General features: G+C 38.0%; 1 protein-coding gene across 1 annotated transcript; it reads right to left on the bottom strand.

Annotated features, from left to right (window-relative positions):
* Positions 1 to 15,238: 15,238 nt before the first annotated feature.
* On the bottom strand, positions 15,239 to 53,129 carry ARHGAP5 (Rho GTPase activating protein 5). The gene is made up of 7 exons (XM_054400047.1): positions 53,083 to 53,129; positions 45,726 to 49,624; positions 35,820 to 35,967; positions 25,237 to 25,314; positions 23,863 to 23,994; positions 22,727 to 22,832; positions 15,239 to 15,708 (listed from the first exon to the last, which is right to left on the bottom strand). Exons 2-7 carry the CDS (start codon positions 49,446 to 49,448, stop codon positions 15,378 to 15,380), a joined length of 4,518 nt encoding a protein of 1,505 aa, XP_054256022.1. The 5' UTR covers positions 49,449 to 49,624; positions 53,083 to 53,129; the 3' UTR covers positions 15,239 to 15,377.
* Between the last annotated feature and the right edge of the window lie 18,960 nt (positions 53,130 to 72,089).

Below are 72,089 nucleotides of genomic sequence, written 5' to 3'. Positions count from 1 at the left end.
ACTGTCTCTAACCAACCCAACCCATCAGCTGTTCATTGTTGGTTCATTTTAATTTACTCCAAAGGAATATTTGAATCTTAGCACAACCTCCCACTGCTGCCCAGGGTTGGCTCAGTACACCAGGTCATGACAACACTTCATAAAAACTATTCCTAAATTTCCATGTAATAATGACATATTACCCAGTGCTAGACTGACTTTGCTGCTGGTAGCAAGGGAAATGACATAACTGCACACTAGGCTGCACAGAAAGAGGCCACACTGAGAGGCAGAGGTGATCAATAGCAAATCTGAGATGACGCCATGTGTAACTTGCGGGCTGTGTGTGTGTGCAAATGAACATCACAGATGAGAATAATCTCAGATGAAATATTAATAGAACATTCAATATGTTATTCTGGAGTCTTTAATTAAGGCCTAGTCCAGCCGTGCAAGTCACACAAATGACAACTGGCTATACAGTCACACACAAGGGATAACAGTCAATTACATAACGATAAGATGAAACTTTTATCACAATGTTGCATCCCAGAGACTCATATTAAATCCATTCTGTTCAAAGGCTATATTGAGTAACTGGAAGGAAGATGCCAAGAAGAGAGAAGCATTCTGGTCAAATTCTTAGTCAATAATGTACCTCATGAACATTACTATGATGGAAAGAAAAGATCCAGAATTGAGATTTTTAGCCAGGAAAAAATACAAGCTAATCCATTTGTGAGGAAAGAAACTGAAAGACAGCAATAAAATATAACCAAATATTCAGTGGAGCATTGTGGGGATCTGGGGAAAGGTGAAGAAAGGAGCAGAGGTGTACAATGTCTGAAGGGGTTGGTTCTCCAGAGCCTGGTTTGCTCACAGGGGCTGGCAGAATGCCAGCTCCCAGGTGTTCACCTGGAGATCTGAGTGATGATATCAAACTGAGAGGGAAGACATCCTGTCCTGCTTTCTTCACAAACATATGCACTTGGGGCTAAGTGACCTCCTGGCCTTTCACTGTCTGTAATGAACTTGTCTCCTGTCTTACTGCATGTCCCTCTGCTGGAGTGTTGACTCAGGTGTATCCTGGACCCCAGCAAATATTTTGTGAGGTCTGCTGACAGCACAAATGATCACCTCCAAAGAGGGAGAGTTGAGTGTTGGATAGAGAAGGAACTCATATGATGTTCCTGCAGAAGGTCTGTGCAAGTTCTGCTTGGTTATGCTGAGTTGCTGATCAGCATTGCTGAGCCAAAGAATTGCTTTAGCACTTGATCCCTACCCCTTCCCCCCCCCCCCCCCCGCCAAAAAAAAAAAGGAAAGAAATGAGGAAGGCATTCAGACTGAAAAGGAAACATGAGGATCACTCCTACATCATCTTCAGCCTTAGTGAGATGTGAAGCTGCTGGCAGCAAATGCTCCTGCAGTGGCTTTGCAATCAATGGATCCTATGGCAATCTCACTCTTTTGTCAATAAAACCTTCAGATTCACAAGACAATGGATTGCATTTCTAGCACCATACGCAGTGCATTCTACATCTACATCTATCAAACCATGTGTGCATAGCTGTGTCTAAAAATATATCAACAACAACACTAGAGGAATAGGCTTCCTAACAGGATATTTTTTTCTTAAAGCAATCCTTCCATACTATTGTCTTTTACAGGTGTACTGCAAGCTGTGTGCTTTGTTATTTAAGAAATTGCTGCTTCAATATTTTGGAAAGCACTGTCAACACTAAAGGCTGAAGGGAGCTGATACCACACTCCAAAGCCAGTAATACTTGATTAATGGCCTCTATTGAAATGAGGAGTCACAGTGCACTGCTACAGATTTACCTTTCTGTGTGAGTAAAGAAAGTGAGAAGAATGCAGACAGCTGTGTGTTTAGAAGTCCAAATCACAGATTTTCAGACACTGTTATTCATTTCACAAATTAAAGGAGGTTTTTTCAGTTGCCTTTATCTAGCCCTGGAATAGACAAAGGGAACCATAAATGTAATAGTCAAATGAGCCTTATGGAAACATGACATTAAATCTTAAATTAGCGTGTACCGAATGAGATCTTTATTATGGGATTCAGTGCCAAATATATGCATTGCTTATACAACAGCACATATATCTTTTCACACAAAGTTAAAATGCTGCAAGAAAATCCTCATTTCTTTCAATTTTAGAATAAGGAGTTATAAAATGTTAATTAGGTACTCCGAGAAATAGGAAGCATTTGAACATTGTGGATACACTGAAGTAGCTCAGAAGTGAAGACATCTAATTTATGTCATCTAACTGTATCTCTCTTGAATATTACAAACATCCATAAAGAACAAACATTAATTCTAGAATCCTCACTGAACAAAGAAAGCTACTTAAACACTTTTTGTAAAGCAAGCCAGCCACAATAATTGAGGAAAAGAGCACATCTGAATTAAGAATGGTTTAAGAAGAGACACGTCTTCTATTCCTCACCACTCAGTTCTGTAACCATTTTGAAAGGCTGCCTTTGCTTTCATTCAAGGCTTTGTCTTTTGTGTGTTCTCTATCATCCATCTCAACGACACTGTTGGATAACAGGGTCATGACGTGATTTAATAGCTAGCATCTCGGGAACAACTAATAACAAAACAGCCTGCCTCTAAACTTCTTTGAAAGGCAGAATTGCAGATCTCTTCATCCTGCATCTTCTCTTCAGCACTCATGCATGTACTTAGGAAGTGCCTGTAACCCAATAGTTGACACCATTTCAGTTCCTCAAGTGGATAAAAACACGCACTGAAAGCTACAATAGAAGAACTTGGTCTTGGGAGCTTTAGCTCAAACCAGTCCCCCTCTTTGAATGGTTTCATTTTAATAGTACCCACTGGAATCAAAAACTGGGGCTTCTAGTATATTGTCTTAGGGTCTTATCAGCAAGATAAGATTATCAGATACAAGAGATAGTACACTGGTGGAATTTGTATTAGGAGTGGTCAAAACTGTGCCCAGTTTGGACAACCAATCTACTTTTAAAAAAGGCAACAAAACCATGATAAAGTTTATATGTACAAACTGTAAAAAACCTTAGAGGAATGTGTTTCTGGAACAAAGAAAACACAGCTGTGGAAAGCAGCAAGAGACAAACAGAACATAGCAGTCTTCCAGCATCTAAAGATCACCACAAAGGTGACAGTGATAAATACTCCCCACATTCACTTGCAACGGAAGTAGAAGTCATCAGTTTATCTTGCAGTAAAGAAGATTTAACTTGGCTACCAGAAGAATCTTTCTTCCCATAAGGATACTGAATCACTAAAGTAAGACAGGGAGAAAACCTTGGAATCTATTTCACAGGTTTAGAGGAAAAGTATAGATGAATCTCCATAAAAGATACAAAAATTATGACCTTCATTGGTATAGTTGAGGATAATATTTATTTTTATAGTACGTCTTGTGGGTCAAGAGTTGTTTCGTCTCAGTATCTCTGTAAGTTTTAAAACGTAAGGAGCATTTGTATGGATTAATGTAAATACAGAGTAGCCAAATAAACCCACTTGCATACCTTGAGCTAGAACCTCTGTCTTGATACATGCAGCCACTGCTCTCTGAAGTAGCTAATTTTTGTGAATTGAAGTGGATCTTTACCTTCTTAAAAACTAAATTCTTCCCTCTTTGAAGACCTTTCCCTTAAGTCCAGTTCTTACCCATTTCCTTATTTGGTTCTCCATTGTATTGCTTTTTTATGTTATCTGACATAATCTATTTTTTTTTCCTCCCACAGACCATATATTTTTAAAATCTGTGCAATCCCCACAGCTTCCAGAATCTTATTGGCAGACAAGACTACATGGTTGTAGAGGTCTAGCACCTAGCAAACCTAGGGAAAACAGAAAGAAAGTAGGTTGACTCATAAGGAAAAAAGTGAAAGCACTTCAAGAGCATCAGGAGAGGGATAAGAGGGCTAATGAGTAAAGACAGAATCATTATAAAACCTCTCAATTCTAAATGCAGTTCCTACTGTATGCTTATTCTTTCTAGAAAAAAGAAAAAAAAAGTTATTACAATGTTATTGATATTGTAGCCAATGAAATCTCATCAATGTGATGTACAAAAATCAGCACCATCCAATGTACATGTATCAGCCAGCTTACTTTTCTGATTGTACAGATGTGGGCCCTGGATGCACCTCCAAGAAGGTGCAAAATATCCCATAATAGGAAAAGTTTCTTGTTCCAAAAACCTGTGATTTAAGCATAAGGGAAGAGACAAGACCTGGCTACAACAAACAAGCAAGGCAACAACACACCACGTAACAGGGGGTGAGGTGAATCAGGCAAGGTCATTCCTTGCTCTTCACTATTTGTTTCAACTGGGGAAGTAGAATTGGGCAAAGAATTTTTAGCAATAAGCTTGCTAAGAATAAACCAAAGGGTGAGATCAGATCCCTAGATTTCTGAAGATCACTGTAACTCATACTCATGCATTTTTATACAATATTTAAAACAACTATTTCTCACAAGTCAAAAGGGAAAAGGACTTCATTATTTTCTGCCCAGTATGTGCACATGAAGAGCTCATGTATATGGACTTCCATTTTGCCTTTTGGCTATTCTGAAACCCTGTTTACACAGTTCTTTGTCTCCTATATCAATTGAAATAAGAAAGATCAAGGAAAGTTTGCAGTTCAGGAACAGAAATATGTTCCTTCAAGCCTCACATTGCTGCTGTGGAACAAAGATAGTTTTCTAAGCATATTTTTAAAATCAGAGGGAGGTCTTTTCTTCTGCAGTATCTAAAGAAGGCAGCACACAGACACACACCACAGGTTTTCAAGGATACAACTGCACATGAAAGGCCAACCTTTGAGCCTCTGTCCTGCCTAGAAATGAGACACAAGGGACCAGCTACCCGAGTGCACCTGTAGCAATGGAGCAGCTGGATGCCTTTCACAGATACAGAACATAGACCAGTTCCCAGTATAAAAACTCCCAGATTTTTCTGAAATTCAAAGAGGTGAAATCAGTCACCTTTAATTTCTCTTCTGCTTCTTGAATGCTAAATATATAGATAAAGCATGGATGCTCCTCAGGAAGCAGACATGGACTGAGAATTCATGCACTTACAGCGAATTTGAGCTTTAGTTTCTAACACAATTCGGCAAACTCAGTATATTGTGCTATATGTAGCTGAACCTGAGATATTTGGGAACACAGAAATAGATTAATGGACAAAAAAAACCCCAAACAAACCAGCAGTGCTGGAGAGCCATTTTCATAGCTCTATATGCACATACACTCATGTAAGACTACAACTGATTAAGTGGAAGCTACCTGCTATGGACTTCAGAAGTATCACAGAATCACTGTATCTTAGAGTTTGGAAGGGACCTTGAAAGATATCCAGTCCAATCCCTGCCAGAGCAGCATCATCCAGAGCAGGTCACACAGAAATGTATCCAGGTGAGCTTTGAGTGTCTCCGAAGGAGACTCCACAACTTTCTGGGCAGCCAGTTCCAGTGTTCTGATACCCTCACAGTGAAAAATTTTTCCTTACGTTTAACTGGAACCTCCTATGCTCCACCTTGCTCCCATTGCCCCTTGTCTTATCATTGGGTATCACTGAGCAGAGCCTATGTCCTCCCCACACCCACCCTTTACATCTTTACAAACATGAATGAGGTCACATCTCAGTCTCTTCTTCTCCAAGCTGAAGAGCCCCCAGCTCCCTCAGCCTTTCCTCATAAGGGAGATATTCCACTCCCTTCAGCATCTTTGTGGCTCTGCACTGGACTCTTTCAAGCAGTCACCTGAAGCTCTACTTGAAAATAAAGTAAATGAAAGCTGTAATTCCTTCCTTGCTAACTGAACCTTTGCCAAAGCAGGCAGCGTATTTCCAGCTCCAGCTAACTTTTACTTCAGTTTTTAGGTGAAGAAGAGAGGCTTGGTCTAATTACGAGACAAACTCAAACCAAAGACTGGTTTTGGACAGCATTTAACAACCCCTCTAAATTGAGATAATCTTGCCATGTGTAGACAACTTCTCTTTTAAAAGCAACAGGGTACAGGTCAGAAATGAGAATGCAATGATAATAGGAACACAGATCTGCCAAGTATTTTTTATATATAGGGTAGAAAATATAAATAGGGCATTTATACTTAGCCAGATTGTGTGATACAACTGTAAAACAGGCTATAAGAGTTGTTCTTGTAGCTGAATTTCCAGTAAGGAAAAAAAAAAAAAAAAAAAAAAAGAAGCCATGCTTTTATCTGCTGCAGCTATTGCTTCTTTTTCTGGAAAGTTACAAGCACAGAACAGGCTCTCTTCCTTTGTATGTGGGTGCTCCAGCTGCTGCAGCTGAAAACAAACTTTTGTCAGTTCAGGCAAGAAAAGGTCACTCTACTTATTCCTTAACAAGGAATATGTCAGCTGCCTCCTTTTTATATTCTCTGTAAGAGATCTGGATCCCCTTTACTCACCATCATAAGAATCCAGGGTCTCCTTGGATTTGAAACTGCTGAATGCAAATGTAGCAGTCTAAAAATGGCATTAATACACCTGTAAATAAAACATACTTACACAAAGCCAGAAGAAAGAATCTGGTTGATAGGAAAGTGCAATGCCACTAGGAAAACTTCACAATAAAATGTTCTTCTCTTCAATATGAATACTTCACTGGCATTTCCAGACCTACTCAGTTAATTCCCACACTCTCTTTCAAAACTAAATTCCACTCCAGCTAAGAAAGTGTTATTTTCAATTACAGTATCACAGTACATCAGAGGTTGGAAGGGACCTCCAAAGATCATGGAGTCCAACCCTCCTGCCAAAGCAGGATCGCCCAGAGTAGTCCACACAGGAATGCATCCAGGTGGGTTTTGAAAGTCTCCAGAGAAGGAGACTCCACAACCTGTCTGGGCAGCCTGTTCCAGTGCTCTGTCACCCTCAGTCTAAAGAAGTTTCTCCTCATGTTGAAGTGAAATCTTCTATGTTCACGCTTGAACCTGCTGTTTCTTGTCTTACTATTGCACACCACTGAAAAGAGCTTGGCCCTCTCCACCTGACACCCACCCCTCAAATATTTATACACATTGATGAGATCTTCTCTCAGTCTTCTTTTCTCAAGGCTAAACAGCCCCAGGGCTCTCAGTCACTCTTCATAGGAGAGATACTCAAATCCTCTAATCATCCTCCTGGCTCTTTTCAACAATAAAAATATGAATTAGGGTTTTTTTTTACCCTCCTGTTTAGGAGGGTAAAACCAAACCACACCCCCAAAACCAGCAAATCATGACCAAAACCAAAGAAAAAAAAACAACCAACCCCCCCAAAAAAAAAAACCAAGGAAACTGCTTGTGGCTTTAGTCAATGGTTGAGTTGAACCTCCTGCTGATGTTCAACACCATGCTGCCCTCAGGCCAGCTTCAAAATTAAATTGCTGGCTGGAGCAAAGTATCCTGGGGCTTGAAGTTCAGATTGCAACATGAGAGGCTTGCTGTTCCAGTTGCTGGTTCCAGTTTCCCCTTTTCAGGGTGTTCGTCTTTTCCGCTGGGCTGACTTCTGTGTGCTTGATTGGGGGAACTGTTTTATCCTTGGCTTCTGCATTTTGCTGCCCTTCCCTGCAAACAGTTGCTATTGTGCAGTGCAATATCTCATTGTATTCCTTATCTCTACTCAGAGGGGTGTTTTGTGTGGTACTTTCACTCCCATCTGGGGAGTGGGCATGGGGGCTTGTGAGATCAGGCTGTTTTAACCCAGGACAGAACTTTGTCCAGGTGGGGAACACTTACCCTACATGAAACCAGAAAAAGACCTCCTGTAAGCAGGCATTTCTTTCAAAGCTCTTAGTTCTTACATTGAAAGGCAAAAGGCTTGTGCAAAATGTCTTCAGCACTCCCTAAAGGGTCTCCTCATCAGGCATACTACTGGTGGCTATTGAAAGCATTGCAGCACTGGGAAGGGAGCACGCTGGAGCGTGTCCTCAGATTATAAAAATGCAGACAGAAGCCAGTGAAAACACTAGAAGAGAAAAAAAAACCACCCATATCTAGCAAAGGGCAGGGAAGTAACATTTCAGAAGATCAGACTCAAACCTATTTACAGATCAGTAGCTTAAAAGCACATTTTTTAATAATGTTTTAAGAACACTGGATGTGGGGCAGTGGTCAAAATGCACATGGGAGCTACAAGACCTTGTCCCTCAGCTTTTGAGAAGAAAAAGTCTTGCAGAACACAAGAAGCATCCAGCTTTCACCAATACTTTGAATACTAGGACTGGACATAAGATGTCTGCAGTTTTTTAGGATGTTTCTGGTGTCAAATTGTTTTCTCATTTTCCCATGGGGTCACAGAGTTCAGCTTTGACAATCACATTGCACACACACAAGTTCACCTTCCTTCTGGGAAGAAAAAAACCCCTTCCTTCAAAGAGGAGCTATAGCCACAACTGAGACAGTAATTTGTTCCACAATTCACTTACTCCGACATAGTGTCTTCCAAATGACTGCAGGAGGACTCCTGTCTTCATACCCTACCTTCCATTCTTCAATGAATAAAACTGGGCATTTCCTTCATGATGCCACTGTCATGGTATAAAAACACATTTTCATCTTTCTAAGAAACTACCTTCTCCAAAGAAACAAAATGATACTGGATAGCACCATGTATAGGCACAAGCAGAAGAGCACTCAACTTGTACTTCCCCAGAAGGATTTCAGGGCAGAGAAGCTTTGTATTCTGGTAAATAAACCTGGCCGGTTATGAAGAGATCTGATGATTTAGAACTCCAGATTGTGCTGACTGTCATACTCAAAACTATTTTTCATTAAAAAAAAAAAAAAAAAGACGACGACTCTCAGGGCAGCACGCTTCAGGAACAGGGATTCTGAGGAACAAATAAGGTCCCCAGTTCAGTTCTATCAATTTTGTTTGAAGGTCACAAGCTAATTCATGGTCCTCTTTACGTGTGGCTGAAACTCCACATCAGACAGAGGACTTCTTGCCCCAAACTCTGCAAGAACACTGACCCTTGGAATACAGGAAGAGAATGTCCTCCTCCCTTTACACTATCAGTGGAAGGCTTCAAATCTCACTGCACACAGATCTCTAGTACAGAACGAGGCCTAGCTGAGAAGAGCATCTTCACCTCACTCCTACCATTTATCCTTGACCGTTTTTACACCATCTCCCAGCTGCTCTTTCCTGCACTCTTTCAGTATAAGGAGGTTAGGAAACAGGAAAGAATTACCCTGATATCTATACCTCCTAGAGAATCCAAAGTCATGGAAAGTGCCACATGCCCAGGTCCTGCATAACCCAAAAGAGCCAATGAGCACACAGACAAGTGCAGAGAGAAGGGGACAAAAGACAGGCTTTGGTAAACTTGCTGTGGGACCCAGCATGTTTTACAGGAGAAAAGTACTATGATCATGCAAATTTTGACTTTAAGGCTAATTAAGCCAAAAGGAAATACTAAGAGAAAAAAAGAATAAAGAATCAGGTGTGAAAAGATAAATTTCCCACACCAATACAGTTAAACAGGCATAAAACCAGGCTTGCGTGACCATGTATAACAAAAATGAAACCAATATTAAAGCTACACAACTCACAGAGAAGATTTTAAAATTAAATACATCTGGTTTATATTCTGTTGTCAAAATTCACCATCTGATTTGTAAGCAGTATTTATCTGTAGCAGGGTTGCCATTGATTACTGTTAGAGCCATTCTAGCAACATCTGTTTTATTACCAAGTTAAAAAATGGATGTGTATAGACATAGACATTTCAATAATGCAGCATGGACATTTCATTCTTTTCCCTGCATTCTAGGTTTAGTAATTTCCTCCAAGTGTTTTAAGAGGCAGCTGTTCAAAGTGCATGATTTTTTTTTTTTTGAGGTAGGTTTCTTGATCACTTCATTTCCAACTTGCACAGGGTTGATATCATCAAGAACGGGTAGTCACTGCAGAAACTCAGGTTGCACTGCTGAGTACCAAAGGTGGGACCTTCAAAGGGAGACTGTATTACCTGTAACTTAATAGCACAACTTATCTTTTTCCAGATGCTTCATCAGTTTATCACATTTGGTGTTAGTTAATCAAAGGACTTCAACTCATAACTTACCATGGTACATGTTTTGCTTTCGTTTCAGTAAAACCCTGCAAAAGCAGCAGTTTAGCAGCCCCTAACAATTCTTATTAGTGGCAAAGCTGAGAGAACTGCAGGAAGAGATGAGAACAGCTACTTTGACTTCCCATCAACTTCTTCAATCGTTATGTAGAAAAATCTTAAGGAGAAAACATGATACCAGAATTCTGTGGAAAATCAAAGCTACCCTCTATAAATCAGTCAGTCATATAAGCAGCCAACAGTACTCTTTCAAGTCAGTGGGGGCACCCCTGAAACACTGCAGTCATGGCTAGAAGTACCACCACGAAATTCCCTTCTCAACTCAAACAGTTTCCAAGTAGAAGCAACATGGGCCTTCTGTAATTAATCACACTGTAAGACTGAAAAAAGCAGTTACTGCACTGTAGGCATTCAGTGAAATTAATTCTCCATATTTTCTAAATCACACCAAATGAAAAACAGTAACAGGCGAATTATGATGAATGTAATCAGGTATATTAAACCTTCTTCTGCAATATAAAAGCACCAGAATGTTGGCTGGGCATCAATGACACTCAGCTCACCAACAAAAATACCAGGTCTAAAGACACATTCATTGTATTTTATAAGGAAGATGAGAAACATCTGGGCAATGGCTGTAACATGCACATTCGAGACACTTGGGGCAGAATTTGTCGATAAGAAGAGGAAGGAAGTGTTTGCTTTCACTAGCCATGATGACAGATTAAATTCATCCCTCCCGATTCCACGGAAACTGTGAATTAGTTGAAGGATCAAATTTTACACAAGTGAACACTGTTACACTTTGGATCTCTGGAATGGTGATTCATCAGATGTACCTGAACATGGTGCTGTGCCTCAGATTCAGCAGAGATGAATTTTTGACACAGAAATCTAAAAACCTGAGATTTGCATACTGTATGATGGATCTGAGATTAAAATGCTCCAGTATTTGAAAATTTACAATACAGAATAAAATCTCAACAGTGTTCAGATTTGAAGTCTGTCAGGAAATTTTGGAAGGTTTTTTAGGGTGGGTTTTTTTGTATCAGCCATATGACTCAAGACCCTCTGAAGAAACAAACAAAGCATAGATGTTGCATGCACAAGAATTAAAAGTAGTACTATTAGCACAGCTGTATTTATATCACACAGCAGAATTATGACTAATAACATACAACTCTGAAAACTTAAAGCTAATCTTAAAATCCACACTTTTTGCTTCTGGTTCATAAATTTTAAGAGACCCATTCCTTTAGCATGGTAGAAATCTGAAAAATTGATTGCCATAATCACACCCTTTTTCTTGCTAAGCAGCTTCAATTAGGTGAAAAAAAAAGTCAGAGGTCACAGGAGCCAGAGAATTTCACTTGCACTGCACAGATAAATAAAACATCTTCGTGTTTAGTCACCTCAGAGGTCTGTTCCCTAGCGCATGCATGTGCCCATCTTAGTGGAGTGCATTACCTACCGACAAGCCTGTGAGGATCACTTCCAAAATTCAGCTGTTTAAAAGACATTTCAAATGCAAGAATAGCAGCTCCTTCCCTCCCCTCTCCCCTCCCCTCCCAACAATGCCTTAAACACTTGGTGCACTCAGCGGAGCACAATTTCCTGCTAAATTTCATCTCTGTGCATGTGAAAGACAGGATGCTTTTGCCTTTAAAAATTTAGTAGGCAACTAAACTGAACATTATACACAGTAAGCATCTTAGTATTTTATTTGTTGCATCTTTTATACAGAATAAGCTTCACTGATATTTAATTCACTGCAATACTCTGCTGATGTAGCAACAAAAGATTACATTAGAAACAAAGAACAAGATTTTGACTTAAAATTTTTTATACGTGTGTCTTTTTTTTTTCTCCAGTTGACAAACAGCATCACAGTTACTGTAAAAACCCCTGAAATTAGCATGTAAGCTAAGGCCAAATTTGTACTCTCCAATTGATTAGTTTTCTATATTTATCATAAATATTGGGAGCTAAACTCCAGCAAACCAAAAATAAACATATTTGCAATTTCCTAGCAACCAGGACTGAAATAATGGAGAAAACGTAAACCAACAACAATAAAAAAAGGCTCTTTTCACATAAGTTGACATCTGCAATCTATTTACACTATAATTGTTAAAATTCCACAAGATGATGGAGGATAAGGAATTTTGAAAGAACCTGTAATGGTTACTTAAAATGGCACTTTTATAACTCAAGTCTGGGATTTAAAAATTGCTAAACCACTGAAAGATAAATACACTGCAGTATGTCTATACCAGTATTACGTTTAAAAAAAGACAAAGAACTCCATAAGGTGTCACTGAGATGTTCGACCAGAAAATAATATAACATCTGTATCTTTATCAAGATAGATATTACAGTAAAAACGCTCACATTAAAAAATAGAGTTATTGTTTGGATTTTCATTCAAACTAGAAGGGACTACACGAGCCAAGGTATGAGGAATTGGTATATAATGACATACTTCCTCATTTTATAGCACTAATAAAAATAATAATAGAGAAAGCTCTATTATAAATCTTTAATAATGATGGTATCATTTCCTAGCATCTTTAAAATAAACAACAAACCCACATTACTCTGTGGGCATACGTGCATGCAAGTCTGTGCAGGTGTGCTTCTGTGCAGAAAGACACAAGAGCACAGAGGGAGTATCAAAGTGTACATATGACAGACACACATATCCACATTCCTTCTATAATGCAAGCAGTTATGCAGGGACTCGTCCATGTGACAATCAAGCGCCACATGCCGCCATGCTTTCTTGGTACTTCTCTTTTCGTGTTTTCTTGGCTTTATTTGGGCCAAATACAAGTGTTAAGGTTTTTGCAAAAATCGGGGCGTGACTTAGCCACGATGTCACACAAGAAAAAAAATGATACTGCAAATACTTCTGATCACAAGTTCAACATGAAAGATCATCAGGAAATGGATTGTAAATTACTCTAAAAATTAGTTTTCGAAGATTAGTTAAATATTATGGCAAAAAACTTGGAATCTGTAGAAAGTTTAAAATGCAATTCACATTACAAAGACTGGAGATACTTTATAGATAGAACTTTAAAATATGGGTATGAATGGCATTTATTTTTAAGCTTACTTCTATTAGAAATAGACTTGTTTCCTGTACAGGTGATGCTTTGTCTATATGATATACAGTAGAAAAATAAATTCTTTAGCAACCTAGAAATACTTTATAAAACTCTTGAAGTTTCATTTTCTTTGCTAAACATGCCGAGATTAGACTGACAGCTATAAATAAAAGCTACATAGACAACAGGTAAAGTAGAACAAGTTAAGAATACTACAATTTACAGGACAGACTTTATTGTACTGTTAATTCCTGTGTGCTTCGCAATAGGAATAGGGTTGACTTTTTTTTTTTTAATGTTTTCTTAGAAAAGATAATTACTTGCAAGAATATAACACAATATCAAGATAATTTATAATATACATGTACTTCAAACAGCGGCCGGGTTGATGGTATCATAGTAATCTAGAAGGATAATTCCAAGTCATAATTAGAAGTACAATACCTAGGACATAAGCGGGAAAGGCAATTTTTATTTTGGGAAAATGGAGCAAATCAAACTCTTAAAAGCCTTAATTCTCAAAATCATCTATTTACTATAATACATACAAGACGATCTTAAATCTTGTTATAAGTGAAGATTACAACAGTGACCATCATAAAGCTTTTTTTTTTCCTTTTCCTTTTCCTTTTTCTTTTTCTTTTTAAACTACACAAAACATTCTAGCAGCTGAATAAGCCAAAACTGTTTTCTTCTTCAAGGACCTAAAAAAAGGTATATTTTGCACATGAAAGAAAAAAAGCTGCTATGAAAAGTCTCACAGGTAGTGTTTTATCTATGGTCTCCCCCTCTGCTACAATTTGTAACCTTCTAAATTTTTTTTTAAACACTAACAAAATATTTAACCCAAAGATTTGTTTAAATTAAGCAGCATCGTTTTACAGCAAAATTGGTACCAATGTAAAAGTAAAATAAATGAAGGAAAAGGGGAAAAAAGATAATTTAAAAATATGGTGAAAAAAATAAAAATAACAAAAAAATTCAGTCATTCGAATGTTTAGTACAACATACCACAGGAAAAAAAAAATGAATACAAGTTTATGTGATTTTATATATACACACTCCAAAGAGGTTAATTGTCAGTACCCAAAGTATTTATTGCTATGTATTAGCAATGCATTTTTGTATATCTTTAAAGGGTCACATAAAAATAGATTTAAAGAATAGATTAATTGAAGTCCTAGATTAAAACATTGTTTGGTTTAGAGAATTTTACTACAACAAAAGTCATGTTTATGTATGAAAAGTTATATAACCTTATATGAAAATGTCATGAACTATTTTCTAAACACTACATGTATTCCCAAGTGGGAAAAAATTAAAATATCTAAAATATATTAGATTAAGTTTACAAGACCATCAATGATCTTTTAAACATGCAGCTGTTTACAGAATGAACAGTTTTACAAAATGTTTAGTTCAGTAATGGAACATAGAGAAATAAGTAGGCAACATCAAAATTTTCTTTACAATATTTGAAACTCACTTTTACAACAAGCATGTCCTTGGTATTGTGCTGTAAGAAATAATAAGCAAGTTCACCCACCCTTAACAAACTATCCACAGGTTTACTTACAGGTAAAGATGGATGGTGAGGGACTGTAAAATTCTCAACAGTGCATTTTGCATTCTTCCATAAACCATCCTAAGCATACCGTCACATAAGTAGCCAGGAGATTACAAAATAAACTATAGCTGGGCTTTAGTTGTTTTACACAGAATGCCTGAAGGTGAAGAAAATTGCCAAAAATAGCATGTTAAATAACAAAAACAGCCATAAAGCAGGCTGTAAGCATTGAATGTTTCATAAATGTAATTTTTTAAAATCATTAAATTTCTATAGAAAAAATTTTTTATTCACAATATATTGTGACTAACCGTCACAGGAATGATATAGTGATTGCAATAAGGTATCATGCAGCAGCAGCTTAGTACTTTATAGCTATTTTTGCTCTTAAAAATGAAACCTCTCCAGTCATGCTTATCACATAGGTTTGTTTTTTTTTTTTTTTATCTGCAGTGTGTACAAATGAGGAACACAGTACGGGATAGAACAAAAAGATGTCCAATCAGCTGGATGGGAATTATTTCTCATAAATATCAAGTACATTACTGTATCCTGAAACATGCACGTCTATAGCTTGTCTTTACTGTCCAGTGCCAGGCTGCCTGCAATCATCTTCCATTTATATAATACCAAGAGGGTCTGCTGGTAATTGTGACTGTATCAACTGAGGCTGCAGTGGTGGTGGCAACTGCAGAGGTACCATTGGTTCCACCATCTGCACTGCGTTGGAAGGCGGTGGCTGACACGCCACTGGGTTAGGTGCTTCTACAATCTCTCCATTGTAAAAGAAAAACTGACACTGTTGAATGAAGGTCTCTATAACAGACTGGTGGATTTTGGTGGTAGAAAGAAACTCTCTGTTTTCAAAATCAGGTCTCATCAAAGTAGGCCAGAAACAAATCGATAAGTTATCAGCAGTCATAAAGTTGGTTTTATATTGCTGGCTAACCCTGAAATGAGAACAACATGGAGAGAATGAATTAAAGCCAAGATGAAATCAACTACATATATTTTCACAGCTCCCTAACTATAAGCATTTTTGCAAAACTCTCCAGATTTTTGTTCCTTTCCTCCAGCTGTCCATTAAAACAATTGTTCTTGGTATTTTTAAGCTGCTAAACAGAAGAAAATCTAGAAACCATGACTTCTCCAGATTTGGATAGGTTAACTATTATAAAACTGAGTAAGCTCTCCATCAAGAAATTCAATGTTCCACCAACATTGGGAAGTCACAACAACAAGCAAACTTTCAACTTCTCAACCAGCTATAGGATTTCATAAAATTCTCATCCATTAAAATATACAGGGGAAAAAATTACAGAAATGGCTTCTCACTGTAGGACAGTCAGATATTAACAAACATCTATGGCACTCAAAGAAAATTCATCACAAACCAAAAATAAATAAATAACCATAAAGTGTTGATTAAAGCACACTTCTGCAGGGTTTTGTCATACTGGCCAGCAACAGAATTTGGCCAAGCTGTAAAGAACATCACCAGTAAAAAGTTCACTAATATCACCACACATAATTTTTGCCTTTTTTTTTTTTTTTTCTGATGTATAACACAGAGGTTTCCACCTGGGTTGCTTCTTATAGAACTTTCCTACTTTTAAGCAGGGTATGAAACAGGGTCCTTCACTTATGATCTAAATTCATTATTACAATGCCTTTACGAGAAAAAAGAACAAACTCCAAAACCAACAAACACTCCTGTTACTGAATTTGTCATCTACTATTAAATGCTACCTCAGAAAAAAAAAATTACTGCTTTTCACAATAAGAAGCTAGAGCGAGCCAGGATATTTCATTTTCTAAAAATACTCTAAACATCTAAAGTAATGTCATAATTTTATCTAGAAGCAATCAGTAAAAGATACACAAAAAACTGTGCTAATAAATTTGACAAACAATTAAGATGTTCACTCAGCTGGGAACATGCAATTTCTCTATTACAACAGACAGCACCAAGGTAACTGAACTATAGCTGTCTTGCAGAAATAGACAGAAAATAGAGCTTCAGCAGCTTGTCAGTTACAGTTCCGATGATTAACAAGAGCAGACTGAAAGAATTCCTGACAGTTGGCTGTAGTCCATACATTCAAAAGCTGTGAAAACCATAGTAAACACTAGAATTAATGCTGTAAGAAAATATTTTCCCTCATTTACAATGCACATATAGTGGTAACTATAAGGGGTAGACTTCCCTTTTAGCATGCGCATTACTTATATCAATAGTGTGAGGGTACACAAATCCTGCCTCTCAATCTGTCTTGAGTAAGTTTGGCCCAGAGGGTATTTGGATAATATCCCTGAGTGACAGTAATACTCAGAATCTCTTTCCTAAAAGAATGACATTTTAACTTCATTTAAGGATTGAAGAACCCAGAAACGTAAGTGTAAGCTTACATTTTGCTTAGCATTTTTATTAAAGAGTTTTTATTAAAGAGTTTTCTTCCCAGACCATGAATTCTTCCTAGAATGGACTCTAGAGATAGAGCACAGACCTATCAGGAACGGACTGAAATTTAAGTGTAAGACATTGTGATGGGACAACGAACCTATCAGATTTTTAAGCAGAAATGCCTGTATCTTTTCCCTGAATTAAATACAAGGAAGAATACCCCAAAGGGATTTCAGACTCTATAATGGTATTTCTTTAGAGAACAAACTACAACAAGGCAAGTTACAAAACCAGGGGAAAAATAGTACCTGCTATGTAATAAAGCTGGAAAAAAAAAGCCAGATCATCTAGTTTGCACACTACTCTTTTTCCTGTCATTTTTTCTCTGAATTTAAAAATCTTTCAGGGGCTTCTTCAATTCCATAGACTAAAATACATATCCTCCATCATCATAGAATCATAGAATGGTCTGGGCCAGAAGGGACCTTCAAAGGCCATCCAGTCCAACCTCCCTGCAGTCAGCAGGGACATCCCCAACTACAACAGGCTGCCCAGAGCCTCATCGAGCCTCATCTTGAATCAGGGAAGGGGCCTCAAATACCTCCCATGGCAACCTGCTCCAGTGTTCCAGTACCCTCCTGGTAAAGAGCTTGTTCCTACCATTCAATTGAAATCTGCTCTTCTTCAGCTTAAAGCCATTGCCTCTCATCCTGTCACTGCAGGCTTGAAGCACCTCTAGGATTTCATTATGTGTTTGGACTTCTCATGCACCTTTTTTGCTCCCTTTGTCACAAGTTCACTGCTTGCTGGCTCTCTCATATTGTTTCTTAAATCTAATTTGATCTAGTTGTCAATTGCTGCTGCTCTGGATGCAAGTGAAATTTCATTCTTCTCCTCCACCTTCTCCCTCTCAACCAACTTTCTGGAATTTGACCACAGGGTGTCCAAGATCAGCTGGTGTATTCTGCAGATCATTATCCCCTCTTTGCTTTCCTTTACAACATGCTGCAGCTGCATGATCATTAGGATCCCACAAATGAGCCTTGCACGTAACTAGATTAAACATAATGAACAACCAACTTTATCGTCTCCTGTGTTTCAATGTTACCTCTGTCCTCTCTAAGGGGAATCAAAGACATACCAACTGGCATGCCATCTCCTACCAAGCTGTCCCAAGAATCTTCTGTAAGGACTTAGCAAGTGTCTATTCCCCTCCTTTTACATTCAGTGTAAATGAAAAATGAAGAGCCTGTTTCTCTTGAATCTGCCCCCTTCCTCCACTGCAAACTTCTCAGGAACTTCAGGCTGTAACTCTGCTCTACGATCAGCCTTTAAAAGCTGTACACTGATGTGCAGACTTCAGAAGCCCATTATGCTGTATTAGCCCTTATAAAGGGAGTCAATATCAAATAATAAATATAGAACACAATATCTAAAAAGAGAGTATCAATATTGTCCTGTTTCAACTCCACCTTTAAAACTCAGTTCTACTTAATTAACCACAATTAGACAGCTAGTATGCTCTGAAAGGTGCCTATCACCTCACTGTTACCATGTATGATATTCTCATGGTTTCTCTGGCATGTCAACAGTACACTCCCCTGTTCTACACTTGTGCTCACATCCAGATAGTATCAATCACCAACCACTATTAACTATACAACACCATCACATTTCTTACACTAGTGACATCTTGTGCAGACATCTTGAGTGCCATTATGCAGCACATGCAGGGCAACCAGGTGATCAGGCCCAGTCAGCCAGGGTTGATGACAGGCAGGTCCTGCTTGACAAACCTGATCTACAAGAAGGCGACCCGCTCAGTGGGCGAGAGAAAAGCTGTGGATGTTGTTTTCCCAGACTTTAGTTAAGCCTTTGACACCATCTCCCACAGCATCCTCTTGGAGAATCTGACTGCTCATGGCCTGGATGGGTAGTAGTGAATAGAGTTAAATCCAGCTGATGGCCAGTCACAAGTGGTGTTCTCCAGGGCTCAATTCTCTTTAATATCTTTATCAATGATCTGGATATGGGCTTTGAGTGCTCCCTCAGTAAGTCTGCAGATGACACTAAGCCAGGAGGCAGCACTGATCTGCTTCAGGGTACGAAGGCTCTACATAGGGACCTGAACAGGCTGGATTGATGGGCCAAGGCCAATTGCATGAGATTCAGCAAGGTCATATGAAGCTTCCTGCACTTAGGTCACAACCCCAAGCAAGGTCACAGGCTTGGGGTAGAATGGCTAGAAAGCTGCCTGGCAGCAAAGGACCTGGGAGTGCTGGCTGACAGCTGACTGAACATGAGCCAGCAATGTGCTCAGGTGGGCAAGAGCATCCTAGCCTGTATCAGGAACAGTGTGACAAGCGGGACTAGGGAAGCAATTGTCCCCCTCTAATCAGCACAGGTGAGGCCACACCTTGAGTAGTGTGTTCAGTTTTGTAGTGAGAGGCCCAAGAAACACTTTGAGATACTGCAGTGGGTCCAGAGGAGGGCAATGAAGCTGGAGAAGGGCCTGGAGAACAGGTCTTATAAGGAGAGGCTGACAAAACTGGAGTTATTTAGCCTGGAGAAGAGCAGTCTGAGGGGAGAGCTTAGCGCTCTCTTACAACTACCTGAAAAGTGAGGTGGGTGCTGGTCTTTTCTACCTAGTCACAAGTGATAGGATGAGAGGAAATGGCCTTAAGTTGCACCAGAAGAGAGGTTTAGATTGGGTATTAGAAGAAACTTCTTCACTGAAGGGGCTATCAAACACTGGAATAGGCTCCCCAGGAACATGGCCAAACCCCCATCCCTGGAGGTGCTTAAAGGGTGTACAGACATGGTTCTAAGGGACACAGTTTAGAACCAGGCTTGGTACAACTAGACTATGGTTGGACTTGATGATCTTAAAGGTCTTTTCTAACTGAAACAATTCCATAATTCTATGACACAGACATAAAACCAAAGCAGTTAAAACATCAGTTGTGATGAGGAGAGAATGCTTCCATCACATGTAAAGGTGATTTACCTCATTTAATGAGCAATTCATTTGACAAACAACATTTCCATTTTAATTATACAGGTAGAAAGTTACCATAAATTAATCTCTTTAAAGAAAATAAATACAGGCCATAAAGAATTTAGTTACAAGTCTTTAAGAGCCTGTATCCACTTATCATGTACCTCTCCATATATATGCAATTGCTTATGCTCAAGCAGTTTTCCTGATGAATGGAATACACCTACCTAACACTGCAAATGAGACAGAAAATAACAGTCCTTCTTAAGAAAAGATTCTTTTGCTACTGGCAGCCCAGAATGTAAATTGGTCACCACTGAAAGAAAGAGCAGGCTGGAAAGCAAAGGCCAGTGTACATCACTGACATTCTCCAGTAAGTGCTGTGATGAATATATTTCATTTGTCTGTAGATATGCAGGCATTTTTTAGGATTTTTTAAAAGTGTATTTAGCTCCAGCTTGCAGCAATCCAGGGTACTTAACACTACATTTAGCTATGGCTATGGCAATAGGTGACCAGCTGAAGACTTGTGACAGTTCAGAGGCTGCCACCCTTCCATGAAAATTTCTATCAGGTCTGTTAAGAAACATTTCAGGTAACTAATAACTGTGTCAAGTTTGAGATGTTTCATTATACTCCAGATACATAATGAAGAATTGCAAAGTATACTTCTGTGTAAATGCACAGAATAATTGTATCCAGTGATATCTATTTTTAGGGATGAATTCATATTTGGCAAGACATCAATAGGAAAACCAATCCGTTTTTGTGTGAAGAAAAAACAGGTAACATTATGAAGCTTTAGCAAGTCATGTATGTGATGAAGACAAGTGTAGAAGTAGATGCCTAAATTCTGAAGTTCATCCTACAGTCAGACTCTTGCCAAACTGCAACACAGATCACCTACACTCTCTCTCTGCTGACTAAATATGGAAGTTCAGAAGTCTCGTGAAGTTCAGAGTGTCATGAAATAGCTTAGTGGTATTTACACACAGAACTGCCTGTCCATTGCAGAGAAGGACCTGAAAGCCCTGGGGGTCAACAAATTGAACACGAGCCAGCAACATGCTTCTGTGGTAAAGGTGGCAAGTGGCATCCTAAGTTGCATCAGGAGTGCTGCCAGCAAGTCTAAAGAGGTGACCTGCACCCTCCTCTCAGCACTGCAAAGGCCACACCTGGGAGTATGGGGTCCAGCAATGGGCTCCCCAGCTCAGCTGACACATGGATGTACTGGAACAAGCCCAATAGAGGGACATAACGATTACTGAGACTAAGGATCTCTCAAATGGGGAAATGCTGAGAAAGCTGGGACTGCTTAGCCTGGAGAAGCTCAGAGGATGTCTTGGCATTGGTTTTAAATATCTGATAAGAGAATGTAAAGATGATGGATTGAGACTCTTCTGAGGGGTGTTCAGTGAGTGACAGGACAACACACAGAGGAAATTCTGGCTGACGGTAAGAAAGGACTTTTTTTTTTTACTGTGAGGATGACTGAGCAGTAGCACAAGCTGTCCGTGAGGTTGTGGAATCTCCCCTTCTTGGGGATACTGAAAATGCAATTGTACACTGTCCTGCGCAATCTGTTCAAGTTGACTCTACCAAAGCAATGAAGCTATGACTACAACTCCAAAGGTCTCTTAACAACAACAATTTCATGATTTTTGTGTTAAAAGGCAAACAAAGCCCATCACAAACTAATCTTTAAGTGACAGATTACTGAATAATGAAGTTTATTTTAGTTTTGGCAATGTTTATTCTTTAATAACATAGTTAAGAACAAACCTGTTTTAGCTGAAAAAAAACAGACCTGAGTAAACTAGTCTTTTTCTTCCTTTTCTCATGACTGAATATTGTACACTTGTGCAGATACAGGGTCAGATTATCAGGTAGTATATATCCACTAATAGCCAGAAATAATTTTCAAAGAAAAATCCATTAAAATTTGATTGTAAGAAGCAAGATTTAGGAAGCAAGTGTAACCAATTTACTGTTACTTGGAGCTTTGTTCTACATTTTACTTATTCAACAGGGGTTTTGGATGCTACATTTTAAATTCTGATTGAAGCTGGCCCTGATTTACTGGATGATGGAAGAGGTGGGGTTTAGGCCAAATTACTTTAGGGTCCCTCAAAACCCACATTAGTCTATAAATTTAATAGCTGCGTCTGAAAAAGAAAAATCAAAATTTAAAAAAAAAAAAAAAAAAAAGAGAAGAGCAGAAAAAATGAAGAGCCAAGAAAAGAAAAATGAGGGAGAAAATAAAAAAAGAGATATCTGCAACTGTGGTGCATAGTTATTCTTTCAAGTTGTGGGGTTTTTTTGTTGTTGCTACATACACCATTCGAATAATTTCATAGTAGCAATATTTATATGTCAATAAAATCTCAGATACAAACCTTTGCTAATCAACCTCTATCTCCTAGCTTAATTTTCCACATTCTTACTAACAGACAAGCAACACAGCATGAAGTTTTCAGTTCCTGTAGCCAATTCATTGTTAGTAACACATTTTTTTAGGCAATTGTTAACAACTCCACAAAAAAACTTTAGCAGAAAAATACTAAACCTGTTGAGATGTGTTATGATGTATTTGAAGACATCGTAGTTCACTGGGTGGAACTTCTTCACAATTTCTTTTAGCTCGTGTAGCCGTTCTGTCTTATCCATGATTTCTATAGAAATAAGTGACATTTTCTGACACATCTAGGAAGACATGCTGAATAAAGCATTGCTACGTCTTTTTCCTCTTATAATGGTACAAATAAGATACCCACAGTGAAAACATCAAGTGAGTAAATATTGCACAGAAAATCTTTTTATTAGAGGTAACTATTTAAACACAAAAAAACCTTTTTCTGTATTTAAAGAGAATTAACTGCATTTAACAGCAAAGAATCCCTTTATTAGGTGATATTTTTGGCTTGTAGAATGACAACTAACAATGCAACAGAGTCATTTCTTATTAGATTTTCTCTGTTTGCAAAATGTTATGACTTAGATATAGCTAAGATTTATTTGGACTTAAGTTTAATAGAGATCCAAGGCAGGATGACATATTCATGAATTTAAAACTATTTAAGCTTATCAGGTATTTAAATAGTAAAATAATTATTAATTAGACGGGTGCAGCTATTTTGAATCTGTTGTTTAAAGGAGGACAGGGATTTTCACAGGGTCAAGTCAGGCTCTAATCCTAGAAACATTCAAAGCCAGGTTGGATGGGGTTTTGACTAACCTGGCTTAGTAGAAGGTATCCATGCCCATGGCAGAGGGGTTGGAACTAGGTGGTCTTTAAGGTCCTTTCCAACCCAAACTATTCTGTAATTCTATGATTATTTATGCTTCTAAGATGAAATAATTTGAATGTAAGTTTTTTCCCCCCCATTAACAAGTTGAAGTTCCACGAGCTTTCACCACATGCAGCACTAATACAGAACAGAAAAAAATTGTAGATTTCTCAAATTCAACTTTCTAGGAAAATGAGAAATAAGCAACAACTTCTTTGGAAGAAATAAGGTATCATCATTATTTCATCACATAGTTCTGTCAGTTTTAAAGAGCATTTTAAAATGTACAAGTCTAAGCAATCAAAAAAGAATTCAGTACAGCCAGTCCTTTCAAATCACAATGAAGTAAAAATTGCAATAAGACCAAGTACTATAATTAAATGAAGACAAGACTGTTAGATTGTTTGCTACTTACTTGATGTTTCTAACAAATCCTGATGCAAAGAGTAAGGAATTAATGGATCTGGCAGGTCTGCAAAAAAAGCTTTAAGAGCACCAGCCACTGCATTTACTGTAACTCCCATAGACTCTAGACTGATACTATGATCTGCAAAACAAAATTAAAACAGCAGTGTAAGTAAAACCTACAGCTCTCATTCCTCACAATATTTTATGAAAACATGACTTTACTCAAAACATTGAAAACTAAAATGTTGCCAAACATTTGTTTAAGAAAAAGCATGAAAAGGTGAACCTATAGATAAGCTGCCATCCCTCTCACCTATGTGAAATCAAATGCAAGAAAATCCAACAGTATTTTCTGCAGAAAATAAAAGAGCAGAATATCAGAAAAACAAAGTTGTCTAATTCTCCATGAAGACTTGAATGCTTTTTTATTTGCCAATGACTGGCTTCTGATTAATTAATTTTGCCTAATTAATTTTAAATCCTATATAGCAAAATTTTATTTAAAAATGGGAGATGGCAGATGTTACCTAATTTTTATACCATGTCTAGAAGTGGAAGCCCTCTAAGTCACAGAACTTGAAATACTTGAAAACTGAAATCTTGAAAATACTAAGTACTTTGCAAAAATCCACTCCACCTGTAACTCTGGAACATCTTTTAACAAGATGACTGAAGAAAATCTAGCACTATAGTCAGAATATCTGAAGCAGTACAGTGAGGCATAATAAACAAGTACATTTACTTGCCGGGACAAATCCTACGATTTGTCACAGACTTGACTTCATGCTTAATATCTAAGAACTTTTAAGAAGTGCTTTTTAATTTGAAGTAGCAACTGAGATTATAAATTAAATGAGAAAACAGAAGGAAAAATCAATGCCTGCCCTCTCTTAGCATAAAGTGAACAGCATAATCTACCAATCACATACCAGTACACTCTAGTGTAAGAAAGGTTAAGAATTTATTATCAGGATTTAATTCTTAATCCATGTTATTAAAGAGAGCTTTTAATGACATAAGTATCAAGTAGTACTACATTTGGGAGCAGTAAGAAAGGGAAGTGAAAGCCTTAATGCCTAGGACTGAGGAACTACTAACACAAGAAGCAGAACAAGTTACTGCACTGTAACTTTTTCAAACACTAGAATAGCAACTAGAAAACATTTTAGCACTTAGAGCTGGCTGCAACAAGATTCTATCCTATCTTTAGTTTATACACAGCTTCATTGGTAGTAACATGGACTATACCAGTAACAACCTACCAGAGCATTGAGTACTATGGAAGCCAGTTTGGAAGTACACCCTTTTAATATTGCACTGTGATAAATTTGTGGATAATTCAAGTTCTGGTTTGGCTTTAAATAATAAAATCTGTCATTACCTTGATCAAACTGTTTCTGAATGTTGTCTTGGTCTGTTTTGTTCCCACTAACACGGTACAAGCCTTCAGTACATAATCCTTAGAAGGGGAGGGAAAAGAAAACAACATTCAAAACCAAGTATAACAGTCAGAATTACTAAGTCAGAAACCAAAAGAGGGAATACAAATCTTTAAGTGCCTAAAAAGTAACATGTTTAACCCTTATACTGATACAGGACTACCAAAATACAAAATACCAGCTATCTATCCAGTCCAGTATTGCATTTAATATGGATCAGAGAAAACCATATAGTAGGATAACAAGAACCTGACTGCAGGCACTTGGCCAAAATGATTCTCCTCTCTACTATACTGGTGCTATTTGCATCTTTTTAATTATAAAATCTTCATTGTGGGGGTTGGTACTCACAGAACTTAAGGCTTTTTAAAACTCTTGACAATTTGGGCTTAGCATCTTACTATGGCAAGCAATAGAACACCAATAAAATACTCTGTACAAAGAGCAAGCATTTGTAATTGATTCTTGATTTTTAAATTTCATGGTATAACACACTTCAGTATGAGTCAAGGACTTAATCTTCTAACACGCTTTCCTATCTACCATTTATATTTTATAAACTTTGCATCCATTTCTACTCACTCCTTCTCTGAGGTAAATTATCACATCACTCACACTCTCTTTAAAGGACAGGGGAAGAGGAGAAAAGGAGAATGGTGTTAAAAAGCAGAGGTCCTCCAGGCTTCTCGTTACCTGTCCTTACTATGCATTATAGTCATAATTACAGCAGGCATTCTAGGTAAACAACATTAAAAAACACACCTTTATTATGCACAAGCACACTTGCTCAATCCAGCAATTATACTTCCTATCACACAGCTGTCTGTTTTGCCCACAGCTACTGACTGAATGAAAGCATCCATCCTGCTGATCACACCATTATTACCCAAGATCTTTTTCTTTGTTCATTTAGAACCTATTAAGGAATTATAGTTCCATAATTCTCCAAGTTACTTCCATAGATGCAAAATTATCTATATGCTAGACCTACGTAACAGTACATGGATCTATTTTAAAAACTTACAAGTTTTAGAGCTTTAGGAAATCTCTTGGCTTTTTACCATCACTGCCCATTAATTGAATGCATTTTCAGATTATCAGATCAATACACAGCTCCTCTGTCACATCACTGAGTGTGTCTTCTAAGCTGCCAAGAAACACAAGGAATCGTACTACAATGCTCAAAGTACAGAAAGCACTTAACTGCCTCATACTGCTGGGAAATTTATACCAATTAATTTGGTATCAACTCTTTAACTCAATTCTTCCTCCTTAATCCTTCACAATTCTCTTCACTGGTTGTATCATTGCTATTTTAGTAAGCCTTTCATAATTGGGTAGCACAGGGTAAAAAGTGGTTTCAGTGGTTTCCAGACCTGGAAAGGGGTTTCAAACCTGTCTTCAAAAGAATGCCCCAAATTTACTACATACTGTCACTGACAGAAACACTTTGCATTCCTCTTCCAGAAGTTGTAAATAAATAAATAAAAATCACTGCTAGATAAGACTAAGCTAGGATTGAGATTCTCTTTGTTTAGTATGAGAGAATGGGATCCTATAGCCCCAGGGTATTCTGTGTTTTTTCCAACTACTATTCAAATTCCTACTGCAGAACAGGAATTAAATGTGCTGCAAAAGCCATTTCTGAGAAGTCTGGTCCAGCCACTGGTTAGAAGTAAAACTTGAATACTTCAACTGGGATGCTATTGCAGTATCTAGGCTGGTTTCCCCCCCCTCCTCCCCCATTTCATCATACAGCAGATAACTTTTTGCTCAGACCAGCACAGCTCTGAGAAACATAGAAAGACAACTTACAGTACTTCAGAAGCTTTCCAGGTTTAGAAAGGAGATGCCTACTGAACTAAGGCATTGTCCAAAAATAGTTAATTGCTGCAATTCGGGATTGAACTAATTTTCTCTTTTGAATTCCTCACGCAAAACTTGTTTTTCTTGCTTATATACACTCTAGAAACAATTGGTCAGCTGTCATTATACTGCTTCTCTAAGGCACACAAGGAGGCAAGTTTAACCTGTTTACATAGATATAAAAGTCTGAAAGAATAATTTTTAAGTGATGCTTCACTTCTCTCTGTTGTCTCTGCAATACTTGTTACATCAAGTGCCAGACACTCCAGTTCACTAGTTTTAGCTTTTAAACATCTTGCATATCTATACATCCATGTCGAGAGAGCTAGCGAGCTTGGAACATGTCTTTTCTTGATTTTTTTTTTAAAATTCAGTTCCCTCATCTGCAAGCCCACCGATTTTTTTTTTTTTTTAAATCTATGTTTATATCCTGCTTCCTTTCTGGTCCAGCTGTAATTTTCAAGACATCCTTACTGGACACAATGGCTCTTGTAGCATTATAGATCAGGACTATCTAATTTATTTGCTTCTCTGTCCTGCTGGCTTTACTACATCTTTAAGTTTAAAGAATTAGATAATTCTTATTTTACATCAAAAATAGCCTATATTTACTTCAAGAAAGAGCTCATCTCCTTTGTCTAGACTACTCCTTTCCCAAAGAACCTCCTACTGCTTAAGTTCTCTTCCTGTGCTTTTTTTTTGTTGACAATTTTTTCCCTTAACAAGTAGTCACTTTTCTACTTATTCCTAATACCAGTTTTTAAAAAAATTTAATTTCCCTTCATCATAAATTTTCTGAGTTAATCAATTCAGTTCCCCTTTCATACAAGGCTTACTATTACTGTCATACGCAGTATCTTTTCAAATTACCTACTCTAAGACAGACTGACCCTAATTGTAACCAGTATTCAAACTGTGCATACCATGGAATTACTTAACAGCATGATTTTCCCCCCCATATCACTCATTCTCATAATTCTTTTAATTTGTTTTGCTTGCTTGACAGCAAGTACTGAAAGATGTTTTCAGACAGCTGTCTATGATAATTTTAAAGCTTTTCCCAAGTGACAACAGCTATACCAATATTTAGCCTACTGAAAAGCCACACAGTATCTACCAACTTGATATCCGTAGCCAGGTTCCACTATTACTGTCCCATCTTTGTTAACCACAGCAAGTCTGTCACTCTCCAGTTTAATTCCTTTCCCTACAGTGTTAAATGAAGCACTCCAGATAATATTCTCCACTACAACAGCCATCATTCCCACACCTATCTTTGTAAATTTTGCGAACCATTCCGTAACTTTATCCCACAGACTGATCTGCTGTAAATCTTCTCAAGCCCTGTGCTACCCAGATTGCACAAGACTAAATGAACTGCCACCTTACTGACCCATAACAGTAATTTCTACATACATCTAGAATATATGGAATTACAGAGGAAAAAAATCCAAACTCTTTTCAAGTGCCTAGCACTAAATGTACTTTTATGAAGTAAAATTCCAGATTTAATGTATTCTTATCTGTGCATATTAACACTGACATTTAAAGGTCCACAACATTTGATCCAGAACCAACTAAAATATGCAGGAAAAAGCAGTGCAAGAAAATAATCTGTATTTGCAGAAATACTCAAAAACCATGAAGCTCTCCTTCAGTGTTGAATTAATGTTCTATAATTTACATTAACCAATTATTAAACTAGCTCTCATTTCATGAAGTGTCACTCACTCACGTATTTCATGGCCTGTTCATTTCGGAAAAAGAATAAAAGACTTCAAATAACATGGCATGACACACATGCATAGGAAAAGGTAACTATATTCTTCATCAAAAATGGGTGACATCTAAAGATACACTGATTTTCCAGGCATATTAGCTGTTAGGCCACTTTGGACCTGGAGAAAGCAAGGGGAATAAGAGAAGCAGCAGTAAATACCCTGCAAAAGAAATTGCCATCTTGGTCCTATTTGCATTGTTCAGGAATCCTTTACCTAACTCCCATGAAGTTTTCTTTGAAGAGATACCTTAATTAGATGTACAGCTCAAGTGCACAACTGTTAATAAATACTTCAAAACATATTTATTTACAGTTTTCAGTGCTTCTCACACACAAATAAATTTATGCATGTGCTCCTCCTCCATTCATCTGGTAGTCAATCTTCCATCAGGAGAAACAACTGATGCCTGTTTCCCCCTCTTCTCAATTTTGGACAGGGTTTCATCCCTGTTGACTAATTACAAAGTTGCAAAACAAACTGGTGTACTGTTTCCTAACTACTGAAATCTGTTCTCTAGCAGTTTTTAAGTGACCACAGAAGGGAGCCTGAGGAGGTCATCTACTTTAATCTCCTGTTCCAACAAAGGTAAACACTGAATACAGGTTGGGTTGCTTATCTAAATTTGATCTTGAATATTTCCAAGGACAGAGAGCCTTTGGGCAACCTGAACCAACATTTGAATAATCCTTAGAGTAAAAGGTTTTGCTTTCTTTGTAGTTAGAACCCCATATTTTAATGATCATTGTCTCTAATCCTCCTGTCACATACTTCAGTACTTCAAGCTTGGCTGTGCTTCCTCAGTAACCTCCTCATGGGAGGTTTTGGGTGCCTCAGCCTTCCCCTCTCCAAGCTGAATAAACAGACAGATCAGAACTTCCAGCCCCTGGTCCTCTTCTGCTAGACTCAATCAAGTTTGTCATCTTCCTTCTTGTAGTATTTTGGAAGAGGTCTAAGGAGTAGAGGAAAAACAAATAACCTCTGTTGCTGTAGTGCCTAAGCTCTTGTTGAGATAGCCCAATACAGAAGGCAGGATGCACTACGATTTGTGCTTAGCCTGTTCTCCACCATAACCCCCCCTAGATCCTTCTCAGCAGCACTGCTACCCAGCCAGTCAAGCACTCAGCATGTACCACTGAAGAGCTTTAGTCCTTGCAATTGTAATTGGAATTCATTCTAGCTGAATTTCATCAGGTTCCTGTTGTCCCATTCCTCCAGCTTGTCTACATTTAACTGAAGCCCTGTCCTTGAATATATTAACCATGCACCCTAGGATCACTCACAGACTCGATGAGGATACAAGATGTACTGTAGGGCTATTTAACTCTGTTACTGTATTCATCCAGAATCAAGAGCAACAGAATCATGGTCTATGCGTTTCTTTGATAAACATACAGCTTCATAGGCAATGCTTCATGGGCTGAGTCAATGTAACTGATTATGATGACCAAAAAAAAAAAAAAAAAAAAATCACAAAAACCTCCAACAAAACACCACCAGTTTAACTCTCTGCCCACATCAGTCAGTTTTTGTCCTTCCCTTGCTGCTAACTGTATAGTCCTGCTCCCTGCCTTGCACTTGGTTTGATGTGTATTTGATCCTTAATTTACCAGCTGCAACACTGAACAGCAGGACCTTGTCTATTTTTGCTTCCCAAGACAGTGAACTCTACTGATTCAAAGATGCCTGACAAGTACCCAAAATGGAAAGCAGCAGAAGCATACAACAGGAGAGGATCTTACTGCCTGGTAACTGTTCCTTATGAAACTACCCTCAAAATGACAGGTCCCCAGGTCAAGGTGGGCAGCCACTTTGTTCCCATTCTGTTCTTTCTGTCCAAGAGAACAGACTCCTAAAAGCCTCAGGCTCTCCCAAGTCCTCTGAATATAAAGGAAGACAATCCAGCTTGAATTTCTGGATTTTGCAGCCCCTATGAATATATTTCAATGATTTACCAGCCTTTTTACCTCAAAAGGCACTGATGACTCATTCTCTTTGCCTCTTTCTACCCAATACTCATTCTCTGGAGACAAACTTTGCACTTTTAATGTCAAAATCTGGCCCCATGGCAGATTCGTTGTAAAAGACCTGGGTATAAGACGGGTGAGAGGGAAATAGACAGAAAGTAATATTCTTCCAGTTGAATTAGCTCTGGGATTGTAAATGTAACAGCATTACAAAAAGGTATGAATATCAAAAAAGCAGTAATTATTGTACATACACAGAGTACACAATTTTTAATTTCACCTATAGCTCTCCACAGAGACCATTTGAGACATTAAAAGAGTTGTGGATTTGTCAAATTCATTCCTCATTCATTCTTTATTCCATTCCTTGTCTCACAAACTGGGTAACTGAATTATTAAATTACATATTATTCTAAGAAGCTTCTTTTCCTTTGTTTCATGGAGAATTAACACTATATTAATGCTATCAGTTTTCAACAAAGTACAGAATCTAAAGTTTCTAGCCTTGTCAATGAAGCACATGGATATCAATATTCTACAATTATTTTCTTAAAAATATTTGAAAACTGGAAGGAAACAATTAAAATACTGCTATTACTATTAGAGTTGAAGGTAATCAAGATTTAAATTTATTAAATGGCACGACAGTGCTAGTATTCATAAAAGTAATTTGATGTCTCCGTTGACAAACAGAATGAAATGCAACTTACAACAAACTTGTCAGCAACACAGGAAGTAAATCAAAAGCAAAAACTTTAAAAACATACTGAACTTTTTTTTTTTTCCAATCATGTATAATACTATCATTCAGGATAAGTAGTTCTTTCCCAAAGTATTACAAATTCGGGAAAGTTAAAACTCAACATGTGCTGAAGAGCATACAAACAGTACCTCAAATTGGTAGCACATAGAACAGCATAGAAATGTTACTAACAAAACACGCAAGCTACAAACTTGTCCGAAACATGTAAAGTTTTTATATTTCAGAAAAATGAGACATTCAACAGATATTTTTACATGGTACTGCAATATTCGAGCCATATCAACATTTTGTTGAAGTTAAACATTAAATTACCCTTCAGAAATCTGCATTCCTCTCTCTCAAACAAAGCTATCAGAGTATCGGATTATCCTCCCTACTCTCTACATGGTAATTCTTACAGAAATACAGAAATCATGCTTTTAATAAGCTAACAAACACTTCAGCTTCAAAAATTCTCAGTTCTGCTGCCTATATTTTGGGGAAAAAAAAAAAAAAAAAAAAAAAAAAAAGAGTTCTACCTAAAAGAGTTGAAAAAAAAAGAAAGAAAAAGGATCCAGTGTATTAATTAGCATGGGGTTTTAAACAGCACATCTTATCCTAGTACTTCTATACAAATATCTATGCAAATCATTACTTCTATACAAAACAGCCACTTTAATTTTTTTAAAATCAAAACTGAATTCTAGTTTCCCTGCTCAATACAATTCCAAAAATCTAAATGTATTGGAAAACCAATACACTTTAAAAGTTCATTTTACATGACATAACAAAATTACCTATTCAGTCCACCAGAAGAAAGTAACAAAACCACCTGAACAACTGTGTTGTCAAAACTTTCTTTTGGAAGCCCATAACTGAAAATAATTGCCATTGTCAAAAGGTCAATTGAATTAGTTTCCCCAATAAGATAACAGTATCTTTACAAGAAAATTAGTTTCCATTAAAACATTGCACATTTACATAAAGATGTTTAGAGGAAACCTCGATAATTCACCATTATCAAGTTATATACCCGAAAGATAAAAATTCTTTGGACCATCTTATTCAATGAACCAACAAAAATCTGCTGATTTATAAAAAGCTAGAACTTTCCAGCTCCTGGTTTTACTTTACGTTTTCTAAATTGTCCCTGTTCTACTGATGCACACGTTTTCTTTTTCCTTGTTGGCTTGGGGTTTTTTGGTGAAGATATTTCAAGAACAGTATGGTAAACTAAAAATCTGCATGCTCTCAATTCTTAAAGGCTTATGGTGGAGCAAGAAAGTGCCTTTGAAGACACTTTCTGATATTATCTTCTCATCTAAGCATCCAAAACAAAGCAGAAAAAAAATGTTTTTTCACACTGCCTACTTTCTAGCCTCAGTCACAATTTAGATGAGTGGGCACAAAGCACTGTCTTGTATAATTTCATGAGGCAGAGATACGGAACATTAAAAATTAAGATGAGCCCTTGAATTTGAGATTAATCATATCTTCACAAAAACTTGCAATTCAGTCATAATGTAAATAACATGTGGCAATACAAAAGGGAAGGAAGGGGCTGAACTCCTCCAAAGTACCTTAAAAGGAAAAGCTAAACAGTATGTCCTCTGTAAGAGAAATACACTGATTAGCCTCATTCAAGAAGAGTTGGAAAAGACTGCATTTCTTGATTAAAAAGACAATGATAACAAACACTGGTATTCAGTTCAGATAGCATTCTGACAGCTGCTAAGAGACACCTTAGGTACTGGATGATTCCCCAGGTCTAAGTAGCTGATACAACAGCTCTGTCAAACGGGAATGCTACCATTCTGGACTCCATCCTGAAGCCAATAGGTCCTGACTTGCCTTCTGCAGACTGATCATCTCTAAAAATTGTGGAATTGTCTCTCAGACAGTCCCAAAGTCAGTGATGTGACTCTATCTTAGCCCAGGATTTGAAGGCCATGCAAGTGAACATCCTCTTTCAATGGCAACAAAGACATTCTATTGGAACAATGCTTGAAACTCAAAATACCTACAGAATATTGACCCAATATAAAAATTATACACATGAAAAAGAAGATTTCCACAGGTAAATATGGAAGTTGAAAAGAACAACAAAACCTACTGACACAGAATCCATAAAAGGAGAAAGAAAATTGTAATACAGACCGAAAGTAGAGGTTTGGCTCTGTCTTCACCAAGTACTTAACAGAAACAGCATCACAACCACTGTCTTTACAGACACAAAGCACGCAGATGGCACAATATTTGTCCAGCTTACATGTACGGCCAGAATGAAAATTCTCCAGCTTTCAGTACAGCAGCATCCCAGGACAAAGTAACATACATAGTCAGCTGAAGGAAAAGCAGTACTTCCTGAGTCATCACTTTTGAGAAGCCTCTCATGTTTTTAATATCTTGGCAGCTTATTGTTTAGACAAGTCATTAGAGAACAATATAAGTGTTAAATCTTCTAGGTGATTGCATAATTGACAATTATGAGGAAAAAAGAGAGAACAAATCATGTTCCCATAGTATTGTAGCTCTGTCAACCCCCAAGCTAGTGAAAATCCTTTGGGAGAAACACTAGACTTTCTTTTGTAAGTTTACCACTAAGTCAACAGATATCAGACAATGTTATCTTTAAGCAAACACAAATTTATCTAGAACTGAATTTATAAATCTGTTGTTTGAAAGTATTCTTGCAATAAGAAACGTGCATAAATTTAAGATATCTACACTCTACAAGTTCTTTAAATAAGAAGTGATTTGGTCTTCTTTGCTGGTAAATGTTTTATATAGCTATACATAATAGCTGTTAATACCACTATTACACCTTGCCCTTCTTTCCCTTTTTTTCAGGCTGAAATGGGAAAAGCAAAAGCATTAAGGAAGGAAATACAGTTCTTACCTTTGGGCAAGGAAACATAGGAGGCAAAGGTTAAAGACAGATTTATACTAACACCTCTGACTCCCAAAAGATCAGTGCCTGAGGTTTCACCTGATTTTTTTGATTGCAGTAATGCAGGATGTAAGTCTTCAAAAACAGCTACTAGGTTTACCACCAGCAGTGGTTCTTCTGGAAACACTACTCTCACAGGTGGCAATAAAACTGAATTTTAGTTAAAAAAAGAAAATCTTTCAGTTCTACTCTTGCTGCAACTGTTACTGTCATCTTACAGCTAAAATTGTATTACAAAAATAAGAAAATATTGGGAAAAAAAAGGTGCTGTTTTACTTTATGCTGAACAATAGTTAACTGCAGATACCCATCAAAAGATGGTCTTGCTCATGTTTCAGCTACAGTCAGTTTCACACTCATTTGCTTCAAACACAGCAATATAGCATTGATGCAGCTTCAGAGCAAGTAAGACTTAACACTAACCAAAAACTGGTGTATGCCATCTTTTAAAACAACAAAAAAAAGAAAAAACCCAAACAAAACTCAATCACAGATCATTCCTAAACCTCTAAAGAACTTCCCACTCCTAAATGCAGTCTTCTGTTGGATGAGCATGATCACCCTAATTGCTTCATGGTCATGCAGTCAATAGGCAGAAAGCAGGGACAAAAACACAACCAGGAAGCCAAGGAGAAGAGACTGAAAACCATACTGAGAGATTTCACTCTAGTGCAAACACATCTATGTTAGTCTTTTGTATTGAACTGGAAATCTGCAAATCAAAGCAATTTTTTTCATGTAGAGTTACATATTTAGCAACAAAACGTTTCTCTGTCTGTAAAGGGTTAAAACACAAAACTAAGTTTACCAACAAAATAGAGCAGGTTGACTAATTAAGCCAGATCAAATACCTGTATTCTGCAACTAGAAAAAGGAGATTTCAAAGCTTTTTAATATGCAAGGTAAAAGAACAAGACATGTGAGACTGGAATGCTGTTTGGTGAGAAGTCATTTCGCATTAGAAAGTGATGTAAATTTTTTAAATTACAGGAAACAAATATTAAACTTTGAATGTTTGTCAAAAAGAAGTTGAACATTTGGCTAAATAAAGATGAAAGAACATCACATACAAAGCACACAATTTAGAGAACGTATTCTTTTAAACTGTGCTTTTCTCATAATCATTAATTTTTAGGATAAAATTCCAAAAGTGCTTGGAAACAGAAAATGAGAGGCTTTTTACTCATTATGCAAAGTTCCTTCAATAGTTCTCCTATCTTACCTGTATCTTCAATGAATTGCACACATTTTTCAACAAACAGAGGTATTGGTTTCTCAGGTGTAACCAGATCCTGCAGGGGCATCCCAAAGTAATTACTTTCCCAGTTTCTACGGATTGGAGGATTGAATGTCTTAGTTTTCTTTTTTGGCTACAACAAAACAGAGTATTTTAAGTAATATTCCAGTAATAATTCATCTAACTCACACTGCAATCATTTGTGAAAAGAAACAGATCACACATATAGCAGACATTAAAATTCCTCTATTGCAAACTGAGTGGAAATAAATGCACATTTAAAATAGCATACATTGTATACAAAGCACTCAACTTTATTAGATTTGGTAATTTTCATATCACATTAGAAACAGGATGACCCAATGTCCCAGTAACTGAAATACTGTAGGAAAAAAACCACCCAAACCACACTACTTGGTCAGAGTGCTGTGACAAGCCTTTGCATGCCAACTTTTAGCATCACTAACGAAGGAATCTACATGAATTATGCTTGAACCACTCCTCTATAAAAAATTATTTTTAATAGATTGCAAAGTGTCATATTACAAAAAACCCAAACCAAACCCTGAGTGCCTTCTGTATACATCTCATTAAAGATACATAACAATCTTAATATTGCAACTATAGCAGCAACATGATGCAAAATGCATAGTAATGTTAGAGTTATAGGCACTCTTTTAAACTTTGTAACACACACAGAGGAGGTTTGCACCCAATCAAATGTGGTGAGAGGATGAGTTTCATAGGGAGGTTTCTTCCTTGTTTTGATTTTTTTCCTTTTTTTCCCCTGTGAGGGAGTTTTATTCAGTTCAACTGATAAATCATCTTTGGATGATTACAAGGATTATACTGTATCAGATACCATGTTTTATCTCAGAATGTTGATGAAAATATTCAGAGACTAACATATAAAGAGGTCAATTAGCCGTACGTTATCAACTGAATATGGAAAATGAAAATTACTATTAAAATCTAGTATTTTATCCTTAAGTTTATACAAAGCAAGGAGTCAGCAAAAAGCAGTAACATTTTAATATAAAAGCTCTTTAGTCAACATCTAGAAATAAAATAAACAGCCACATTTAAATTTGACACAAGGTTTCTAGAATTTTATAATTTACAGTAAGATTACACCTCAATTAGCTATTAAAAAAGGTTAAAACCCTAGACTTTTGTACCAAAAGCACTTAGTGAGTCATTGCAGTCTACCTAGAACATTAAGTTGGCAAAACATCTATTAATGATTGACTTGCCCACTGAGAATAAAAGAACTGAAGTTGAACCCTATGAAGGAAGTAGAAACTACAGCCTAAAGAACATTTCTCCAACTGTCACCCTACATCACCTGTGGAACTCCTCCACTTGATTAAAAAAAAAAAAAAAGCCTTTCAATAATCTAATTAAACAATTAAGACTCTTTATGTGAAATGTCTCTTTGTACCTCTCAAAATCAGTAACAGAGTACCCATGACTAACCACGGTAACAGAAGGCAAACAAAAAATCTGGCTTAAGTTTCAAGTTTGAGATTTCTGTAAAAGGTTTCACCCTTATAATTTAGAAGGAAGGAACAATTAGCAGATGATTCTTCAAAACATGACACAGAAATTGCTCTCCAGCAAGGAAAACTTCTGACTAAAGCAGCAATATCTGAATGCATTCTTTTCAACTGTCAACTCTTGCCATGTATCCTGCATAAGATCTTGATGGTCACACCAGTATGTATTTGCATACTAGAAACAGATTTTTCTTCTTTCCTTCTCAATGTCACAGGCCCTCCTTTGAAGTCCCCAGCACTCAAATCTAGTTCATTGCCCATTTTCTCTTTATCATAGTATGGCTTAGATTGGAAGAGAACTTAAGAGATCATCTACTCCAATCTCCCTGCAATAGGCAGGAATGCCTCTCAACTAGCCTCAGTTGATCAAGGTCTCATTCAACCTAGCCTTGAACAAACACAGGGAGGAGGCATCCACAACATCCCTGAGAAACCTATTCCAGAGTGGAAAGCAATCTGTTTAATGGAATAATAAACTACAATTGAATGGAATTTTTATGACAATTATAATACTAACGGATATTATTGTCTGGGTAGAATACTTGAACATACCAAATATGTCTGCAAAGTCAGAATATTTTTTTTTAATAATTGTCCTGAGTTTAGAAGAATAGTTCTAAGGGACTGAGATATCAAGTATGATATCATACACCTAAAAAAACCCAGAAAGGCTTCTTAAGATTGTCTACCCCGAAAAAAAATCTGTTTAATCTCCAATTTGGAAAGTAAAAATTTCTCTAAGGAATTCAAGGAACAATAAACAAAAACTGAAAAAAAGAAAGAAAGAAAGAAAAAAGATCAAAACAAACACCTGAAGTCCTTTCAAACTGATCTACAAGTATAGCAGGGTAGGAGATGATTGTTGCAGAGCTATTCCATAAAGATGTAAGTAGGATTTCACAAGGCAAAGTTAAAATAAATTTATCTGTTATTTCCCATTATGTATCATATGTCTCCCTCCTGTCCAGTATTTATGAAAATCTCTCTCTCATGATTTCTCTTTCATTTGGAGTGAGGAGGGAAAACAATTCACAGACAGCAAAAAGCAAATTTTCCTGCAAATAACTATATCTACACAATCTTCACCAAAAAAATCCTGCAAATTAACCACAAAACTTTAAGGTATTAAATACCCACCACGTTATTTCCCCATTCTACTTATCAAATCCCCTTATAGACGGGCTCCTTAGTCTAGCAAATCCTCTCTGACCAAGAGGGATTCCCCTTTTTACCTCTCACCTCCATCCAACCAAAACTATCATCATAATTTATTTATCAGAGGAAATTCAGCCATTTCCCTACTTCACACACACTTCACTACTGCTTCTAATGCAAAGTAAACTTTTTTCCCTGCTTCATTTGCAGTCAGGCCTAGGGTCACAGAGGACAAAGTCAATATTTTGGGACTATTAAAATGTTTCATAAAAGCACGCACCATGAACAGCATTTATTTTATAGGCTTATTAAAGTATTTGCAATCTCTAATTCATGGCTAGCTCTTCAGAAACTATACAATATATGAATAATGCAAATGATGGTCCCCAACATTATCTCTTTTTCCTTTCATGCTGTTTTTAGAGTTCCAGCTTGTTACACTAAGTTTTAAACTACAGAGGCTCAAGAAGGCATATGGCTCCAAATATGCATTTTAAGAGTGTTAAATTTGAACAGATGAAACTTGAAAGTGCAGCTTTTGATATTTCCTATACTCCCTGTGAGAAAAAAATAATTCACTGCACATTCCAGTCTGAAGTAGATGTTACTGTGCTAAATCAGCCACTGAATTTACACAAGAACAGCTGAATAAAAAAAGTAAGTTCATCTCCCATTTCTCACATTTATTAAAACTGAGATCAACACACATGGGCTATACAGTTCCTGACACTATTTCAGTAATAGTTTCAACAAAATTTATAATGTTGGAATTATAATGAGAGCAAACAAGCTTAAGCATAGAAAAACAGATGTCAAGCCTGTATTACTTGTATTCTAAAGTAAGAGTAAAATAAATGAGAATTATTCTAGGTGCTAGTGGATTGTTCTTGTTGAAATATTGAAACAAGTTTTCAGACTGATTTAAAACAAAAGGCACCTTGGAAAATGGAAAGAGTGTAATTCACAACCTTTGAAAGTAATGAATGTTGTTTGCAAACAAGGTTACAAAGCATAAGTTTTAAAGCACTGTTTTTCAGATTTAATTTAATAACAGCTGGCAACTTCAGTCAGAAAAAAAAATCAGACTGAATAATAAAACTATTGACTATTGGTCAAAGAACAAAAATAGTGACACATTTTCAGAATTAATAACTTTTAACAATGGCATGTCAGCTATCAGTGGTCAGTTAACTTACGGTATTGTTTAAAAGATCTGAGAACAAATCCTAACCGCAAAGTAGTATTTCAAATAATTGCTTCTATATCAGAAACAAACAAATAAAAGGCACCCACACTAATCATATTCCTACTTTTACAAATGTATTAACAAAATAATTCTTCCTAACAAGCAAAAAGCCTGCAGAATTTATTTCAAGATGAGGCTCTGCCTCTCCCTTTGCTGAAATTTATTCAGGATTATTTGCTGTTCTTGATATGTTGGGGAAAATAAAAACTAAAATTAAATTAGACATTCACCATGTCTTAAAGGGCTGACAAAGACAAGAACTCCAGATCAGATGGCTAAATTTTTAACACTCATAAATGTCATAGTAAAAATAAATAATAGGGTTATTAATTGTAACTTTATGGAATAGCTACAGGTTTTGAGTTCAGGTAGGCCTCCTCCTGTACATGTAATTGCTAAATTATGACATGGGTCAAAACTTTCTTTCTATCTTTTAATATAGTAATAATAATAGATAAATCAATAATAATAAAAAACAAATCAAACATCCCCCCCATTTCTGTCAAGCTTATTTACACCATAAGAACATGGTGAAAACAACGAAAAGCCAAGGACCACTGTAGTTTGGGCCCTATAGCAGCTCATAAACTTCATGACAGTTGCAGCTTTAAGGGAGCTGCACACATACAAAGTTCCTCCTGTCAAAGATGTAAGAAAGCTTCCTCCAGTAAGATCCTTATCCTCAAGGAGTGCTAACTGGCCTTTCTGCCTTTTTTGTCTGCTGCTTCCTATTTCCAAATTTATCAAGTTAAACTACAGACATAATGAATTTATTATATGGCCTGCAAGGCTGCTGCTTTTAAAGAGACTGGTGTGTATGAGGAAACAATGATGTTCTATGCTACACTTCTGTATTACATTGCTAAAGTTTCTAACACAGATAAGCATCTACTTGTAATTCCCACTTGCAATTTTTGAAAAGGAGATGAATGAGCACTCAGCTTAGCTGGAAAGCTCTAATTTGGCAAAGCAGAAACAACTGAAGCAAAGTTGCATGTGAACATTGTGCCTAGCTCCTCTGAATTTGGCAACACTGATAAGGAAACAATCAAACATAGAAAGCATGTTGATTCAGAGGAGAATTCACTCTGGAAAATGCATTTAATCTGAGAGATACTTTGTGTAATAACAGCAGAAAGGACTAGGTGCTTTTTCATAAGAGAAACTTTTATAGAAAAAATTCCATAGGGAAAGAAAAGGGCATTTCACAGCTTAACAAATATTCGCACACAACATGCACTTGAAAGCTTTCAAGTAGTGTCCACACACAGTTCCAGACTGACTTAGCTAAAAATTCCTCCAAAGTCTGTTTTCGTTTTTCTCCTTTTTTCCATTTTTCTTCATGTACTTGTCTATCAGAAAAAGTTTAACAGCCCAATTGTTCACAGCACATGCAAAGGCCATAAACTTATCAGGACATTTAGAAAGACAGTAATAACATAAAATCAGAGAATCTTAGAATGGTTTAGGTTGGAAGACACCATAGAGATCATCTACTCCAACCTCCCCATCATGGGCAGGGAAGCCTCTCAACTAGACTCAGCTGCTCAAGGCCTGACATTGAACACCCCCACAGAGAAGGCATCCACAACTTCCTTGAACAGCATATTCCAGGGCCTCACCATCCTCATACTTAAGAATTTCATCTTAAGATCTAGTCTTATGAAAAGTCCCTCGTCAGCCTTCCTGTAGGATCCCTTCAGGTATTGGAAAGCAGCTCTAAGGTTCCCCCCAGAGTATTCTGTTCTCTAGGCTGAACAATCCCAGCTCCCTCAGTCACATAGCAAAGGTGTTCCAGCCCTTGGATCACCTAGACTATGCTAGACCAATTCAATCTTCTCCACTAAAAACTGAGCTGGTCTGGCAATGCTGGGGGGGAATTTTCAACCCACCACATTACTCTTTTCTAGAAGGAAAAAAACCTACAATCAGTTGATTTTAATAGCCCAGACTGTGGTAAGACATTTGATGGTGGCATATAGAAAACTACTGCAGTAGGAAACTGGATGGTATTTAACAACAAAAAGGACACTCACAGACTAAAGAAAAAAAGCATGCACTGAAATGTGCATGTAGCATGTACTACATAATACATGCATATAGTAGATGTACATTAATGTACATGTACCATAAACCACCTGTACTACATGGTGGAAAGTCATTAGCTGTAAAGGAATAGGCCAAAGCTTCATAAAGTGAAAATAAATGCAGCTAAGAAGAAGTTGGATGCCATCACACAACTGTGTCTGGTAGCAAGTTCTACTACAGATCAACAAATGTTGAGATTTTATGATGAACTGCTATGACATTCTTTTAATGCTATACTGTCAATCATCCTCAGTTAAAAAAAAAAAGAAAGTTCATAGGGAATGACAAAACCTTTTTTAATCTTCTAAAACTCAGATCAAGAAGCAGTCATATTCTCTTTACCTGTTCAGAGGTGATAGCCATCACGAAAAGGAAAAAAATCATTTCAGGAGAAAAGAAAGGTGAGAACCGGACATTACAAGATTCCTCGCCAGTACGAAGAGAAGTCAAGTTATGAGTACCAAGAATGAGGTGCTACAAGTTTCTGTGATAATTGAAAACAGAACTGACTACCAGGATATAAAAAGAAGACCTGAGAACATGATGTTAGGGACAACACTGGGCAAATTAATTTCAACCAAAGCACACTTACTTAACAGCTCTCTGTTTTAATTGTTTCATTTCCTTTGCTACTAAGCAATGTTAGAGGACATTAAAAAAGTCTTTGTTACCCACTTGCCTCAGATTTGTCATTGCTACACTTTCCACAGAGAAAAAAGTTGCCTTTTGCTTACAAATAGCAACAAGTAGCACAGTTCTGAGTGTTCTGTCTTTAATAAGATGGTCTCAGGATAGATTTTTTTTTTTTTTGAAAGTTTGGTAGGCATGTGTCAGCAGACCAGACCACAACTGTTACTTTCAGGACTGTAAAAAGGAACCGTTTTTTCCACTATTCTACTGTTTGCCAGACTCCCTTTCTCCTTCCTACCCATCCAATTCTCACATTCTTCCTCTTGATTTTTAACCTGAATCCTGCAATCACTCTACACCCATCCCCTGGCTCCCTATCTGTTCTAGTGTCCATACTTCCACATGATTTTATTATGTAAGCTGAGAGACTGATGTCTGGAAGCATCAGGACAGAATGAGCATCCTTCAGCAAGGTCATGTCTCTTGAAACACATTATCCTTAAACGTTTTCTCATTCTAGGTCTGCCTTTAAAACATTTTCCAGAACCCACCCAGAGAAAAGTAAATACCACTTCACGAAATTTTCATTGTGCTAAACTTTAGAGCAATTGTTATAAATGGGGTGGGGGGGGGGGGAGGGAATCCCACCCCCCCAAAATGAAAGAAGTTAACACACTTCAACAGAAAAGTAAGGGAGGGGAGGGAGGGAGGGGAGGCAGAAAAGAATAAATTCTACAGAATAAACCATATAGGCAAATTTTGTCTCTAGATGAAATCTGCTTTGCATAACTGAAAACTCAAGTGCAAAACCCACAAGTGACTGTGAATAGGAGCTTTCTACAATACCATACAAGAAACCCATCCAGAAACACCACATTCCTCAAACCAACAAAGATGAAAGGAGTATCAAGAATGTTACATCCTATTTGGGCTTTAAGAAGCAATGGCACACTACAAAGCTGATTTTTTCTAAACAAACAAACAACACACAAAAACCAACCAACCTAACAGCCACAAAAGAAATACCACTTAAATTTAAGAATAAAGATCAAGTTGTAGGTATTGGCAGAGACAATGATGATCTCAGACTTCAAAGGCTGAGCTTTTCCAAATAAATTAATTTTGCTCAGAAATTTTCTATTTTGTAACCACTATAATTTTAGCAAGAATAGTGACAGATGTATCTTACATTCCCTTTACAAACAATTTTGCAAAAGTATCAGTAAGGACTTTAAGAAATACTCAGAAAGGAATACAAAGTAAAGAGTGGTACACTGACATCCCTCACATGGACTAAAATCTCAACACAGAAAACATCATCTAATTAATTTGAAGTTTTCTATTCAAAACAACATAGAAAAACATGGTAGATAAGTTACGAAAATAAAATTGCATCTCTCTCTAAAAAAAAATTAACTGTTCAAAATCTGAAGGAGTATATTACACTAGAATGAACTAGAACTACTTACACTTCATAACGCAAGACAACACATGTAGAAGCCATTACTTATCAAAAGCGTGAAGTACTCAATGTTCTTAGCGTGAATGGTTGCTAACATTTTTGCTAACATTTTTCTCCATGACTACAATAATTTGTACTTCCAGTATTAAAAGCTTTATCTGTCAAGGTTAAAATCAAAACAAAAAACCCAAACAAACACACAAACCCAAATCACCAACAAAACCGAGAGGTATGTTAAAGAAAACTTGAAACAACTCTTGTACTCAAGAGTCTTAACCACTAAGAAAAACTTACAACAGCTTGAAACTTCTGACTCAGTCTGCCTCTCAACTGGATAAAGCCAAAAGTGGAGAATTTAGTAAAAATATCAGAGGGTTTCCTGACACAATGTCAGGAAAACAAATCCCACTACACTAAGCTCTACACAGTTTAGACATAAATATTGAATTCCAAGGAACTTTCTGTCAACACAGCTGAGACAGTAGGAGGATTATGAATACTAATTTCAATTTCTATGTAGTAAGGTTATTTCAAAAGGATATAAATTGGTTTGGATAAAAAAAATTATTTCCCAAAGAAAATAACGTCAAAGTATGTTTAACCAAATTACTTTATACCACAAGATGTCATTATCTGTGCTTATGAGTAAGCCTTAAGAAAATTTACTGTCATGTAATTCAATTCAGCTTCATAGCTGCCTGCTAGGAAGTGCAATTCAGAATTTAATCAATTAGTAAACTATCTATGCTATATCTGAACAAAACTTACTTCTAAATGGTACTCAAGTACTGCCAGATCTAAACTAAAAGGGATGTTTCATGCTACAAAAGACAATATTGAAAAGGTCAACTTATTTTGAGACCCGAAATAAAATATCTAACCAGGAACGTATCTGTTCTAATGCTAGACAAAAAACCTACATTCAAGACAAAGATCATTAGCCTAAAATTAAAATCTAAGCTATAAAGAGTACATATCCAGAGCCTACTCTGCAACACTGCATTGAAAAAAAAAAGTTTAAAACAGTAAGTCAAAAGAGTAAGTAACTATCAAGCATAAAGATTAAAATGAAACACAGACATTTTTAAAGTCGAATATCACAATTATTCAGAAACCCACACTGGGTAGGCATTTTGTTCCCTTTATTTTGTTTGAATAGAGATTTGTACAGGCAGCGCAGCTTTCAACTTGATTATTTGCTTGCCCACACTAGGAAAATGAAACCATCAGTAAAACCACTGTACAAAGTTTCCTTTCCATGCTCTTGGGTTTAAAGTTCCAGGTAGATAATTGAGAATTAAAAAGAAACCACTCCTTTCATTCCCCAACCCTTAACTTCATTCCAGGAGCCAGAACTGCACAAACCGAAAGAACCAGTTCCACACAAGAAGTAATAAAGCAGCTTTTTTTTTTTTTTCTTTTCCTTCCCCCCAATTTTTTTTTTTTTTTAATTAAAAGCTACAATTAAAAAAAAAGGATCTGTGGACTGAAATCTATTTTCATTTACTCATATGGAAGGGAGACTACACTTGAAGCAGTGAAGTGAAAAGCATTGAAACTTACTGAGCAACTGATCAGGTAGACAATCAATCTCATTCCCTCAGCTTTGCTTGTTCCAAGCAATCAAAAATCAAACAATGCTGTATCAAAATTTTAAAGCACTCATTTAAAAAATGGGTGTAATTCTTGCATATTCTTACTCTTCTTAGAAAGCACAAGAAGTTTATATATAAAATGTAAATCAATTGACTTACCTTCTTATCTTCTTTTACTTTTTGGGTTTTCTTTTTCATTTTTTTATCATCCAGTTCTTGATCCGATGTAATAGCAGGGTTATCTATGCCACCCTTCCATGTTTCAACAGGTGAAAGCAGTGGGTCTTCTTCACTTCCACGATGTCTTCCTTTCCTTTTAGTTTTAGAGGTGGTGAAAGCCTCATCGTCACTTGCATCTGAATGCGTCCTCCTATAGTAAGACTTAGCTTTGCTGAACAGAGTCTTAGACTTATATTTGTATTTTGAAGGCCTTCTTTCCCCATGACTTTTGGACATCCTATCAGAAAACCCATTTTCTTCCTCACCTTGGCTATTTATAACAATTGAGTTTCGAACTTTAATAATACGATTCTGACTATCATCTGGAACCGCATAGATATCATCTGCAAAGCCCTTATGTTTGAAAATAGTGTCAAGAGGTTCAGCATAGTTGTCAGATTGGTCTATATCTTCTGGTGGTGCTGCAGGCACACGGGAGGGTTGTTTCCGGGGGTTTTTGCCAATACCTGCCTCAATTGTTTTCAGGAGGTTCGGATCCAGTTTTTTCACGTTTGTTCTTGGAACAAGCGGTTTCGGTTTTATTGGAGGAGGCACTTTATGGTTGCGTTCATGGTCATGACAATTGAGTGGTGTACTGTGAATAGGATACTCATTTCCTTCCAAATCCAATCGGTACTTTGAACGGTCACTAGGTGCTGGAAGTAACCTTACATCATCACCAATTGGACTGTAAGGTGGTGGTCCTTCAGCATCATCCTCTGAATCTGGATAATTATAGTCAAGGGAACCTCCTCTGGGAGATCGTGGAAAGACATCTTCACTTGTATGTGTTGTTTCCCTTGTGCTGTCTGACATATAAGAACTTTCAATCATGTTTTTCTTCTCTAATACATCACTGAAGAACAAAGTGAAAACCTCAGTTTGACGGTGATACTGAGACAACGAATATAAAGCTGTAAACTTAGCAGTAATCTCTGTTGCTATGTGTTCCCCTTCAGTCATGAGTTCCTTGATTGCTTCATTCTCAAAGAAGTCTGCCTGGCTATCCGTAACAGCCACCAACTGGACAGGAATTGTATCCTGAACTTCAGAGAGAAACGCCCGAAGCATTCCCATGGATGCCTTCCGCTTTGCAGAATAGACCAGGATATATCCATGAACGAGTTCATCTTTCCTTACACCAATTGAAGAATGATATGACAATATAGTTATCTGTATTCGACGCCTCTTTTCACCTATGATTTTGTCAAGCATCAACGAATTATTTTGGCCAGCCTGAGCAGCACTACAGGAGTGAGAGTCAAGGAAGGGTGAAAGAATCAGATCCACACTAAATGGATCACCACACATGGCACACATGACAATTCTTAAGTCAGCTTCTGACAGATCTTTAATGGTAGGAACTGGACTTACAACATCAAAATTGTGTTTAACTGCTTCCAGCACTCCCCTCAGAGCTTGTTTTATTTGGGTCTCATTAAATTTGCGTGGATATGTACCAGCAGGCACATCTACAAAAGGACATTGTAATTTGTTAGCCAATTGCTGTCCCTGATGTCTAAGAATAGGCAGATTTTTACTAACGCTGTCCCTCTGGTTAGCCAGTATTAATGTAAATGGAAGATTAGCCATATACTTGTCTCTCCTTATCTGAGATGCTTCAGCCCTTATTTTTGCAATGCATTCTCCAATAAAATTCAGTGACTCAATAGAGTTAAAGACACAAAAACAACCATGTGGTTTGAAGGTTGAGGTCCACAGCTGAGTCAACAGGTATGGGGATTTTGCATCAACTGGCCTAAGATCTAGTTCATATATTTTCCCATCTAATGCATATTCATCATCAGTGGACTGTGTCCGAATTTCATTTGCCAATTCTTGTGCAAGGCCATCTTTGCCCAAAATGAAAAGATTGACTTTATCAATGTTGGCACTATCATGGTATAAATTTGAGCGCCCATGATCTAGCTGCAGAAGACTGTTGGCAAGTAACTGCTCCACTTTAATGTCAGTACAATTTTGGCCACTGAGACAAGTTTCTTTAGTTGGGTGATAAACAAACCCTATGTGTTTAAGCAGGAGAGATTCTCTATCAGGTGCAAGTTTCTGTAAAGCTTTGTATCTAGGTTCTTCACTCAGAACTGCATGAATTTCACTCATTTTATCTGAACTTGGTGTTGCATTAAGATCCAGGTCATAAAACAGCTCTGAATGTTCAAAAAGCATTTCCTGAAACTCCTCTTTGGCTTTTTCAACAATCTCCCTCTGATGCCTAGCATATACTTCTTTACTGTCTGCATCAGTGATGTATTTGAATGCCTCATCCTCCACCACAAAACATATAACTTCTTCCCATGGCTGTCCGGGTGAAATGAACTGGATTTTCTCAAGAGTTTTTTTGAATTTCTCCTTCATTTCAACCCTCCTTTTTTCAGAGATAAGATGTTGCACATGGTTTTGATAAACTTTCTCTGCCTCTAGCGTAGTGAGAAGGTCAAATGGAATCCTTCTGTCATTCACTTTATCTATATGGTCAGTTTCATCCCAGGGTGTTTTTTCAAGCACTACAAAACAAGACTGGAAATCAGGCCTTTTCTCCATTATCTTCAAGGCTTCTGACCAGCTCAAGAGTTCAATTTCATCAAGATTTGACAGCAGGGTATTAAGAGCTCTTGGCAATGCATTAATGTATTCTTCTTTCCTTTTTCTAATATGTTCCTGTTTAAGTTGCTCTATGTGTTTTGAAAATGTATTTTTGGCCTTTTTTGTTCCTTCCAAATTTATGTACTCTTCATAATCAGGGTGATTTTTCAGTTTATTACTGACAGTTTTCCAAGTGGCATGATAGTCTCTCACAGTTTGGACGAGCTTTTCAAACTTATCTGTTGCTGTAACAACCAGCTGTCTTTGAGTTTTGTAAGCATCCAGATAGGGGATTATTTTTGGTTTACCCCGAGTTTTGTCCATCATTTGTACCAGTGCAGTAAAACATGTTTCAACATTGACATTGAATCTTGCTGACGTTTCCACTACCACAAGGTTCTTCTTATTTGAAGCAAAGGCCTGAACCTCTCGCAGATAATGATCCACACATTCATCACACTTGGTTGCTGCTATTATTATGGGTTTCTTAGATTTTGACAGCTGGATATAGAGATTATTCACAAATTTAAGCTGATCATCAAACTTCCTGTTGCATCCTTGGCTGACATCAATGCACAATAAAAACCCATCTACGCTTAATTTCCCTTCAGGCATTTGTTTTTGCTCAAAGTCTTGCTCCAAGCCTAGCTGATCTGTGCAAATGTACATGAGTTTTTCTGCTGACTGCAGTTTGGAGGCAGCTGCACGTTTTATGTATGGTTGTAAATTCGTACTCCGATGAGGCAAGAAAGTCTGATCATCAATGAACTCGGTCTGTTCAATTACGTGGATTCTGCACTCGATTCCATCCTCACCACTTTGCGTTACGTCACCCCAGTACAAAAAGTGGTCATTGTTAACAACTCTTCCTCCAAAGTCAATTGTGCTAAGCACAGAGGTATGCTCAGGATAATATTCATCTGCTTTTGAACGAACGAATCTATTGCACAAACACGACTTTCCAACTCCACAGTTACCTTTATCCTTTTCAGTTCCAGACAGTCCAACAACACTAACAGCATAAGATGGGGGACGTGGCTCTTTGTTTTTTGCCATCATAACTTTCCTCTCATCCTTTTGCAGTTATCAAGGTAATTGTATGTGGTTTTCATTCTGGAGAGATTCCTACAAATTTAAGTTGTATATCCAGGGTTCCAGCAATAGCTTTCAGATGTTTCTGCCTCAGCTTGTCATCGAGAGTTCCTCAGATAACCAGAATGAGCAGGATCATCTTCCTAAAAAACAAAACAAAGAGGGAGGGGGAAAAAAAAAAAGTTAAAGATTGCAGTTATTTCTTTCCAATATCCATGAGATAAAAGAGATTTGGAAAAGCATTTTTTTTTGCTCACCATGAAATTGTTTTCTTTGCATATGAAAATTTTACAACTACTTCAAATGGAATCTTACACTCATAGTTTGTTAATTTTAATACTATTTGTATTACAAATTTTAAAATAAACAGGTTTTAGGCAGTCTAATACCAGTTTAACACCTTTTTCTAATAGGTGATCAGTATACTACTTTAAAAAAAACAAACCCACAACAAAACCTGACCAAACAATAAAATACCCAAAACCCCAAATTACTGTTTTCCTCCACAGCTCACAGGCACTAGAAAGTATTTTCCACTACAACATAAAAACTTGACATCCAATGCAAAATTCATATACACTTGTACTTCCCCTAGATAGCATGGTTAGTTGCATGAATAACACTACTTCTACATGTATCTATAGGTTTGGTTTTGTGTTTCAGTAAAGAAACTTTCATAATAAGAAGCTATAAAACCAGGAAGCTGGGAATGCGTCTCAGTCACTACCTACCTGCAGAAGTAAGGTACTTTACTTGTATAGTAACAGTTAACTGCTTTCAAAAAATCTCTAATCTGAATTCTACAGAAAAATACAAATATTGTCATACAGAGAGTAGAGACTTATGACTGAGATTTTAGGATTACAATGTTGTGTCTTTGCTTCTGTATCTAGGAAAAAAACCCAAAACTTTTACTAGCTATAAAAAGAAACTATTGTATCTACACTCCAATAGAATTATTACAAGGTTCCAGTGGTTTTATTTAAGTTGTCATCAAGTATAATAATTACCATTAACACTCACTAATGAATGAGAAGACTTTACTTACATACATAAACAAAGATATTTACTGGTTTATAAACAACTACATCATGAGAAAAACATACAAAATTGAATGGCTGAATGCCTAGGCAAAGCAAGTTGTGATCAGTGGCATAAAATGTAGTTGGGGGCCTGTAACTATTGGTGTACTCTAGGAGCCAGTACTGGGTCCAATAGTGTTCAACATCTTTACTAATGACTTGGATGATGGAGTAGAGGGTACCCTCCTCAGAAAATCTGCTCATGACAAAACTGGGAGAAGAGGCTGATACAGCAGAAGGTTGTGCTGCCATTCAGGGAGACTCCAGCAGGCTGAAAATGTGGGTTGACAGGAACCTTATGTACTGCAAAGTCTTGCATAATAATCTCAAGTACCAGTATATGCTGGGACCCTACAAGCCGAAAAGCAGCTTTATAGAAAAGGCTTGAAGATCCCAGTGGACAGCAAGCTGAACACAAGCCACCAACTTGCACTTGTGGCAAGCAATACCTTGTGTGGCATTAAACAGAGGTCTGTCAGCAGGTCAAGGTAGATGAGCCTTCTCCTCTACACAGTATTGGTGAGGCCACACTTGATGCACAGGGTCCAGATCCACAGTACAAGAGATTCAGAGCTACTGGACAGTCCAGCAAAGGGCTAATAAGCTGATTAAGGTACAGAAGTATCTCTTGTAAGGAAAGGCTTGGATTGCTGAGGTCGATGACGTCAACCCTGAGCCTTCTCCAAACTGAAATATGTGTACAAGTATTTGGAGGAAAGGTGCAAAGAAGTCAGAGCCAGACTCCTGGAGGCATGCAGTGACAGGATAAGAGGCAAGGAGCACAGACCAAAACACAGGAGGGTACATCTGAATGTCAGGAAATACTTCTTTATTGTGAGGGTGATTGAGCACTTGCATAGGCTCTCCTGAGGGGTTGTGAAAGCTACCTCACTGGAAATATTCAAAAGTTGCCTGGACATGGCCCTGGGTAAGGGTCACGTACTAACACCTAGAAATAGAAAACTGACATTCTGATCAGAAATATAGTATTGATTAGTATTTATTGTTTTATTATTATTTATAGCACAGTATTTGTAATTAAATTCACTGACCAAAATGCAATATAAAAAACACATAGAAAGTCAGCTTTCAATCACAGGCAAGGAGAGTATCTTTTTTATAACAATTTCATTACAAAATGAAGAGGAAGGCAAACTTGGTTTAAATTCTCATACATGATAGTTTTTATGTTTCAAGAACTCAAACTTCTCTGCTATGTTTAGGAATGGTTTTTTGTGTTGGTTTTTTTTTTTTCCCAAATCAGCTTACTCAAAACACATTCAGAAAGAGAACTTGTATTTTACATTTGCTTCTACTGTTTCCACTGCAGGGTTTTTTTTATTCTTAAAACACAGAATTGACAGTTAATAGAAAAGCTCTGGGAATAAAAATACTTAGCCAAAGTAAATCCTTCCCAAGCAGTGCTTATGTTACTACAAATAAATCCAGTGTTTTCTTTCTAAAGTAAAGCTTATCACAGTAGCATCATTCAGACTATTAGAATTGAGAATTTTAGTCAGCACTTCCACTATAAAATGTTTTCTGTTTACCACAGCACAATACAGATTTGACACAGACTAAACTAGAACACAAAGACCTTCATCCACGCAATTACTTCATTTAGTCAGAAAGACACTGTCAATTTGCAACTAGTTTACAAGGAACAATCAATACTTTCAGATACTCTACATCCTCACATAGCAAAGGTTCTTCCTCCTCCAGCAATAAATGTTTTGTCAAATCAATACATTTTTAAGTGACTAAGTACAAAGAGGAAGGTGAAATGGGACACTGACAGAGGGAAAACAAACAGTCTCTCAAAATTTCTCATGTTTTTCACCATAGTGGGAACTGAATCACTGAAGTTATTTAAAACCAGTGTGGGTTTCTTTTCACTTTTTTATGGTTTCTACTCTGCACTGATGGTACAAAGCAAAATCACAGAATGGAATCTTTGTTAATTTAGTCATAAATCTGGTAAAAACCTGAAGCCATGAAATGGCTTCACATTTCATGCTTAATCATCATTAAACTTCTCCCCAAATGGAAGATAGTTCTTTTCAGTACACCACTATTTTAAAGGTATTTTATAATTTTGTACAGTTTTAAAATACACACACTGAAAATTCATGGCAAGTTAATTCAATTATCTAATTTCAATCTGCCTAATTGTGTTATAACAAATTCAATTCACTGTCCCCTCCCCCCCTCATCTTTGTTACAGATTCAAAGAAGGGGTTGTTTGATTTCCCCAATTAATTTCAGCCTTCAAATTGAAAATAATAGAGCATTTCTGTGTTTAAATATAAGAATGCTGAAGAACTACAGTAGAAACAAAGTGAATGACATCACTGCAGAAAGAATCCCTGACCTTCTACAGTCATACCACAGAACCTTGTCTCTACAGTCTTTTAAATTTGTAAATGCAATTATAAAGAGAACAAGGTGCATCACCTTGTACTTATTCACCTATCACCCCCTTAAGGACAAGACTATGAAGACCTAAAGCCCAAACTTACCCTTAGGAAAACAAGGTGCAAAGCAAGATGATTATCCTGCTGTGATCTTCCTGCAGTAATGCCACACATTTAAGCAGTGTCCTTCAGTAAGTCCTTCCCTGAGGGATCTGAAAACAGAAAGTAAGATTTGTTAATATTTTCAAACTTACAAAAGTAAAAGCAACAATCAGAGTCAGTACAACACTTCACCTACGGATGAGCACTGTTTTCCTCATTTTAAACCTGTAAGAACTCTGAACTCAAGCTGGTCTTCCTCTAAACTCAGAGGGTTTAAATCCTGTAAGCACAGTATTAATATATGTGAGAGGGCACAATTCTTCTTAAGCGACTGTGATTTCCTAAGTTCAACTTAGTATTTTAACAATATACAAGCCACAGAAGCCTTTTCTGGAAAAAAAATATAGTATCTCAGATAAGAGACAAAATGGGAGATATAAAAATCACTAATCACTTGTAGCAGAATTTGGAATTCTCTTGCTATAGTAAGTAAAAATGCATAAAATGAACACATGTCTAAATACATTTTATTACTTAAAAAGAGTACAGTCTACCTCAAAACCCTTTTACCTGTAGTACAGCATTTCTAAATTAAAATGCCTCAGACTGTGACAAATCAGTAAATTAAAGTATAATTACATTTCAAGATTGTGAATTTTCAGCTAGGATACAAATTATTAGTAGAATCTTAGTGTTGATTTTACTGCAGGGATGCTGATATGAAGTCACAAAAATTGGACTCTCTTCCACCAACTTCTTCAGTCTGCAGCCACACAAAACCCAAACTTTGAATGTCAGGCCAGCAAGGCACATACTAAGACACTGCAAAGGAATTTGAGGCACTTGCACTGGATCATGATGTAAGCCACTTTTAGCTGGGGAAAGGTGTCATTTTTAAGGCAGATGCAGCACCATGCTGTGTATGTGCTGAACTTAACTTTAAGAAAATATGGAAGAGATTTTTCTGCTGGGTTGAAGGTTGGACTGGATAATCTTGGAGGTTTCTCCCAAACAGATAAGTTCTGTGATTTTTCTTGTTTTGTCATTTATGATTATATTCTTATTAATTCCACTGTGCTTTGGGAATAACATAGCTAACTGAAAAAGTCTAAGCAATAGCAATAAACAATATTCCATTACCACAACAATACTGCAATTCTCAACTTGTGGCACCAAAATCATTAGGCACAGGCTGTCAGTCCTACACTATGCCTGGCCTTGCTGCAAAGCCAGTCTAACATTTGAAAGAGAATATGGGAGTTTAAGTCACACTCCTGCCCTTACCTCCTAGCTGTGGCACTCCTCTGTTCACAGCTAGGTGAGCAGAGCTGATAGTTGCACATGAGAAAACAGATTATGGGACTCTGAAGAAGAGAATGTGGAAGAGTAGACAAAGAAAAGTGTCTCTGCCTGCAAGAATTTATCTGCAGCTTAGGGGAGGGAGATGCCTGGAATTCTGCAGTGCACGATACCACAAGAGACAGCTCAAAAGTCAGGCTCCCACAACATCATCCAGAAGCACTAAAAGGCCAAAGAAACGCCTGTTTTCAAATACATGTCTCCCAAAGTCTTCTGCTAAACATTAGCATAGAATGCCATATTATTAGCATCTAATAAATACTAAAATAATCACCTCACATCATTTAGTAATTGTGGATGCATGGAACTTGTAGCTTGGTCTACAGCCAAGAAAGTCACTTAGAGATAAACAACTATTTCTGAATACCTTTCAAAATTGTTTTCTGAAACCTAAAAATGTTTACCATCTGCAGACCTAACATGGCTGAAGTAAAAACGTCTGAAAGATTCTACAGAATTGTTCATGACCAACAACTATTTAAGCAGGTAAAAACAAGTGTTTACTCACTCTGTCTAGATCCAAGAGTTTATGGACCAGTATTTTTCAGGGTTAATTTCAATTACCATAGCCTTGTGATAGTGTTTGCAAATTAGCTGGCCACATAAAGAAAAGCACACTTGGGAAAAAAAAAAAAAGCCATTGAGCTATTACAGCCTAGTCTGCTTTGCAGCATGTATGAATACACTAACAGAAAGTTACTGTGACCTCTACAGCAGAGGACAAAGTGAATTCAAACATGTTAGATATCACTGAAATGGTTTGTAGGGTGCCTTTTGAATGCACAGCACTTTCAAATATCAAAGACCTTGATTCCAAGGAAGTTACAGCTCTGGGCTGAGGTTACTGCTGACAGTAAGTTTTCATACCAAGTCAAACCTCACTTCATAATTTTCAAGAACCAAAACTTGGCTTGGAAAATACTTTGTATAGTACCAGAATTCCAAGATCTATCAACACATCAGTAATTACAGTTCTACCCAAAATATACTGAAATAGTAATTCAACCACTGTCCCTTCAAGAATGAGAAAAAAAAATGTCTAGCGTTCATGCAGCTTAAGGTAACATTGTTACTTCTCATTTACCAAGAGGTATCTTTTTCACTTCGACAAGCATAAGAAATCTTCTCACCAAGATCTTTTTAGAAACTCAATCAGATAAGGAGCATACCAAGAAAAGATTCAGATTGCTTACCAGGAATCAAGCAATAAACAATACAGCAAAGGACAATGCCCTGAAATGCAATACTGACACTGACTGAAAAGGATGATGAGCGAGTGGTATGGTAAGGGGTATGGTATTTAGTCTGGTAACATAAATAAAGGATGTGAATGGATTACCACAACTGCTGCTCTTTTCAGATTCATAGAATCATAGACTTATCAAGGTTGGAAAAGACCAGATCCCTCTGCAGAGCCTTTCGACCTTCAAGCTGATCAACACTCCCATCCAATTTGGTGCAGCCTGCAAACTTACTGAGGGAGCACTCAATCCCTTGCTTCAGATCATTGTTAAAGATATTAAACAAGACTGGTCCCACAGCTGAGCCCTGGGGAAGACAACTTGTGATCAACCTCCAATAGAATTTAACTCCATTCACCACAACTCCCTGGGCTTGGTTGTCCAGCCAGTTTTTTTACCCAGCAAAGAGCACACCTGTCTAAGCCATGACCCACCAGCTAGGAGAGTGGTGTGGGACACAGTGCCAAAGGCTTTATTAGAGTCCAGGTAGACAACATCCACAGCCTTTTCCTCATCAAGTTTGTATGATGATCAACAATCATCCCTAAAGCAGTTATTTTGATTACTTTGCAAAAAATTATTTAGGCAGTTTCTTTTAAAAAGAGTGAAATTACTGTCCAACTTATTACAAATCAATGCAAAACTGTGTTTAAAATACAGAAGTTCAACACTCTTAGTTATTACTAAGTTTACTAGACTTCTCCTATTAATAACAATACTCTGAAGACCACCAGTGTATTACCCAAAATTAAATCAAGTCCTGAACTTCATTTCTGAATCAAAACCAAAAAATCATTCTGCAGCTGGAAGCTAATATTCCAGGGGGCATCTACTGTCACTGTTGCTATTCACAAAAAACAAACAACAAACCAACCTACACAAATTAGATCGAGGTACAACAAGCAGATAAACTGCAAAGGCTCAAAATTACCAGCACTGTACTGGTCTGATCTTAGGCCTCTCCAGTTGCTTATCTATACATTTCTGATTATCTGAGAGTATTCAAAAGAGATTCAAAGCCTACATTATAACAGCAAAGGAAACAGTACAAGTTTACAGGAAAAATAAATTCGTAATTCACTTTGCACAGGAGAAGCTCCTACTAAGGACATGCAGAGTGTTCAGAGAAGCCTTCTAAGTGCAACGCTACCTGATTCAGGAAGAACACAAAAGAGCTAATGGAGCAATTTTAGAAAGGGGACTCAAGACAGAACTGATAAAATAGAACTAAAGAAAAAGAAGTAGATGAGGAAGGAGGGATCAAGATGAGAACAGAAAAATGGCCAAAATGCATTTCCTGTAAAAACAGAAAAACTATATCCTGGCAGCAGCAACTTCAGCAAATTTCACTGATCCACATATTTGGACCAGTGTATTTGTTTTCTTCATAAGGAACTGCAGTATAGAATCCAGGACTCAACACTAAGTTTTGAGACTTAATTAAAACAGTAGTTTGTTGTTGGACCTTGTACAAGCCCTATGTGCAATTTCTATGTGTATAAAATGAGAACACTGGTTATCCATTTCTTTTTTGAATTATGATGTGACCAAGTAAAAAAGAGTATGTAAGCAGCAAATAATAGTCTGCATAATAATTAGCCAACTTAAATAAATCAATGCCAAGATTCAACAATATAAAAATTTCCAAAACTGTAATGCAGGTACTGGGTGTACTTTAAATGCAAACATTCTTCTGTTATATCGGTAGGTCAGCTGATGTAGAATTGCAAAAATATGTAGGCATTTAAACTCAAAGCCAAAGAAAGAACTCTAATTTACCACAAAATGTAACCTGCAGAACTAGTGAGAGATTGATTAAATCAGCTTTCAATAAGTGTTACTAACTGGGAAAGCACAGTTACTACTCAGAGTCAAAATAACTTCACTCCAATTGTTTCTGATTTTTCTGTGGGGAACTCTGAACTTGTTTTTCTTCAAATATGTCATTAAAATCCAGACATACAAGGAGGAAGTGATGTGAGGGTTCAACCAATAACCTGTACAACATAATACTCTTAAAAGTACTTTTTATCACTGATGAAAAAAACAAGAATATTCCAGCTCACTTACACTGACCTTAAGGGTAACAATTCTCAGGGAGAAAAGTAAAAAAAAAAACAAAACCAAAAAAACCCCACAAACAAACAAACAAACAAACAAACAAACAAAAACCAAACAAAAAAAAACAACCAAAAAAAAAAAAAAAACCAAAAACCACCACCCCACCGAACCACGATGAGTTTTGCGCTCCCGTTAGAGACAAGCAACACAGACACAACAGCCGAGTCAGGGCAGTCCCAGCCGCCGTCCCCCGATCGGCACGGCCTCCCGCACAGGTAGGAGCGCAGCGGGCCCCCCACCGCGGGCACTCCGCTGACGCCGGCGCTGCGGGCAGCGCGCGGGCGGAAGGCGCGCAAGGGCCAGGCCGCAGGAGGCGGGACCGGCCCGGACCAGCCCGCCCCGGGACACGCGCGCTGACGACGCCCCCTTGCGGCGACGCGGCCGGCCGCGGAGCTCTCTTCTCCAGGACGGTGAGTTCGCCGCCCCACCACCGCCAGCTCCCTCGAAAAGCCTTCTTCCGTTAGCACACAGCAAGGGTGCATCGCGGGCTTTTCTCCCACAGGTACGTCATGCCCACAATTGTGACTGTTTTCAGCTTGCTCACCGACAAAGCCATGCCAGCAGAACTCCCTGCTGCACATCGGGCCTCACAAACTTCCAGTCTTTCAGTCAAGGTCAGAAAGTATCACCCCTGAAGGATGCCTTCTACCTGTCATCTTAAGAACACAGCACGTATTAGTCTACTAAAAGTAGTGGTGGGGAGTGTTTTGAAGTTTCATGCAAGACATTCCTGAAGGATGCCAGTATATGGGATTCCTCTTCTGTTAAGAAAGTACCTTTAGAAGTCTTAAGGTACCACCAGCATCCTTTTTAATACCTTTCTGAAACAGAATGGAATTCCTTTCACATTGTCTACTCAAGAAACAAGTCCCAAAGGGGAAGCTTACACAGAACAATCTATTCTTCTGACCAGTGCTTTGCTTGCTTACAAAGTTTACACATGAAAAAACACCTATGGCTTTAGGAAAGCACATTTTATCTCTAACCTCAGAACTATGTGCAGCATTTCATTCTGTCGGTGCTAAATATAGCATTTTAAAACAGTTTAGTCTGAGCGCAAAGTACTTAATTGGATTATGTTACACATGCAACACCTTAGCTAAAATAAAGCCCAGTACCAGGGAGCGGTAGGCATTTGATTGCAATTATTTACATTTTTACAACACTGGCAGCTGCTTTATACAGGAAAACTTGGGGGGGAATCCTACTATTTAGGCTCAATGTGTTCCAATCTTAAAAGCAACTTGCTACAGTAAAACAAGACAGTGATAATGTAACAAATGCTTAAATAATTTCTGATATACTATTATATACTTAAACTATCAAATTCACATCATACTTCCTAAGCTCCAGCAGCACTGAGTTTCAGGAGAGTGCTATAAATAGAATTTTTAAATTTTAGCACTCCTTTTAAAATAATTTTCAAAGAATCACAAAAGATAATAAACCCTTCTAAAAATACACCTGGATGAATGTTTATAATATGCTCATTTTAGGTATATACCTTAGATTTAAAATACTTTTTTTTTTTTTTGAGAAAGCACTTAACTCTGGTCACTGATGTCACTGCTGAAAGCAGGCTGTCATATTGAAGAACCTTCAGAAGGTAAGGCAGCACAGCAGAAGAAAAGCTACCTATCAATTTCTCATTCATTTATTAAAAAAAGTATCAGTGCTGTTCACTGGCTTCAATGCATGGGTTTAAAATGGACGTCCAAATGACCAGTGAATGCTATTCTCTCTTTACTGTTTTTACTCTGCACTGTAGAGTTTTTAGATTTCTGTCAAGGATCTTTATTAAGGAAAAAAAAATCCTCCAGTTATCTGCATGACACTAAACTAAAGAATACACACATACCCCCACAGACCTATTTTGGTCTAGATTAAAAACGTTTCCCTCCTACTTATTAAGGAAATATATTCCATACTGATATCAAAAGCGATACAAGAGAGGGCACAAGGGGAGTACATAGGAAGGGTGGGGTGAATTCTAGGGGGGAGGTGACAAGTATGTCTCCCTTTTATAAGTAAATGGTCTTTCTTCTACATTTAATAAGAACAGTAGTTTATACTTATATTCTCTATTTACAACACTGTAGCATTGTATCTGTATATCTCTTGTGCTTTCCTTGGGTGGAGAGAGTCTAAAGGTTATGCTGGTTGAAGGGATTCAAAATGCTTGAGAGCTGCAACACTGCAACTGGCTACCCTATTTGAAAGCCTTAAAATCCACCTGGTGGAAAACCAGAAACGCACACACATCATTAGGAGAGTGAAGTTTTCTGAAATCTAATATCGAGCGATATTTGAAGGTGAAAGGAAGGAGGAGAGGAATTGACAACTGTTCAAATTTAGTAGAGAAGGAAAAGCACAGAGAAAACGAGAATAAGTAGCAGGGGGCAATGAGGAGGAAAAGAAGTACAGAAAAAGAATAGCAAAGAGAAGGGGGAAATGTATTGCGAATGGAAGAAGGAAGAACGCTAAAGGAGTAGGGGAAAGAAGGGAATGAGGAAGGAAGAAGAGAAGAGCAGGGAAGCTCCCCTTCCTGCCTTCCTCCCTCCCTGGAGAGCCGTGACCAGCTGGCAGGCTCGTACAGCAGGCTCAGACCCTCCCATTGCTCAGGCCTTCATCACCTGCCTGGGACCAGGCACACCGCTCCCTGCCCTTCCTACCTCCCCTCTCTCGTGCGGAGGGGCCGACGGGGCCGAGCCGAGGGGACAAGAAGGGGAGGCCGGCTCCCCTCTCCCCACGCCAGCCCCAGCCCTTTTGAACTGGTTACAGCCAGCGGCCGCCTCACCAGCTCGCCGGGCTACAGCCGCCGCCGCCTCCTGCTCCCCGCTCCCCTTCCGCCTGCTGGGCCGGCCGCCCCGCTCCGGGCCGCGGGGCCGGGCCAGGTCCCACGGGACCGGATTCCTCCCCTCACCTCGCGCCGTCGGGATCCGGCTCCTCGGCGGCGGCGGGAGCGGCAGCATTCCCGGGACGCTCTCTCCACGCCGGCGCCCCCGGCGGCTTTTCCTCCCCGCGGGGCTCTCTGTGCTCTCCGGCCCGCAGCTCCCGAGCGCTCCCGACCGCCGCAACCCCGTCGCACCTCTCCGTTCCCTCCCCGGCGCTCTCGGCTCAGTAATGGCGGCCGCCGAGCTTCCCCGGCTCTCGCTTCGCTGACGGAGTCTCTCTCTCCCCCTAACTTTACCTCAGCAGCTTCCCTCCCCTCCCCCCTCCCTCCCTCCCGCCGCCGCGGCTCAGCGCGCGCCCGCCCGGCCAGCTGCGCGTGCGCGGGGAAGCGCCTCTTCCTGCCGCCGCTGGATTCCCCGGGAAGCCTGGGAGAGTGCGCGCGACCGCCTGCCAGCTGCGCGCCGCCGCGCACCGCCCCGCCTCCGCTCCCCTCCCCGTCCCGTGCGGGCACGCGCGCCGGGTGCCTCGCTGTGCCCCTGTGGCCGCATGGGTAGCGCGAGGAGCCGGGAGGCCGGTGGGCCGCGAGTTCTAGTCCCGGCTCGGCCGGCGGCGCAGGCCGGGACACCACGGCGCTCAGAACGCAAGAGCGGCACCGAGGTGTGGTGGAGTACGCGGCCGCGCAGGCGGCGCCGAGGGCTTGTTCCCGTACGTGGCCGGCTCCGCGGAGGGGCCGGAGACAGAAACAGCTGGAGTCCAGCCTGTGCTCTCAACCAGCAGACGAGTCTCTAAGGGAGGAAAACGGCGGTTGGCCGGGGTTGGAGTTAAAAGATGCCAAAAATGCTGCCTTGGTCGTCCCTCTGCCCCCCAGTTATTTCTTGCCAGGCTGCCCGTAACTTGTCACAATGTTTCCCAGCTTTAGCCAGTGTAACACTGCACTTACTTGAGATCTTAATCATTAGAAAGTGAGGACTGCAGCAGAGCCACTGTGGCCTGCAGAAGTTACGTCTGCCTGCCAGGGAGGTATAAGATGCTGCTTGGCAGAAGATACCAGCCACCTTGACAGTTCAGGAGTCAAGCGAAGCACCAGCCATCATGCAGCGTTATCCTTACATGCCACCATTTTGCAGCTGACTAGTGGGAAGCAAAATCCCTCTCCCACTCCTGGAGGAGACGAGGCCTCCTGACTCGTAATGAAACCCACAGTGATAGTGTTGCAAAGAGGCATGGGTATTTGTGCTTCTGCCTTTGGAGCTGGGTTCCCACAGGGCAGTGGTAGGTAAGGCAGGGTACACAAAAAACCTACTATGTCTCTGTTAATCTATTCCCTCCACTGCAGGAAACCAGATATCTGTGGGCATCAGGAACATACATCTTATTTCTGCATATTATATACATCATTTATTACTAAAAATCACTTTCATATATACATGCAAAAGAACAAATTAATATTTTACTAGCAAGCTTATTCTTGGCACAGTCCAAGTTTTGAGTGTTTTACTTATAAACATAATATTTAATAACACTATGGTTTGTTCTGTACAATTTTACACATAGCATGCACATTTTAAGGTTTTCCATCTGAAAATAAGAAAATTCAAATATATTAAAATTCAAGTCCTTTCTAATGATACATTGCCTGCAAACTTGATATTTGGAGAAAATTCTATCTAAACCTTTTTGGTGTTTAATTTGAGCAAACAAACAGCCTTTTGCGGAAGGCTACCTTACAAGAGAGCATTTCTAGAAATACTCAGGTAGGTTTGAACTAAGGAGATGTTAAATTATTTGACATTGGAATCGTAGCATCCACTCAAGAGCTTTTGCAGTCACATCCTTTCATTTGAAATGCCTGATTTTTAGTTTCTTGGGTTTGTTGTTATTGTTGTTCAAAATACCTTAAGCAGTTAGTATTAATGCATTTTCATAACGTTCCATGATATAGAAGACCTTTCATGTAGAAACTGATTGTATCACTTTGATCCTGATCTGTAAAACAAACAAACAAAAAAAGAAAATCAGCAAAGTAAGTAGGCTTACATAGGCATAGATGTAAAAAAAAAAAAAAAAAGAAAAAAAATATATATGCATATATTAAAATATATATATATATTATATATATAAAATGAATGAAGCAGAACATGAGCTTGGGAATAGCAGGAAACTTTTCCCAGCAAGCTCAAAAGTAAAGCATTCCAGGACAGCAATGAGTGCTTCAGTTAGAAGCAGATGGCAACACCATTAGTTGCAGGGAGGGTAAGGATGCACAGTGTTTGGGCTAAAGGCAACAAGCACGAGAAGCATCCTACGATATTAGTCCCCAGGAGAAACCCCAGCTCCAAAAGCAATCCTCGGTGAAAGAAAGGAACAGGTTTCCAGGCAGAATTACATCAGCTAATTCTTCTTCCTCTGACCCTAAACACTCCTTTAAAAATTAACCTAATAGAGGAAGACTGTAAAGTCAGAAATAGATTTTCATACTGATTTCCTCACTTCAGGTCACTGCAATTAGAGGAAACTGATGTGCAGAAACTCCATTTGCTTGTTGCCTTCCAGGAAGCATGCAAAGTTCTGGCAGGCTACAGTAGGCAGCTTGTTATGATTTTGCAGAGCTTATTAAAGCCTTTGATTTTGGATAAAGCTACAAGAAGTCAAGAATTATGGCCAGTGGACCAGCAAGCAGGGTTATAAGTAGATTTATGGCACAGTGTTTTTCCTAGACTCTAAAAAATTTGTAAGCTTTGCAGTTTATTTTGAACAGTTGGGTAGAAAGATACACACAGCCCATTTCATATGCAAGGTTTTTTAAATTTCCGATGGAAGGTGGTGAGAAAACTGCAAATCCATGAGAAAACAGGAGACATACAGGTAGTTTTATCACAGAATCATAGAATGGTTTTGGCTGGAAAAGACCTTATGCCATTATGAGAGCATAAGAGCTATAGAGCTACTTAAAGATTTCATGTCACTAAAGAAAAGATAAATGAAAACAGTTCTATCAAGGTATTTTTAATGTAGAAATGTATTTAAATGGTTCAGAAATATTTGTGAATATTTATGAGAAGAAATCTTTCCAAAGATATTTTCCATGACTGAGAAAAATACTAGGAGCATTACGACTTAGACATGGCATAGAAATAAAGTGTCATGATGAAATGCAATTGCTAATTTAGCTAGGTTACTGTTTTGTTAATTATACAGAAAGACATTTCAGCTAAATGTTTTAGTAAACCTTCAGAAACTCAGAAGGAAGTCATTAATGATGTGCAACATTTGTTATTTATAATGGCTATTGTTATTTGAGCCTTTTTCTGTAGCAGACTGCTGCTTAGAAACATCCTTCAAGGGCTGATTATAAGCACAAATAAAGTAAGCACCTTCTAGATATCTAGGAGCCTAGGCAGGGCACATGAAGAATGGTTGGTTTGCTTGTCTTTCCTTTTGGACGGCAGGGCCCTAGGAATAGAAAGCAACAACAGCATCAGCAGTCTACCACTTTCCAGCCTCTGTCTCTTTCATTAAGCAGGGCTAAAGGAGTGAAAAGTTCCTATCTCACTGTCCCCATGCTTCTGGAATTGGGGGCTCTCAAACCACGAATCAGATCAGCAATGTGCACATTTCTCACAGGTACAGCATTTTCTTAATTGCCTTCATTCTTCCATTGCCACTTTCTTCACACCACTTGGAAGTGCAAAGCAAGCAATCTCACCAGGGCACCAAACCAAAAATCAATGTGCTGTTGTTGGTTGTAGAACACAAAATCTGCACGTATTGTTTTACTACAAGCTCTTCCCCAGCATCCCTCATTAAACAGCAGAACTGCCAGGTCTGTCTCACTTCAGGGAAGAAGCACTGCTTTGCATAAAATTTAAGAATCGATGTTACAGCACCTTCCCTGCAAGGAAATCTTTACACACTTTGAAACTGTTCTACTCTTCAGGCTCATGTTAAATCATTGTGCTGTGTGTAGAAGCATTTGTGTGCAGGAAAAGAGGGCAAAGGAGAAGTGTAAATACTTATACCGTCATCTCAGATTGTTTGGCTTCTAATAGGAATCATAGATAAATGCATTCACTTACTAAGAGATCTAGATCCTGTGTAATTCCATAGTGTTAAGGGGAAATCTTATCAGCATTATTGGTTTCCTGATCATCACTATACCTGATCGAAAAACCCCAAACCAAACCAAAACAAACAAACCAGCAGCTAGACTATTCCCCTTTCTTTACCTTTCTCCTGATCTCCACCCTTGCTCTGGTTTGGGGCTTTGTTTTGTTTTGTTTTAATGAATATTTTATTAATTTTTAACAGTACATTGGTCACCCTTTTTATTAATTTGGATGACCTACCACTTCAAAAGTAACGTCAGGAGCATGATTACTGATTGCACTGAACCTGACTTATGCAAAGTCAAGCATTTTTTCCCTGCTATACTCTTTCTCTTGAGGATTCTTCACATAAATACAGAAAGCTATTAATAAATAAACAATTAGTCATAAATCCCTGTTAAGGTTTTCAGAATTCAATCACTTTGGAAATAAATTATGGAAGATTTTCTTCCCTTAAATTTTTATTGACTTTTTGTGCAGCAGAATGTTGGTTTATCTATTGAAAACTGAAATGTAAATAAACATTTGAATATGTCAATGCACTGCTTTAGACAAGTTGGCTATATGCAACATTGTTTCCTAAAATCATAATTTTATGTAATGATTTCTGTATCAGGAATATTACTATGTATGCTCACAAAAATTATGTGTTTTTTTCTTGTTCCATGGCTTCACTATGGTTTGGTTAAGTGTGAGTGACAAAATCATCATTCATTCCATGTCTGTAAGAAAATCAAGTGCCATCCAAAGGCTTTCTTATTTACTTACATTGTTTTCTCCCCACAAAATCCATTATTTTAGATTATATTGCCTAATAGTGGGCATCATGTAGGCAAACCACAGGAAGGGGAGCTGAGTGTGGTCAGTATCTCTACTACTAATTAACAGGTTTTCTTCATTGTCTTCTGTAGAGGCTGACACATCACATTCTTCTCATCCTAATCACTCCTGTGGACCAGCGTGGTGCTACACTACTGTATTTCTATGTACTACCAGAGAAATGTTCACTTCATAGGAGTAAAAACCAAACCAAACCAAAGACTTTTGAAGGAGATCTTGAGCAGAGCATGTTGCACAAGAGAGCTTTTTCCTGTCCCATTGTATTTCTGAGCAAGGCACAAAAAGTTATGCTTGTGAAAGAGAACTAATCTGAAATTTGCCATACAAAAGAAGTTGTCTCATGATTTCAGTCAGATCAAATCATCCATTTCATACTCGAGAACAGGAATGACAGTTACCTGCCTTTTTCAAAGCCATGCTACATTCTACTCTGCCAATATGGAGTCTATGACTTCTAGAGACTGGAAAATCCCAGGAGTACAGAAAGATCCAACAGAGCGTGTGAGAGACACAGTGTGCAAAGATATGGAATCCAGTTCTCCTTCTAAAAATTAACTAGAAGGGAAAATTAGCCAGACAGCTTACGTGGTTTAGTTTAGAAAAAGGAAGAAAAAAACTCTTTCATGATAAGTTTAGTGGTTTTACTAATGAGACCTAAACACTTTGCAGAGAGCCTAGCTCAACATAGAGGAGGAAATAGCAGACTGTTTCAGTTTGGTTTATTTATAACGAGCAAGTTTTCACTCTTGATTCAAAACCCTGGCTGTCCTAGCCCAGCTTCACAAAAGTCTTGGCTTCAGCAGAGCACCCTGGCACCCACAGAACCCTGGCACCCACAGCACCCTGTACCCTGCCCAAAGCATCTTGTGCAGCCAACAGAGGCTACTGCTGTAACCCATGCAAGTTTGAATACCAGTTCCTATGGAGTTACTGATGATCGCTCATTTCAGCACAGGCATCGTACTGATGAAGGGAGAGGAGGATAGGTTTTTATGAACGATACCTCTTCTATTGCTTGCTTGCTTGTTGAAATCAGTGAAGGAAGCATTGGGAGCTGCTGAGAAGAGATTACTCTTATCACAGGTGAACAAGAAGAGGGCTGCAAGGACAAGATACCAGAAAAGACTCCTGGGGACAAGGTCATGAAGGAGGCTTGCTTTTGATACCATCGTGTCTCCCTGTGTGCTTTCAGACAAGGCAGGCTTTTCTATTTAGAGGCACATTGGTTGTAGGAGTGAGGAGAGAGAGTTGGAAGTAAGAAGATTTTCTTGATTGCTTTCTACTAAGTAATTAGTATTGATATGTTTTTGTTTCGGATCCCTTAGGGATAACAGAGCTTTAGGAAATGGGAGGATTTCAGCTGCCTGTTTGCTTTACAGCTATAATTGAGAATTTCTTTTTCTAAAAGGGGGAAAAAAAAGGTGCTAAATGTGCCTTGGGAGAGGTGATGGAAAATATTATGACACTAGTCAAGATGATTGCAAATGCAGTAAGGCTGAAATGTGTTCAGCTGACCTAACTAAGCATGAATAATACATCACTTCATTTGACTACAATATTACTGGTCAAATTCCAAACATATCAAGGTGATTTCAATAACCAAGATGTGGTAGTATCAGATACTAACAGTTTGGATGTTAACAAGAAAAGTATGCTAAAATACTAAGTTTCTGAAGAAATGGTACTAAGAATTGTATTTCAAAGCTGTCTTCCTTACAGGGGGAGTACCTTTCCTTCTCTAAAAAAAACTTCTCAGGCATTGCAGATTTTTAATATCACAAGAAGAGTTTCCTTCAGATTACAAAGAGGAGCTGGCAACAAATTCTATGGAAGGAGTAAGTTTTTACCAAGAGATTACAGTTACAAGTGATCACAGCATTGATTATATTGACTTCTACTATTGAAAGCAGCCTTGTAAAGACGTTTTTTCTTATTATAGAAATTGTCTTGTAATCTAATAGAAATAAAGAATGTTCACCATCTACCTAGAAGTTGATTATAGGTTGCAATACTTTCAAGCCAAATTACAATAGCTGGGCTGTACCCCTTTGTGTCCTCTCTCTCCTTGGACAAAAAGGAAGAGAAGAAAGATGCTGGAAGGGATTGCCGGATCTTGCAGGTTGGAGAGGCTGAATTAGCTTTTGCTTTGTATATGTATCAGAATCCTGGGCAAAGGCAAACAAATATAGCTATGAAATACCCCCTCTGTAAATCTGCTCTTTGTGCACATGTTCTCTTTTTTCACCAAAAGTATATGTGGCTCTTTTTTTCCAGTGTGAAGAACACAGAGCAGTCATTATTTTCCTAATAGGTGCTAACTGCTTTCAATAGACACCCAGTTCTGTTCTTTTGCCCGGTGGGATGAATCCAGTATGTAGTCAGGTGAGACTAAATTAGAAGAATTCAGGCTGTTTGAGGTCACAATAAGTTAAAAACATTAAGAACATTTACTCCTAAAACTTGGATTCTGAGCTAGGACTTTGAAACGGGTTCTATATGCCTATGCCAAATACTTTACATCTAAATCACACATTAAAACACATATGCATGAAAACAGGCAGCTGGGCAAACATTTTAAAAGGTGTTGCCAAATAAAAGCCCAAGTTTTTATGCACCTACAATACACAGGAAAAAGATCTTTTGTTGTCATTGTAAAATGAGTTAATGGATTAGTATCAACACATTTAAATGCAAATCTAAATTTATTATTGTAAGGGAATTTTTGACATGTTGTATACTTCTTTTTTTTAAAAGTTAATTTCTGTAATTAAGGATAACAGCCTAAATTTGGAAGGAAAAAAAAAAGGCAAAACCTTGGGATCCTTAAGCCTTTGGTGTGAAAAATGTGCTTTGGAATCCTTAACAACAGCAAACACATACAACTATGGAATATATCTTCTAGAAATCAATTGTTGCTGCACATGCTCTGTTTCTTTTTCCACCGAAAGTGTGTGTGGCTCTTTAGCCTGTGTGAAGAATGCAGAACAGCCATCTTTTCATAATAGATGCTAACTGCATCAAGTAGATATGCAGTTCTCTCCTTTTGCCCAGTGGTATGAATTCAGGGTAACAGCTCTATTCTTCCCTTTCTCTGTTTATGGACTTTACAGAACGAAGTTAAGAGAACAACTCTATTGACTAGGAGCAACTTACATGCATGCACACTTATGGGAAGTGTCCCCGTAAAGAACAACACAGACATTATTCTCATTTGGTGTCTGAAAATAATTCTTTGCCATTTTATCCAGGTGCATTTCTTTCTTGGTGATTTTCTTAGTTCCCATTGCTTCTTCCTCATTAATTTTTTCACTCTCTTTTCCAATTGTGTGATTAATTGTGGGGTTGTTAATATATTGGCAAAGCCGAGAAAAGTCACAGAGTGAAATTTTAACCTGGTGGATATAAATGGTAAAATGCCCATTGACTGTCCAAAAGCCACAATTTACCTGACTGAGTGTTGCAGAAACAAGTAGTGGCAGAGAACCTTGTGCAGATTTGCTGTGCTGACAAACTAAAGTTTAAAAAGAGCCAGAGGAGAGATTCCTTTCAGGTGGTTCTTACATATTTAAAGTATTAAAATACTTTCCTTTTGTAAAAATGACATGTTTACCTAGTTAATATGAAAATCAGTGCTTCCACTGTGATCTGTTTTCCTGCATTCCTGCCTTTCCAGTTACATATGCTTGTGTGCACACCCTCACAAGTACCACGTCAAATGGTACAGCAACTGCCTGAAAGGCTCTGTTAGGAAGGTTTTGTTGCTAAACAGCTGCTCTCCTCCTTTGGTGTTATTCATGAGCCTGCCAACTTCTTTCTCTTCTGACAGTGAATTTGTTGTGCACATGAAAGAGGTGTGGCACTCCTCTCTCTCTCTCTGAACACATGAATAAGAGAAAATATGGTGTTTATTAAACAGTACCTATCATTATTATTACCATTTTGTTATCTTACAGTCTCATCCTTCTTTATAAAGTTTCATCTTAACAAAATTGAAAGGAAAACAGCAAATGACATTATCTAGTGATAGATGTATTTATGAACTATAAACCTTATTGTATCAAACAGCTAATATGGCTCAAATTACTTTTACTATTAGGGGAATTTTTCTCCTTAGTAAACCAGAAAATTAAACACATTTCAGTCATTCTGGGTGTTTTGAGGTAAATAAAGCATTTGAGCTGTAGTCATAAGGTTCATGTAGATTTGCCTATGTAAATTATTAATATTAGTGAAGCTAAAATTATGCTATTGTGTTTAAAAAGCAATTTTTTTTTTTAATCAGTTACTCTTCCACATGCATGTGTCTGAAATTTTGGACACTACAGCTATAAGCAAAAATAAGCACATTCCTCAGATTCCTGCTCACAAAAGTAATCTCTACTCCTAGGAAGCTCCTTGGACTTCTACTGTGCCTGGCAAACAAGTCAGGTTTTTGGGTTTTTTTAACAAAAGAGTAAAATTACACAGGAAGTGGTTTCCATGACCAAAAAAATTTCATAAATATTGTTTACTCATAAAAATGTATATGGAAGGAATTTCAAACCTGCTAAATGTAATTTAATACAGTCCAGAAGCAAAGTAATTAATATTTTATAGAAATGTCTGTATTTCTAGACACATTAATCACAGAGATTGCATTCAGAAAGCTGACTAGTTGATTTTTCTCTTTGCTTTAAAAAAAAAAAAAAGAACATTTGTTTTCACTTTTCTAAAAGCATTGTTCTAGCTTTGTCTGAAAGACAGAAGTAACAGTTCATTTCTGTTTCCAGTTAAATACACTACCTGGCGTACCTAACAAGCTGATGGGATAGCTAATAGTTGTCTTCTTGTGAGCTGCAGGGCAGACCATTTTTTGCTGAGAAACACCCCACAGAACCCATCCATGTCCTCAGTCTTCACTGGGTTCAATTAAGTCTCCTGTTTACTCAATGGAATGTTTGCCAATAACTCCACAAGGATCCAAATTTGTCCCAATGTGAATGTTTACAATTCATTAATATAATAAGATACAAGCTGACAATGGCAAAGAATCCCCTGCAGAGCTGAGCCAAACCTACATCAAGAATATAGATATAGAAAAAGCTCTTGCCCAGTGTCACAGTCATGTATGACTTGCATGGCAGATCCATTGACATTTCCATGGATGCTATCACGCAAGCCATACATGACTGTGACTTACATGGTTTCCCCACCTTACACTGGGATATGCAACCTACTGTGACCAACCAATGACAAAATCAACTCTTCTGACACCCATCAAAAAACCCTTTCTCCCTCAGGATAGGTAACTGGATTCTCTGGTATTTGCCACACCTTTCTATGTCACATCAGTTGCTGACATCTGCTTTAGGCTTTTAAGCTTTCTTTCAAGAGTCCTCTGCAGGAGTTAGCATTGCTGGTCACAGTACAGAATTTTGCCATTTTGCCATAGTTTTGCCATTAAATTGCTATGCAGAATCAGCAAATTACTTAAGGACAGGTTGAAAAATTACCAATATGTAAATAAACCAGGGCACAAATATAGCCAGAAAACCCCTGTCAATCTTCTGTCACATCACTCTGTGCCACATTGCCTAGTGCACTCTCTTAGGACTAAGGAATCCTGGACTCTTGGTTCCTGTGCTCTAAACTATTTTGGTTGTTTTATTCTTTCTTTAGTGATTGTCTTAACATAGGATGGATAAGAAGACCAGCATTTCAGCATCCTCCCTTCCAGCTAGTGTCCTACCCATGGTGTCAGGCTCTTCTTTACTCTCCTAGTAGTCGTGTGAGTCTTTCACTCCTGTCTGCCCAGCAGCACAGCTTCAACAGAAACACTTGCCTCTTGTCTGTGGACCTTTCAGTGGAAACAAAAGATAGAAGTCTGAATACTCTCCATCTGGAGAGAAAAGTTGAAGACTACATGGAACCTACCTAGATGACTTTCTGCCATGCTTAGCTCCGTGAACTAAGTACAGTTTTATATCCTCTCAGGAAGCTTCCCCAACTTCCTTTGGTCAACTTTACCTCACTGCCTGCATGAATGGCCAAGGGGAGCCTGAGCATCTATTCTTGTTTTGGATCACATTCTTAGCACCAGGTGTCTTACACTGACAAGTCATGGAACCTAATTTATAGGTGCATTTGCCTTTTACTGTAACTAATTCTTCAGTTTTAGAGCTGAAATTTTCATCTCAGACCCACAAACAATTCACAAAGTCATCTCTCATTATAGTCAGGCTTTGATAATTTCAGATGGGTGAAAAGCCTAGAAACTATCAAAAAACTGCAGAGTAGTACCCTTGCTATCATTGTTTTTAAGACAATAGGTCTGAACAGTCCTCTATGTGTTAACATTCTCCATGTTGGTAATTCCTTTGAGTCAAGTTCAGCATGTGAAGTTTGTAAAGTTAAGCATGCATTTCAGTGACTACAGGGTCACAGCTTCTCCTCATGTAAATTCATGGACCAG

The sequence above is a fragment of the Indicator indicator genome, chromosome 4 (assembly GCF_027791375.1).
Source record: "Indicator indicator isolate 239-I01 chromosome 4, UM_Iind_1.1, whole genome shotgun sequence".
NCBI lineage: Eukaryota > Metazoa > Chordata > Aves > Piciformes > Indicatoridae > Indicator > Indicator indicator.
This window is presented reverse-complemented; position numbering and strand designations above follow the sequence as displayed.

Coding starts and splice junctions, on each gene's coding strand:
- ARHGAP5 (XM_054400047.1), bottom strand. CDS start 49,448: ATGATGGCAAAAAACAAAGAGCCACGTCCCCCATCTTATGCTGTTAGT. Junction 25,315..35,819: donor GCAATTCATTGAAGATACAG/GTAAGATAGGAG, acceptor TCCCCTTCTAAG/GATTATGTACTGAAGGCTTG. Junction 22,833..23,862: donor GGATTTGTTAGAAACATCAA/GTAAGTAGCAAA, acceptor TTATTTCTATAG/AAATCATGGATAAGACAGAA.